Genomic DNA, 70314 nt, shown 5'->3' with positions numbered 1-70314 from the left:
GAGTGTCAGCGGGGTGATTGAGAGAAGAGTGAAGGCCCAGATGGCCAGCAGTGGGCCCAGCTCCAAGTTCCATTCATTTCACCCCCTCAGTGACTCCCCACACTGTCTGCTCCTTGTCCACTCCTCGACACACCCACCCTATGCCATGTGCCCTGGGTTGAAGAGCTTGTCCCCCAAATCCTTGCTCACCCACACATTGTGAACATGCTCTTATTTGGAAATAGGTCCAAAATGTCATCCAGTGAAGATGAGGTCATACTGGATGAGTGTGGGTCCTAATCCAATGGCAAGTGTCCTGACAAGAATGTGATTGGATGTCCGGGATCGGAGGAATCATCTACAAGCCAAGGATCGCCGATAGCCACGACAAGCCGCAGAGGCCAAGAAGGATTCTCCCCAAGAGCTCTCCGAGGGAGCATGGCCTGACTGACGCCCTGATCTTGGACTTCTAGCCTCCAGAACCGAGAAAGAATACATGTCTGTTGTTTTAAGCCGCTCAGTTTGTGGGACTTTGTTAAGCCGCCCTCGGGAACTGATGCACATGCCCTCCTCACCTGTCCCCATCACCTGTCCCCTGGTTGGCTGCCACGGCCTCCTCCTCCACCTCCCCACTGGCACTCACGGCTCGTCTGATCCGTTTCACACTCAGCAGTGAAAGTGATCTTTGCAAGATGCATATGGTGCATGCACTCCACTCATGCTCTTCAAACAGCGTCCAGGATTCTTACCGCCCCCCAGGCTCTAGGTGGTCTGGCTTCTGCAACCCCACCAGCCAGCCCTGCCTGGCGCCCTGTCCCACCTCTCCCGGCTCCGCGGCTTTCCTCCGAGTCCCGTGCTCCCTCCTGCCCTTGCAGCCTCTGAGCCTGGATTTCTGTCCCTTGCCTGGTTCCTCCTCTTGCTCCCAGCTCCCATCCTACCCGACCTGGTCATTGCCTCCTAGTGCACACTCTCCCATGTACGCCCCCCACCCCCACCCCCTGCACTTGTCGCAGGGAGAATTTTACACTTACTTTTCTCAGACCAAGGGCATACAGTGGGCCCTTGTAACAGTCAGCCGTCACTGCCTAACAAACCACCCCCAAACTCAGGGGCTTCCAACCACGATCATTTATACTCGCTCACATTTCTTGGGTGGGTCCTCCCGGGCCTGACTGGGTGACTCTGCTTGGGACTTTAGGGCTGCCTGGCTTGGCTCTTTGATCTTCTGTGTCTGTCCATCCTGGGGCTCAGGCTGCAGGGAAACGCTTCTGCTGGCAACGGCAGAGGTGCCGAGAAGGAAAGCTCAAGACTGCTTTGAGAGCGCATTTCAGTCTCTGCTAGAGTCCTGTCTGCTCACCCCCCAGGGGTCAAGATTAATCACATGACCAAGCCCAGTCTCGGGGTGTGAGAGAGAGAGAGAGAGAGAGAGGCAGAGGGAGAAGCAGGCTCCCAAGGAGCAGGGAGCCCGATGCGGGACTTAGAGGGGGGAGGGTCAGAGGGAGAAGCAGACTCCCTGCCGAGCAGGGAGCCCGATGCGGGACTCGATCCTGGGACTCCAGGATCATGACCTGAGCCGAAGGCAGTCGCTTAACCAAGTGAGCCACCCAGGCGCCCCCAGTGCTTTAGATTTAAATTCCAAAACTGGAAGCAAAAATATTTGCTGTGTCTCTCTTTGTATCACTCAGAAGTTGCCTTGGGGAGCCCCCTTCCTTCCTCCAGAGCGAGCCCCAAGCTTAGCCCAAGACCCCTGTATAGGGGACTATTATTATCATTATTTTTTTATTATTATTATTTCTGTTGCACAGGTAACTTGGAAAGGCAGGGTGGCCAAGTGGACTGAGGCACCCAACCAACAGGGTTGAATCCTAGCCCAACCATGACTTTAGGAGAATCACCTGATCCCTTTGCTTTAGGCTCCTCATCTGTGAAAGGGGGATAATAATAGAGATCACGTGAGTGTTCCAGCAGACCTCCCTCTCCCCCACCCCCCCACCTCCCGCCTTCGTCTTTTCTGTCTCCAGACCCAGGCATCCTTTTGACAACAGCCCAACCTGCTTTGCAGGTGCGCTGGCAGGCTTCCACAGGGGTCAGCGAGCCGTGACCCTGGGCGCTCCTCTGACCTCCTGCGTGGGGCTTGGGAAACTGCGGGACCCTGGCTGGTTTGCGTGCAGACAGCCCAGAGGTGCAGGTGGTCCCTGCCCGTAGGGGCAAACCTTTGCCTAATGGGACGTGGGGGCCAAAGGAGAAGTTCTTGTTTCTAAAATGCAATTCTAGGGGTACTTTAAAGAAGGGGACTTCTGATGACACATGGCCGACCGAACACTCATACTTATCTGTCTCTCCCCCCAAAATGGGGTCTTTCAAGCATGAATGCATGAGGACAAAGCGGATGGGCACAAAGACAGCTGATGGGGGACGGCAACAACATTTCAGAGCGGGCAAGTGGTGGTGGGCAGAGCAGAGCCAGTGCCTGCGGGGGGGGGGGGCACTGAGAAGCCAGACACCACACGCTGCGGGGCTGGGGCTCGGGGGCTCAGGAGGCTCAGGAGGCTCAGGAGGCTCAGGAGCTGCGGTCCGGTTCGGTCCCTCCCTCCGCAAGCGGCAGGAGGCTGCAGAGAAGGGGGATTCCTGGTTGAAAGTGCACGTGAAGGAGCTGGATTCACAAATCCCTCCTGACCAGGGGCAGCCAGGCTGTCTCCCACCCGCCCTGGAGAAGCGGGTAACCAACCTAGAGGTGTCCTGGGCTCCGGATAGCGGGCGGAGTGCAGGGGTGTGGGTGAGGGGCATGCCTCGCTGAAAACAACCAGGTGAAGCCTGAGTCTGCCCTTTGAACAGGGACCTCACCCCCTCCCCCTTCTCCAATTCCCAGGGCCGCCTTCCCCCCACCCCCCCACAGAAATTCCTGAGGGAATTATCTTGGGAAATGGGCCTGTCCAAGAGATTTGGAGGGAAGGGCCGTCTGGGTGGCTCAGTCGTTAATTAAGCGTCTGCCTTCAGCTCAGGTCATGATCCCAGGGTCCTGGGATCGAGCCCCACATCCAGCTCCCTGCTTGGCGGGGAGTCTGCTTCTCCCTCTCCCTCTGCCCCTCCCCCTGTTCATGCACGCGCACTCTCTCTCTCAAATAAATAAACAAATAAAGTCCTAAAAAAAAAGGAGATTTGGAGGGAAGAATCAGTAAGGGGAGTTAAAAGACAAGGTAATACTTAACTACAGAAAATACACACACGCACACACACCAGAGAGGAAATATAACCATAGTATACTACATGGCTCAGCTGTAAACAATATTTAGAGAATCAAAATAATGGACACAGTGACTACCTGACTTCCCCCAACACTGTGATTTAACTCTATTCTGAAGTTGGGAGGAGAGTGCAGGTTCTCATCAAGATGATGATGATTATAATAATATTAATGGCCAGCACTTACCGAGAGCTGCCGTGCCAGGCTCAACGTGCACATGCCAGGCCCCTGCCTGCGCCCGGGAGCCTGGGGCGGGGGGTGGGACTATTACGCCCACTACAGGTAAGGGAACTGAGCATGGCTGAGGTAAGGAACTTGCTTGGGGGTTGCACTGTCCTACGTGGCAGGGCCTGGTTCGGGACCGGGGTGATCTGGCTCAAAAGTCTGCATCTTAACCTTTATTTTGTGTAGTTTCTTAGACTTGAGACATTTAGCTAAGTTCAAACATGCAAAAAAAAATGAAACGGGAGTATAGGCAGGCTATTGAGAAATATGGCAATAAATATTCAAAATAATGGCTAAAAAGAGTTGCAACTAGTCACCTCTTGGGTGTTACCACTGGGCGTGGGGGGTGGGGCAGGAAATTGCTGGGGTGTTTGGTTTTGCTTGTAGCCCTCTGGTATTTTAAAAACTGCATGTATTATTTTGATTCAAATACAAATCAAATCAAGAAAAGGAGCTTCAAAGGGCACAAAAGGGATCTGCAGTTTCCCCGCCTTCCCCGAGAGACAAGCCCAGATCGCCCGGCTTCCTGTGTGTCCTCCAACCAGGCCCACGCTCACCTGGGGCCGGCACACCACACCCACCCGGGTCCCCTCCTGCATCTCTCCCCTTGTCTGTTTTGGAGATGGCTTCCATCTGGGCACAAGGGTCTCTCAAGTGTTCCACTGCATGGCTGTGGGCGGCACACCTAGCCAGATCTGCCAGCCACAGGGGGCCTTGGGGGAGCTCTTCCCCAGGTGCCTAAGGACCTGTGTGGAGTCAGTCACCAAGTCGGGAGCAGAGCCATCAAGCCCAGTGGACTTTCATCCCAGGCAGAGTTCAGAGACCCCGAGGGAGAGCTGCTGTCCCGGCCACTGTTGACACGAGCTCACGGAGGGATCTAAGTCAGTAAGCCGGGTGGCCCTGAGCATCAGAGCCTCCCTGCCCCCTTCTTGTTTTATGGGTCATCTGGTTACCCTTGTCCTGGGATGTCTATGTGCCACGGATGCCCAGGGCCTCTCTGGAGGAGTGGTGCCCTGGGATATTGGATCAGCCAAATGCCAGTCTGGTGCTCCCAGCTGCCCCCAGGAATCCCCTCAGGAGCAAGGGAATCCCCTCCCTGTCCTCCACCCTGTCATTGCTCCATCCCCCCGAAGAGAGAGAGGGCGCCACATCTGCTCAGTATCCAGGAAGCTGAGTCTGGGTGAGGTCCCCAGGGTGCCCACTCAGAACCCAGAAGGAGGAGGACTGGGGTGGAGTGAGCTGAATTTCCTTTCTATTTAAAGAAAAAACCCAAGTCAATATTTTTAGGTGCCAGCTAAGAAGTAGCTTCCTTTGCACAGGGTCTTCCTCTGTGGTGTGGCGGAGTGGTAGCTGACCCAGCCTGCAGAGCTGGGGGTGTGGGGGGAGAGGAGGAAGAGGAGGGGGAGGGAGCAGGCGGGGGTGGGGGTTTCCGTCTCCCTGAGCTGGTTCAGGACAGACGCTGACATCTGGTTTTAAGTGAGGGGCCTGTTTTTTCCTCAACCAGTGGGTTTGGGTTTGCCTGGAGCTCCAGAAGAAACCTTCAGGAAATTGGTGGCAATTTCGAACCCAGGCTCCTTCTAGCCTCTGGATTTGGTTCAGATACCAGACCACCCAGGTGGCTGGTACTTAGCAAGAGTGGGCTGAGCCCTGTCTGGAAGCCACATCTGGGAGACACTCCACAGCGGATGCTAAATCCAGGGCCATCTGTAGGATTGTCAACCTGTGTTTTTCTGTGCCCAGCAGGGCTGGCTGCAAGAAGGTGCTCGTGTGTGTGTTTGTGGGGGTGGGGGGTCAGTGCTGTCTCCCAGGGCAGCTGGGAAGGACACAGGGACTCACAAAGACCCAGAGAGAAGCTCTGCGCACCACCCCCCATCCTCCCACCAGAGGGTTCTGAGCTTTGGGGCAACGGAGAGGGAGGTGGGACCTCAGTTGTACTGAGCAAGGCATTCGGGCCGAGCGAGGGCAGGGGAGAGGCTGAGCGGCCCACCTGGGCTGGGCTACCAGATGGACAACTTTGCTGGTGACCCGGGTCCACGGCTACCGTTGTGGCCTCCGTTCCAAGGACACCGAGAAGACTCTGTGTCCTCCAAGAGTCCAACACATATTTGTGGGGAATGTGAAATCCGAACAGCTGATTGGTGGCCCTGCAGCCGCCTTCCCCACGTGCAGCACCTGAGAACAGGGGGTTCAGGGGGTTCCAGTCTCCTGAGTGAGGGCCGCGTCTCAGGCATGCCCCTGGGAGCCGAATCCCAGCACACAGGAGATCTGCAAGTGTTAGAGGAACAGGCTTGGCTGGTGGGCCCGTGGCCCCGGCTTTCGCGGCGGCCGAGCCTCCGGCCCCCCTGACGTACTGTGGGTCTCTCGTGCGAGGGCCACGCTGAACCCCGGCTCTGCGCCTCCTTCCCGGAAAGCAGGGTTTGTCATCCTGGTTAATAGAGGAGGAAACGGGGCTCACGGGGGTCAAATCAGCCCCATTGCTCGGCAGCCGAACAGCAGGGCCCGGATTTGAACCCATATCTTTCTGACTCCAGGGGCCAACTCTTCACCTCCCAACGTGCTGTCTCCTCCCAGGCGTCTTGCAAAGGCCAAGGACAGTGGGGATCCCATGTCCTCGCTCCCAACACCCTGCTGAGGGGGCAGAAATGTGCCCCAGGCGGCGGGGAGCATCACCCGCTGCTGGGCCCGGCCTCGGCCTGAAAGGAGATCGGTGTTGGCAGCTTGGCCTCTGAGAGCAGGAGCGGGCGGTGTGGGCAGAGCCGGCAGACGCTGGCCTCTGGCTGACGCGAAACCCGTGGCCACACGGCCTGGGGACCTGCTACTGATCCGGTCACTGACAGAGTCGACAAGCACCTACTGGGCGCCAACTGTGTACCAGGCAGCGGGGGCCATAGCAAGGAGGAGTCGGCCCTTGCGGGGCTGATGGGGAGGGTGCCAGGTGACAGGTCACAGCTTGGTGTGGAAAGGGAGGCCCCGGCCACCCCCTTCCCAGCGGGGCCCCCGACATGCATTGCTGTTTGTGGAATGAATGACTTTCGGGGTGAGCTGGTTTGGCAGCGGGGCTGACCCCCTTCCTGGGGAGCCCACACACCACAGCCAGACCTGGCATGAGAAGCTCCTTGATGAGCCCCTCCGCCCGGGAAGTGATGCTCAAACTGGCCCCCCAAAGCACCCTCAGCCACCTCCAGTGGGAATATTTTTGAAATCGTGTGTTTTATATTGAAAAGGGATGGAATTTTGCTTTTTGCCCAGAGTGGGTTGTTTTAGCGTAAAAATATTATTTTTGTTCAATTCTTGCAGCAGGTTTTTTTTTTTTTTTTTTTCCCCTAGGATTTGGTGTTTCATTGGTCCCGTGTCTTCAGGTCTTCCCAACTCTGGAGGTGACCCAGTCTGAGAAGCTGGGACCGATCTGGGAAAATGTCCGTGCTCCTTGGCTGGCTTCAAGGCCTGAGGGCCTGGCCTGTCACCTCTGCTGTCCGCATGGACCGCCAGGATGATCTTCTCCAGGAGCACAGGACTGCATGCGCCCCCCGCCCCCAATTCAGGCTGCTTGAGGCCCCCTGCCTAGGGTTCCCTGGGTGGCCCCCCACCTCCTCTCCAGGCCTATGTCTACTCATCCTTCAAGACTCAGCTCAGCACCCCCTCCTCCAGGAAGCCCTCCTAACGCCCAGGTAGGGCTCAGGGTACTGCCTGTGTCCCCTGTGATGCCCTCTAGTATCGGGCTTCTAATTTCATTTTAGAATGATGTTTCCAATCTGTCCACACTGCATTATGCAGGACTCTTTGATTGCAAATGACAAAAGTCCAATCCGATTAGTTTAAGCTGGAAAAAAGGTCAGATCGGGAGGCTCACAAAACCGGCAAAGGCATTGGAGGAATAAGCCTCCGGGCGACAGGGATGTTAGGACCCCTCTGTGCCTCTTGTCTAACTGGCTTCTCTCTCTGGGCCAGGGGCCCTGGCTGCCTGCTCCCCAGGCAAACACACAAACAGCTCCTAGTCACAGGAGAAAACACTCCGTTTCCAACCAGCTCCAGGTAGAAAAATTCCAGGGACGGTCTATCAGCCCAGGGCCCAGGCTTTGGGTGTACACGCCTTCGGGTAATTTGAGCAGAGCCGTGAAAGCAGCTCTGTAGGAAGGTCTGGGCCCATCGTGGAAACCTTGGGGGGCTGGGGCAGGCCTGGGCTGTGGGTCGGGAAGGAGGGCTGTTTCCACCCCCCGGGCCTGAAGGGGAGAGACACACGGGGAGACGATGTTGCACCAGCCCGGGGACCTTCCTTCAAGGACGTGGCCGTCCTTCGCAGCTGGGGTGATGAATGAATGACCCACCCCACTCTTGTCCTGTGAATGGACCCGGCTGGAGCCAGAGATGCAGCCTGTGCAGACCAACCTCTCAGGGCCTAGGCTGGGTCGGGGGAGGCCGGGAGGCCACTGGAGGTGGGAGCAAACAGATGGAGGGTGGGCGAGCAGAAGACACCTTGCTGCATCAGCCTCCCCCCTGGTGGGCCCAGCCTCTGGCGCCTGCCCTCCTTCTGGAACGGGTGTGAAGGGGTGCTGGGAAGGTCAACGCCACAGTCCTGCAGCCCCTCAGCGCACACTGGGCCGCTGGGGTCAGGGCCTACAGGGGGGTCTCCTTTCTTCAGGGTTTGGCACAGATAAATACACAGTGGGTGAGGCTACAGCAAAGCCGGGCAGAGCTGAGCGCCGACATGTCCGGTTGCCTGGTGGGAGGCCTTTCTGCAGGGTGTGGGGGCAGGCTGAGGTATCCTGAAGTCAGGCCCTGGGAAGGGGCCCCGGGGGTCGCTCTGCTGGGCTGGGCTGGGCCGAGCCATCTGGGGGACCTGCCTGCCGGAGGGGAGCTGCTGAGTGAACCCCAGCATGGGCACGGGAGGACAGTGTGGCCTGCAGCCTGCTGAGGGAGAAGGGAGAGCAACACAGGAGTCCCTTGTCGGGACGAAGGAAGCCTGTTTCTGGAAGAGTCACCTGAGCGCTGGTTCTCGGGAAGCTCTCCACCGAGGGGCCCTCAGTCGTGGCCCTCAGAGGGGAGGCCGCAGCCCAGCCCGCAGCTGCCTCCGTGTTCCCTGAGGTCCTGCCCAGGGGGCTTCCCGCCTCAGGGGACCAGCTGTCCCAGGAGGGAATGTCGCCCCGTTCAAGAGACAGCAGCTACACCTCCTCGGTCCTGGCCCCCCTCTGCTGCGTCTTGGGGTTTGTGAAAATCCTCCCTGGCAACGCACGGGGTCCCAAACCCCCACGTCTGCAAGGATCAAACCCTGGCCAAGAAGGGGGAAGGTGCGGATGCCTTGTGTTGGAGGCACCGAGGGTAATTTTAGCAGTTTGCTGCGGGGGAGCCGTGTCTGTGTTGGAGACCGGAGGCCACTCCCGGGTGTCTCCCCAGTAACTCTGCTCTCGGCACTGGTGGGTGTCAGGGCAGGCCGCCCGCGGCACTGGGCCTGTAAACACGGCCCTTGGTCTGGGTGTCTCGGGGGATGACGGCTTCTGAAATAACTTTATAATTAGCAAACCTTTCGGGTGGCTGTTTCCTTCTCTGGCACGCGGAATAACCGCTGAAATTATTATTTCTATTAACCAGACTGCCCTGATTTCTAAGGACCGACAGGCACCGAGTGAGACGTGTAAAGCTTTCCACAGGTGATGGATCCATGTGGGTCTGGGGCCATCGTGTTCTTGGGGAGTGACCCACCGGGCTGGCGCAACACCCCAGGGGTGAGCCACACCCCCCATCCCCATCCAGCCATCTGTTCAGAGACGGGCCCTACCCAAAGCCCCATAAGGAGAGAAGGGGCAGAAATCTGACGAGGAGAGGGAGTGTGGGGCTCGCCTTGAAGCTACATCCACGCACGACTTGACAAAGTCTGAGAACATCTCAACTCACCACATCCAAGAGAGGGTGCAGGGGGGGAGGCTGACGATGGGGTCGGGGGAGTGAGAGGGTTCTCCAGGCACCTCCTGGTGGAGCCACCATGATGACCCACGCTGGACACACCAAAGCTGTCCCCGGCTCCCGGGCAGAGCCATGAGCCCCACACCCTCTCTTCCTCTGGAGTCTCAGGCCGTCCAGACGCTGTGCAGGGGGCCACCTTCCCTCGCAGGAAACCTGTCTGCCCACACAGTACAATTGGCCAGGTTAGACCCAAGACACCCAGGTAAATTAGAATTTCAAATAAACAACAAATAATGCTTTAGTATTCTATGTCCCCAATGCTGCATGGGCCATATGCCTACTAAAATTGTATTTTCGTTCTTTATCTGAAATTCCAATTTGCCTGCATGTCCTGTAGATGTCCCTGCTGACTCTGACGACCCTAATGAAAGCGAGCTGAACTCGGTTGGCTTCTTGGCGACACGGCCTGACTTCCCTGAATCTGGGGCCTTCCACGGACAGGAGCCGGGCACTTCCTTGTTCTTTTGGATCGAGTCTGAGTTGGGTTTCTGTCACTTGCAACCAAAGGAGTCCGGGTCGAAGTAGCCAGTGATGGCCACAATTCGGGGGAAAAAAGTAACCTGGGAGTCCAAGGGCTTGAAAACCCACAGAGTAGCACCAGGGGCTCAAGAACACTTGAAGGAGGATTTCTGAGGCTGGTTCCCTGGCCTGCAGCCCGGCAGGTGACCCCAGCTGACCTGCAGCTTTCCCTCCTCCTCCTGCCTTCAAACTCTCCCCTCCTTTTCTTCCTGGGCCGTTGATGATTGCTGTAGTTATCATTGCTGTCCTATCGGAGTCTGTTGTCCGATTACAAAATAATTCATGCTTACTGGGTCATTTTAAACCCCACATTTCCATACATTTAAAAGAATTTTGCTGTATAAAAACCTCTCGTTACAGCATTATCTTCAGAGGGCAAATGCTAGAAATAACACCCATATTCAGTGACAGGGATAGGAACGTTCATTAGGACGCTTCCGTTCCATGGGCTATAACGCACGTGTGGAAACCAACTATGGAGACATGAGGAAACACGGAGAATGTTCGTGAAAACATGTGCATACCATAAAGCAGCATAAAGAAGCCTGGGATGGCAAAGATAAAGTGTCCTGGGGGGGAATCCTTGAACCCGAGAACAACAGGTAGAGTGGCGGGCAGGCATTGTGGATAATTTTTCCCATTTCACAGTTTTTATGGTATTTTTGATACATAATTAGAAATCCAAAAGGTAGAAAATTCACCTTTATGAATTGCTTTCCCTCTTGGTTCGAAGTGGGAAGGGAAGAGCCCTCAGCTTTGCAGCCCTTGTAGTTGAATTAACGGAGGGGCTAAATGAGGAGGAAGTGACGGCGGTGAAAACAGGAGTCACCCTCCTGCCCGGCCCCTGCTTTGCTCTCAAGGTCAGTGGCCAAGTCCCCCCGAGTTTGGTGCAGCCAGCAGGTCTTGGTGACAAGGGTCCCCACCTGCTACCTCCCTGGCTTAATGACATTCTCTGCTGTGATCAGCGGGAACAAGCTCTTGGGAAGAGTAAGTGAGAGCCGGCCAGAGTGGAGCCCCTCTCTCAGCTGGAGCCCGGGGCCGGGGGTCTGAGGGAGGCTGGGCAAGTGCAGATGGCCCGGCCGCGGGTTGGCCACTGGCTGAGAGCTGCTGGTTTACCCAATGGCAGCGTCTTCCTTCCCCGGAGCACCTGCTCCTGAGATGACCCCCTAGTTAAGGGGGTTGACTCGGGTCGGACAGACCTTAGGGGCTTTGCCACTTGTTAGCTGTGACCTTGGGCAAGTTAGGGAACCCCTTGTTGCCTTGGTTACTCATCAGCAAAACGAGGTCTTTTACCCGAGCTTCATTAGCTGCTGCTGTGGTGGCAGTGGCCTCTTACTGTGGCCACGAGCTCTGAGCCGTGGCCGTGTCCAGTAGGAGGTCACTAGTGACCTTCAAGGGCACGTCTAATGGAGCAGCGCAGGTGGACGTAGCTAGGGGGCCACTAAGAAATCTGCTAGTGCGGAGGGCATTCCTGCAAAACACTCTTGGCGTTGGAACAGTGAGAACTGGCAGAAGGAGGGGGATGTGCTTCCTGAAGACGGGGTGTGAAGCCCAAATAAAGGAGAGAGGGAGGACTCGAGAGAACGAGAAGCACAGGCTCCGTGATGGCAGGGTCTTTGGTCCCTGCGGGGTGCCCCGGGCTGGAACAGAGCCTGGCCTTGGGCCAGCAGCTGCTCAATATCTAAACCGAGCACCCCTTCTCTGGGGCCTGGCCCCCTAAGGCTGGGCGGTGCAGAGCTGTGGGGGCAGCCTGCGCCCCCCAAAAGTGCAGGTGGAGGGATGCATGCAGCCAGCACACGGTGGAGCCCCGGCCTCGGTGAGAGCGGGCACAGAGAGGGAGGCTGCACATTCAGGAGACAAAGGAGATGCAGTTAAGCCTCCGTGTTCCCAGACGGGAGAAGGGGAGTTTGGGTGTCCGAAGTGTGACGCGGTTCGGCAAGGAGCCCACAGGAGGCAACATCAGACAGAGAGTCAACTGGGAGAAACAATTAGGGACCCTGGACAACAGCAGGATAAAAATCATAGAGCTACCAAAATCCAGAGCCCGGGGGGGGGGGGTGGCAGGTGACGGGAAGCTGTGTGAGAGCCGATGTCTCCACCTTTCGAAGTCAGCAGACCCCCAAATTGAAATTGGGGTGTGGAGTTAAAAAGCCATGTTAAAAACCAGTGAGGATTCCAGCCTCTTAATGTTTTCAGACACTTCTCATGTTCAAGAGACCTTTTTGGATACACTATGTCTTGTGTGACCAAGTATTTATGTGGAGTTCAGCAGCGTCTTCAATTTCAAGTAAAATTATTAGTGTACTAATGAAATTGAAATTACCTTCAAGAGAAGGATCCTATCTTTACAAAATATTTTTAATCTCTTCTATCTGTATCCATGTCTTGCAAGAAATTCACCTAATGCCACTGTTGGATTGAACCGCAGGGAATTTTATTATTATTATTATTATTATTATTTTACATTTTGTTTGTGTACTTTTGGGCGCTGTTAGAATTCAGTTGTAGCAAGAATGTGTTATTTTTATAAAAACATGTGTGATTTTGTTTTTCTCCCAAAAAAAAGCCAATATGCAAAAATCTTACAGTGGTTAATGCTGAGTGGAGGTGATCTGTGTGGATGAGTGTTCTTACCTTTGCTTTTCTGTATCATTTTTTCTTTCAGTTAAAAATAAATGCATACAGAGAGGCAGGGAGGGCGTGACCGGCAGCATGAGCCTAGTTCTGTGGTTTGACCTCTTCAAACAAAAAATATGATGACAGTGTCCACGAGGCCCAGTGGGGGTGTCACGCCTGCCAATGTCCACAGCCGCACTGTCCCCCTGGCCTTGCTCTCCACCTGCAGCAAGCAGCAAAGTCCCAAGCGTGGGGGGCAGACCTTGACCCCACTGTCATGCCCCCCGTCACCCCAATATAAGTGTTGGCCCCCGTTGCAGCCACTCCAGCCCACTGTCAACGTGGGAGATGCAGTGTCCCCTGGAGGTGATGACACGTGCCACTCCCCCCTCGGCCATGCCCGCCTGGTCCCCTACCCATCGGCCTCTCGCATCAGCTGCCCTGGCTTCGAGAAGCTCTCACGACCGCACCCTGTGGAAGCCTCGCAGTCCCAGGCGCCAGCCCTGTTCTCGCCTCACCCACAGACACCTGCCTCGGGGCCCACAGCAGACCTTCCTGAACCTCTCTTGGCGACTCACCCCCAGGCCCCTGCTGGGGTGGCCCGGCTCAGTAGCTGCCGATTCTTGCCCTGCTTTCATGATCGCCCTCCAGCCATTCATGTAGACATTTACTGCCCCACAGACGCCCGGAGCCTCTGCGGTCTTGGTCCTCGGCGGACAGCTGGGCAGATGGGGGAGAGAACAGAGGGCAGCCAGGGGCGCCCAGCCACACCGACCCCTTCTGCTGGGGGCCCGGCAGGCAAGCGGATGCCCTCCAGGGCTCTGGCTGTGGTTCCGCAGAGCTGGGAAGAGACTCAGGAAAGGACATTTAGGCCAGCGCTTCCTGAGCTTGTCCACCAAGAGCTCCTGCGACTATCTGTCCATCCCTGCCTTCTGCCCTTCTGACTCGCTTTGCCAAAACTTCGGTCAATCAGGAAAAATGGCCCAGATGAGGCAATAACCAACAGCCAACGCGGTATAGCACTGGGCTAGCTGGCACTGTGGCGCCTCCCCGGGCTGATGAAAGCCTGGCCCCAGCCAGAGAGATCTGGCCCCCTGATTGGCCCCAGCCACCTCCCGGGTCAGCGTTGGGTTTCTGCTGGGCTTCCTGAAACACCCAACGACCCCCCAGCTGCGAGGCCTCTTGTGCACTCCCCGCCACGCGTGACAGCCCTATTTTCATGAACTGAAGCACCCGCAAATGAACGGTCAGCAGGCAGAATCCCAGCATGACTGGAATCTGGGGAGGGCTGCTTGGCTCTGCTCTCTGCTGGGTCCCTCACTCTCAGGCTCCCCGTGGTGGGCAGAGGGCCGCTGCCAGCTCCAGGGCAACCCGCCCTCAGGTGGGGGGCCAGAGACATGGGGGGGGCTTCGGCCCGCATCCTTGAGTTCTCTCTGATTTCACCAACTTGGGCCACAGGTCCCCCTGAAACAGTCGCTGCAGCTGCGGGCATTGGGTGTCTTGACCCACCAGGACCCCCGAACACAAGTAGATGGAGGCTCCCCAAGGCAGGGGCAGGGGCAGGGACCCGTGACTCTCCAGTGCTGCCTTCAGACGTTCGCGGGGCCCCGACATCTCGAGTGTTGGTAGGCGGGGAGCCTGCCTCCCCAGGTTTCTGTAAGGACACCATCACCGTCCCGGCAGAGAGTGAGAAACCCACACTGGTTTCTCCCTCAGCCCTGGGCCGCCTCCTCCAGGAAGCCTGTTCTCCGTGTGCTTCCCAGGCAGAGACAGCCAAGGGCTGACTGCAGCCTCTGGTTTCCAGCCTTCTTTACTGCCCACGGGCCTTCCCTTCTTCCCCTGGGGACTCTGGGTGTGTGTCTGCCCCCCCTCCCCGTGCCTCTTGGTCCCTGGGGACATCGCCCCTTCTGGATGAGCCTGTGGTTGCTGTCGCTGCCTTGTGAGGTCACCACTCTGCTTGGGTCCCACAACCAGCAAATCTCTGGCTCCTCTACCCGCTGTGGTTCTGCAGTTTTATTTGACTGCCCCCCAAATCTTCACGTTCCTGGGAACACGACCCAGGTGGGAGGCGAGAATCGGGCAGAGGGCACAAGGCCAACTATGGCATCAGACCCTGCGGCTTTCAGAGATGCTCCCTCCTGGTGTCTCCCTCTGGCCAAGGGCTTCCCCAGCTGGTGGGCTGCCAGCAAGCTGGGGGGACGGCTGAGGGACATGAAGTCCGGTCGCCTGGCCCACTGCGGTCTCTCCCGGGAGGCCTGTGGGCCTCACGCAAATGGCATGTGGCTGGTTTGCCCAGACACCCATGTGTGTGCAGTGGGACGTTCACGGGTCCTCCCTTCGGGACCTCACTGTCCCTTCCCCTCCGCCAAGCTCCACACACAGCACAACGACCAGGTCCATAACCCACGAACCCCGTCTCCCAGAAGAAAAAGGAGAACACGGACTTTGGCAAAACAATTTTATTGTTTAAAAAATAAATGTTACATTTGACATACAAAAAGTCATTTTAAAAACTCTGTTCTGAATGTGTCTCACTGTCTGAGACATCGTTAAGTGTCCGCCGCTTCCATAAAAACCAGGGGCAGTTTCTCTTTGTGCAAGAAGACAAGGCACATCACTGTCACTTGGCAGAGAGGGGGTTCACGCCTACGGTCTCCCCACCGCACCACACAAAGGACACAGGCCTTCTGAGAAAGGAGCTTGCCTGCCACTCTGCTCGCCGGGCAGAAGCCCAGTACGGGAGTGTCCCAGCACGGGACGGAGACCGCCTGGACACGGTCCCGACTGCAACACACCCTGGCTTCCACGCTGGCCCCACGCCCCATCTAGATCTCTTGCTGGCTCTGGATCAGCTCGGCCTTCCTGGCTGGGGACGAGGCCCTGCACTCGACCCCTGCTTGCGGGACCAGGAGGAGGAGACCATACAGGTCACACCTCGGAGAGCTGGATGCGCTCGGGACCCTCGGTCGGAGCTAACCCAGGGTCCTGTCCTTTCCTAGTTAAGTATCTCACGACATTTTATAACTGACCTTTCTAGACTTCTGTAGCGCTACAGCTGAAGACCCAAACTGACAAATTTATGTAGCGTCTGTTTACACTTCCACTTTCAAAGCGAACTACTAGCCATCCAAATATGCTCCCCTGGGCTCTCAGCAGATGAAAATGTGTTTGCTTGGCCCTACACCAGAGGGACAGAAAAGATGCAGAGATTTCCAGCAAAACACCCCAGAGCAGGGCAAGGGGTTGGGACAAAGACCATCCTAGGGAATCAACATGATTCCCCTAGACGCCCCCCCCCCACCCCCGCCCTGTCCGCCTTCAGGTCACACACAGACACGGCCCCCAGGGGTCTGCTTTGCAAACAGGAGCTCCCGGAGCTGCCCGGGGAGGAAGCTTCCCCGAAGGGATCGCTAGAATTTCGGGAATGCCTCCTCCAATCTCTTGCTGTTTCTGTCTCGTGCTGGCGACAGCACTCGTGAATTGGCACCTCGCTTAGCCATGAGCCGTGGAGGCCGCGCTCACAGCCCACCCCTGGAGGCCACCGAGCGCCGCCTCTGGAGAAGACCTCTGCCACCGCACGTCCCCAGAAACACATGCCGGGCTGGGTCCCCGCTCACTCCAGGCGGTGAAGACCCGTGTGGTGGGAAGACGGCTCTGAACGGGGGCGGCGCTCTGCCCTAGTGCTGACAGGGCACGAAGGGATGGTCACTTCGTACGGAGCCTGCACAGGGTGTGACACAGGCCAGCCCCGCCGCACGCTAGCGCCCCCCTCAGGCCCCGGGCCCGAAACACCAGACGGAAGCTGGACAGAGACGGCGGCGCGGGTGAGCCTCCGGTCGGCGGAGGGAAACAAGGGCAGGCAGGGCGCACATGGGAAGAAACCCACACTTGCGACAGGCGACACCAGCTGTGTGCACAGAGCCTCTGAGCGCCGGGCGGACCAACTGAGCCGTCCTCCCCCCCGTCCCCCGCTGTGATCCGCCCTTCCAAGGCCCTCGGCCCTCCGGGTTTGTCTTTCAAGGGGGTGGGTGGGCGGGATGGCGCTGGCTGGCCACCACGGGCACCCCGGGCCCTGTGCCCTGTGCGTTCTCGAACACGCCGCCAGGCAGCTTTTCCACAAGTGGCCTAAGGTCTGCAGGGTCCTGTCTGCCTAGGATAAAAATCTAACCGGATAAAACAGAGTGTGCTTATGTGAGGCTGCATGTATTTTTGTTGAAAATAAAGTTTTTTGTTGTTCCTGAAAACTAAACTGCGGGAAACCACCCCTTAAGGTCTCGTGGAAGCTTCTGCCCGCCTTGCTCTGTCACACTGCCCTCAGCTCTCTGTACAAACGGGGAAAGCAGGGCGCGAGGCAAAGCAGGAGCGAGCTCTGGGCCCGGGGACAGCAGGCCCGTGCCTCCGGGGAGACGACCCTGGGGGAGCGCTCTGCACCGCCGGGCCGCTAACCTGGAGGCCCCAGGTGGGAATAAAGCTCTGTCTGCAGAGAAACAAGAAGCAGGGAAGGTCAACGCGACTATTTTAACTTGTGGTTAGCAGAGAACTGTGCTCCCAGATCAAACTCAGAACCTAGTTTACAACAACCTGGAAAGTCCCTCCCCTCTCTCCCCACAACAAATGGTAAGGTGCTCGCTCTAGAGATGCTAAATCGCTGGGGGGGGGCCCTCCGCCTCTCCCAGGTCCACGAGGGCACACGGGCTCCCGCCCGCCGCTCCGTGACAGCCCCTCTGGGCACCGAGAGCTCCCTGGGAAGGAGGGGGCACCACGGGGCTGGCACCCTGGCCTGTTGTCATCAGACAACCTCAGTTCCAGCGTCAAAGTCATCTGTAAACAAGGACGCCTCCACTTTCCTCACGGGGTGCTTGAGAGAGTAAGGAGACCAAGCAGCGTGTCGCGTCGGCCTCATCAACCCCGTGAGGAAGGGGGTGCCGAGCACCCACCCCAGGGGCCACGGCAGCCTCGCTGCGCCAGGTGGGCCCACGGCACGAAGCTGCAGGAATGGAAAGCCCAGGCTCCCGTCCCAACGTGCTCCCTGGTGGCCCCTGTGTGAGCTGGACACACGTGCTCCCTTCCGCACCTCGGGCCCTCGGCTCAGACACGGGATGAAGTTGGACTGGAGCAGCATTTTTCGAACCATGTATCAATCTAGTAGGTTCTAGGGAGCATTTCCCAAACATGAAATAGAAACCGGAGGGTATCTCACGTTCTAAGGTAAGAATTCCTTCATGGAACTTGTGCGTGAGGCAGACTCACACACGAATGTGATGACGGATTCCCGACGTAAGGTGTGCTTCTGGCCATGGCTCGTGGTCCACAAAGGTGGAACACCATCCGTCTCGGTGGCCCAGTTCTGAGACCCTCCTTCCCAGGATGGGACACAGGGGACTCCTGTGGTGTGACTTCAGGGCAGCACTTGGCACCTCTGCCCCACCCCGGCCCCTGACATATGCTCCACCGATGAAGGCTGGGTTCTGAGGCAAGGTCCTCCTCTCAGACGGGAGGTCCTGGGCTCAGGCCCACACTGACTCACTATTATTCAGAAATGGTGACATCAGGGCCTCCTGGCCCACATCCTGGACTGATTCTTGGGCGCGTGGAGGTCGCTTTCCGTCAGTGTTGCAACCACAGAGGATGAAGTTCCTGAAGAACACATGGGGGAGAGCTCAAGGCCAGGGGCTGGCACAGGGAGGGCCGGGATGGTGCAAGAGTGCCCCCACGTGGCCACACAACCACCCGTGTCCCCTCATGAGCGCTGGCCCCCAGAAGCAAAAAAAAAAAAAAGCTAAAACGCAGACCCCCAGAGAGAGAGACTTCCCGACCGGGCACTGGGGTTCTGCTTTGCCGAGGTTAGCTCTCTCGGTGTAAGGAGAGATGTCCTGTCCAGACGGGTCGTGGGAGGCCAGGGGACGTTCAACAGGAGAGCCTTTCACATAGAGAACCCTCAGCTCAGGGCCCAGAATGCTTTTAAATCCACAGCCTTGAAGAAAGTGTAAACACTCAGAAGCAGAAGCAGAGAAATACATTTGGCGACGCTCCCCCTCACCAAGGAAAGCCCTCAGGGTGACATCAACACTTGATACGAGGTGTCAAGCAGTCACACAGGAAAAATCGGTCTCATTCCTTTACAGTCCTGTCTTGGGCGCACGACGACGTGGGAAGTTGAAATACTAATTACGTGTGTGAGAATATTTTTTACAAGAATTTCAGAGAGACAGCCCCCCCCCCACACACTATTACTGGCCCGGCGCTAATCAAGAATACAGCACCCAACCTCCTCTGAACAGAAGCTACCTGTTGTTTTCCCCGGGGGTCAGTGTGTCCGCGGTGACAGGCCAGGCCAGCACACGGCAGGCAGGTGGGCTCCATGCCCCCGAGAGGTAGTGTGAGGAGGGCGGGGGCCGGCCAGGTCCCTGAGAAGCTCGTGGGCAGCCAGCGCTGCCTGGGAGCTGCAGTTGCCCGCGGAGGAGGCCCAGCTCCTGTCTGGTCAGATCAGAGCACCTGCAGGATCTGGACCATTTCCATCACAGCTCTCCCCACAAATGATGTGTCCGCATCACAGAAAGGCTTAATTGGATCTTTCCTGGGGAAGCAACAGGGTCTACTGAGAGTGGAAATGCCCACCGGAAGTCCCCTGAGGTGTAAAGGACCCTCTGGAGTGAGGGATCCCTGGAATGGCCGAATCATCTGTGCCCACTGTGTATCACGAAGGGGGTTGGCTAGAGAAGGGAGAGTGGGCGGGGGGCCTCCCCCCACGCAGAGAAGTCCATCTACTGCGAAAGGGAGCTCCAAATAACAGCTGCAAGATTTCTGGGACCTTCTTAGTGTTTGTTGCTGTGTTCCTGCTACCATCCTTCATCTGTCTGGGGGACAGCAGGGAGACAGAGGGGAAGGGAACCCAGAGAGAGCGGAGGAGGCAGCCACAAAGAGGCCAGGACAGTAGGCTAAACGTCAGAGGCTCAGGAAGAAGGGGAGGGATGGAAGAAACGGCCAACTCAAGGTCTCTGGACAGTTTCTAGCACCTGCTTCGTGTGGGCTCTGTACCTGATGGAACCCGTGCTCCCTTCTCTGTACTATCCACAGTCTTCTCTTCCACAGGAGCCAGTTCAAGGTTCACCCCCTCCAGGAAGCCTTCCCTGATTAACCCTAGCCATTGCATTTCTGCTGAAGGTGGGAGCTCTCACACCGTCCTGTTTTGTGCTGGCTGGTGTTATTGTGTAACTGCTGCTGGTATGTTCTTAAGGCGGATATTTCTCTCCTGACTTGGACTGGAAGCTTCTCAAGAGCAGACTCCATTTCTTCTTTGTGTCTGTGTCTGCCCACAACTAGATACGGACCGTCAAAGGGACTGGGATAAGGCCTCGTCCTTTCCTCTCTGGGGGCCTAGTCTTGAGGCATCAGGTTCCAGAGAGCCAGGACAGGTGGCAGGACCAAGGGGAAGGGGAAAGTACCGGGGAAAGAGCCAGGACAGGTGGCAGGACCAAGGGGAAGGGGAAAGTACCGGGAAAAGCAAGCTTGGGAGCAAGCAAAGGCCAAAGGCACCATCATCCCAGAAAAGCCTCATAGTCCATATACCAAACCAGCTGGCCAGAACTCGGCAGGACGCCGGAAATGGGCCACTTCTTGGGCTCGTGGCCCACGCGGCTCACCAGCATGGTGATCTCACGCTTCAGCCTGCCCATGACCAGGACTGCCACCTTGCGGGCACGGTTGATGAGGGGCAGGCTCAGGCTCATGCGCTGGTGTGGCTTGGAGGGGCTCCTGGTCAGCACCACCGGCTGCGTGCCCTCCAGGCCGGTGGGCGACTGGGGGAACAGGGAGGCCGTGTGCCCGTCCGTGCCCATGCCCAGCAGCACCAGGTCGAAGCTGCTGTCGGCCACCAGGGCCGAGATCTCGCTGGCGTACATCTGGGCGCCCCGGTCCTCCTCGGCACAGAGGCGCTGATGCAGGTGCACTGGCATGGGGTGGACATTGTAGTGGGGGACCCTGACGTGCTGCAGGAGGTGAGCCTGCAGGCCCTGGAAGTTCGACTCAGGGTCCCGAAGAGGGACGCAGCGCTCGTCCACCAGCCACAGGTGCGTGTGGGCCCAGGGGAGGCCGTAGTGCCGGGTGGCCAGCTGCTGCAGCAGAGGCACGGGGCTGGAGCCGCCGGACAGCGCCAGGTGGAACTCGCCAGAGCGCCGCACCGCCCGCACAGCTGCGGCCTCGATGTCAGCAGCCAGCTGCGCGATCAGCTCCTCAGGCCAGGCCGAGATCAGCGGGCTCTCCCGGTACTTGGTGCGGAGCACCTGGAAATCGCTGGGCTTCGGAGCGGAGCCTGGGCCCGGCACCAGCTGCTCCAGCTGCGGCCGGGAGAAGCGCAACTGGGTGCCACTCAACTCGAAGTCCAGCAGGTGCCCGCTCTCGGCTCCTCCCAGGTAGAGGCGCGGGACCTCGTGGGCCAGGCTGTCCAGCAAGGGGGTCCAGAAAACCCAGGAGGCCAGCAAGTTCTCCGTGGTGATGAAGGAGTCCTTGCGGCCGTGGAAGATGTGGGATATGAGGACAGAATAGGCGTCCTGCTCCCTCACGGGGCTGTAGGCATAGTAATCCGACAGAGGGCGGCCGAAGAGGTGGAGCCCGGGCCGGCCCTCCACTTCCTTCCAGCGCTCAGAGGGCAGAGAGGGCCTGAACAGGTTCCGACTGACCAGCACAGCAGGGCTGCCCAGCTCACCGTGTCCGATGTAGAAGACGATCTGCCGAGGCAGGCACTGGCTCTGGTCTGCCACCCAGCGCTTCTCATTCTGGGCACAGTAAGCCTGGTTCCGGAACAAGATCCGCACATAGCCCACTCTCTCATCCAAGGCTTTGCCAGACATCAGGAAGAAAGGGACGCCCTCCCAGCGAAGGTTGTCTACGTGAACGAGGATGCCTGAGGTGACAGGGGACAGCGGAGGTGACACTCGGGCACAGAGAACCCAGGACTTCCCAGTGCACCCGCCTTCCCTTCCTTGCCTCCACACCAGCCCTTCTCCTCTCTGAGCCCCTCCTCTGGGCAGCCCGCTGCCTCTGAAGCGCCCCCGGCCTTGCTATGCTCAGCCTTTCTAGCATCTTCTCCCCCAAATCAGTGCTTGAAATGCAGCCTCTGGGCCACCTCAGACACCCACCTCCGTGAGGCGCCTTAGAGTCCTGGCCTTAGCCTGCCCCAAGCAAAGAGAACCCAAGTCTCATGGTGGGGAGGGAGGCATGCTTCCCTCCCGCTTGTAGAGCACCCAGATGTGCCTGAGGCAAGGCCAGACAGCGGAGAAGGGGTGGGGCTGGGGCTCTGAGCCAACAGCAGGGTGGTGTGCAGGGCCTGCGGCGGGAGGGCGCATGTGTGGTAGGAACCAAGGGCTGAGTGCACTGCTGACTCGAGTTCCGAGCATGGTCTTCCCATGTACGATCTCCGCATGACCTTGAGCAAGTTTCTGAACTTGATGGAGCCTCTGGTTTCCTGACCTCTGAATGGGGGTAGTAATCACGCCTGTGCCGCGGGTTTGTGCTCCCGAGGGTTACATGAGGTAGCGTATATATCAAGTGCCTAGCACATCGTAAGTGCCCCATAAACAGCCGCTGCTCTTGTAGTGGAATTTACTACCTGCAGCCTTAGGGGGCCAGCCCTCTCCAGGAACACTCTGGGCCCTGGGAACTGTCCATAGCATGGCTTGAGAGGACATCTGTCTGAGCTGCAGGGAGACTGCCTGCCGGAGGTGCCCTGGGCTGTGACCGGACAGATCTGTAGCCTCCCTGGGGGTGGGGTGGGGGGGGTGCTGGCTATAGGTGGGAGCCAGGTGTGAATCCGGCTCAGAGATCTGGAAGTGTGTGTGGATGCGGACTGAACGGAGACCACCACTGGGGTACCCTTCACCCAGAACGACCCAACGGGTGAGCTTCCAAAGACAGTGGAAGGCCAGAGAAGCGAAGGACCTTCCTCCCTGGCGACGGGCACCCTTGTGAATGTCCCACCTGAGGTCTCTTCCAACCCAAACCAAAGGGCGTCTGGACTTGGAAAGCTGCTTCCAGTGGGGGGCAGCCCCTGCGCGGCCCCAGGGCCCACCTGCGAAGGTCGGCGTCAGGCTGTGGAAGCTGGCTGGCTTCTGCTGCTCTCTGCGCACCTGCTCCCCGTACGCCTGGTACTGGCCCAGGACGGCACTGCCCTTCTGCAGGCCCCGCAGAGCCCGGAAGGCCTGAAGCTTGCGCTGCAGCACGGCCTCTGGGCTGCTGACGTTGTCGGGCAGCTCCATGGCCACGAGCGTGAGGACCTCCGTCAGGTGGTTCTGGAGCACGTCGCGAATGACGCCGTACTCCTCATAGAAGCTGGTGCGGCCTACACGGGAGGAGGAGGGGAAGCAGGGGCTGTAAAGAATCGGCAAGATGCCCCACCTCCCGGAGGTGCACCTGGACCCCCTCCCCGGCACCCCTGCCCTGCACGCCCACCCTGGAGCCGGCGTCCTCAGCCCCCAGGCCAGAGAGCTGCCGGAGCACAAACAAGAGAAGGAAGGAGGGTGTCTCTGAGCATTCTAAGCGAAGCTGTCCAACTCCCTGGGCCTTCCCAGGAATCTGCGTGGGGGTCTGGTGCCAGCAAAGGCCAGAGGACATTTATTTGCAGATGTGTGGCCGGACTCCGGCCCCTCCCCAGGCATCCGTCAGCAGGTGTCTGAGTGCCGCTTAGTACTGTGTGATCCTGGGCGTTCCCTGACATCTTGGTCTGTTTCTGCACCCTGCCATTAAACGGGGCTGACAACGGCCACCGCATCACTAAGGGCACGGCTGTGCGGACAGCGAGCAGGTGTGGAGGTCCCTGCCCTCGGCTTTTGGCGGGAAGGAAGGAAAACACAGTAAGTCAGTAAAGAAATTACAGGGGCGCCTGGGTGGCTCAATCGGCTGGGTGTCTGACTTGTGGTCTCAGATCAGATCTTGATCTCAGGGTCATAAGTTCAAGCTCCACATTGGGCTCCATGCTGGATGTGGAGCCTACTTAAAAAAATAAAAAAGAGGGGCGCCTGGGTGGTTCAGTCAGTTAAGCGGCTGCCTTTAGCGCAGGTCATGATCCCAGGGTCCTGGGATCGAGCCCCTCGTTGCGCTCCCTGCTCAGCGGGGAGTCTGCCTCTCCCTCTCCCTCTGCTGCTCCCCTGCTTGTGCTCTTTCTCTCTCTCTGTCAAATAAATAAAATCTTTTAGAAAAATTAAGTACAGAGAGAGAGAAGAGGGCCCTCCGAGGGCTGAAGAGTCAGCACTGCAAAAAGCCAGGGAAAGACTGTGCTGAAGGAGCCCTCGGGTGCAGACACCGCGAGTCAGGAAAGAGCTCGGCTGTGGGGGTCTACGGGAAGGTGAGCAAGACGGAGAGGCCAGGAGGGCAGGGGCTGGTGGCATCAGGTTCTACGTTCAGGGAAGCGAGTGGAGAATCTGAGGCAGGAAAAGACAAGATCTGGTGTATATTCCCGCTGGGGTAAGAACGGATGCAGAAGCAACGAGCCCAAGGAGGCGGCTATGTGGTGCCCCAAGGAGGCAGCTCCGCGGTGGCCAGTGGACCCGAGGGAAGGCAACCGGGCTGGAGCTGAAGGGGCAGCAGAGGAGCCGGAGGGAGTGGACGATCTGTTGTGGAACCAGAAGTCACTGGCTGCTGCCCACTGGTGACAAGCCTGAGCCCAGGGGAGGGACTAGAATTGGGGCCTATGCAAAGGATGGGCAGTGGGGGGGACCCCAGGAAAGGACCAGTCTGAGGGGAACCATGAGTTCTGTTCTGTGTGTGTCTAAGCTGAAGACAGCAGGTTGGCAGGTGGACAGGGTCCCTGTGCGGGTAAGGGAGGATAACACCGAGGACACGGGGCACAGAGCCCCGCGGTGGCAGCCCGGTGCTCACCGCACCCCTCCTGCTCGCCCTCCCAGGATCCCGCGGGGCAGCTCCCACCATCACGCCTGCTCCAGCCCCAACGGCAGAGTTGAATGTCTCAGGCCAGCACAGGCCAAGTCAGGAGCGGGGCCAGCACGTGCGACAGCACTCTGCGTCCCCCAAAACTCAGCATGAGGCCTGATCGGCAGTGACTCAAATACGTACAATCCCACAGTCTCACAGCTTAGGCTTCAAACGCACAATAGGGCACAGGGCATGGTTCATACTCGGCAGCCTGCCGACACCCAGGCCAACTCAGAGCATCACGGAGAGAGCCGGACATCATGGCAGGAGGAGTCATCATCTGTCAAAGGCCTTGTGTGATCAGCTGGAACTCGGGCCTGGTTCCTTCACCCAGTAACTCCTGCCTGTCCCTCAGGTCTCGGCTTCTAGAGGCTGTCACGGACGCCTTGGCCTGCGCTCCTGGGGGCCCTGTCTCCCGCAAGCCCGGCTGACTGACTCGGTGTCCGTCTGTCCTCTCCCTGCCACACCCACAGCTCCAGCAGAGTGGGGGCTCACCGGTCTGCCACCGCTGCATGCCCGGCACCTGACGCAGCCGCATGGCCACGCCACGGGACACCGGACAGCAGAGAACAGGAACGTCCACACTCGCAAAATCGTAATGCGGACAGAAAGAAACATGCTCGGTTTGATAACATAAAAACTAATTTTGAAAATAGGATATAAGAGGACCGGTGTACACAGAACTTCGATAAATGAAAAATGCAACTGGAAATTAGAAATTCAGTGGATGGGTTTATGGATTAGAAACAGGTGAAAAGAGTCAGTCATTGGAAGACAGATCTGAAGAGATTATCCTAAATGCAGGATAAAGGAACAAAAAGATCCACACACTCTCTCTCTCACACACACACACACACGCACACATACAGTATGCGTCTTCTTCAAAATTAAACAACATATTGTCTAGGAAATCAGACCTACATAGAAACAATAAAGAGAAGCAAGGGAGTGACCTACCCAAAATCTGGAATAGTAAAGGAGAGAAAATAGGATAAGATTTGGGGAAGGACACAATAAAGCTCTTTTTTAAAAATGGCTTGGTGGGTACACTGGTGTTTGTTATATCGTACTTCTTCATGCTACACATATTTAGTAAGAATTCTTTTTTATCTAGTCAATATTTAATTCAAAGAAGCAGAAAGAAGCGGCCCCTAGTTTAGACCTGCTTGGGCCCGCACACTCCCCTACAGGGGCCACCCAGGGTCCTCGGCACCAGTCCTGAGCCACCTGCCCCAACCAGGCCCGTGGTGCTCACTCATGCCAGCTGGATGGCAAGCAGGACCAGCCGTGACTGGCAGAACGTGCCCTGAATGTAGCCCAATATGATGTCATACCTGATGGAGCACCCGGGTTGTGGGGCAAGAAATGAAGCCAGGAGCCCGCTCATTGGAAGGCACCGCTGTCCTCAGTAGTAGAAGTCTGACTCTTTTGTTCTCAGCCAGAACCTGGGGGTGCAGCTCTGGCCAGCCATGCTAAACCCTGAAAGAGCAGGACAATCCAGCCCAATGGTGCCAGCCCAAATGCCCAAAGCACCCCCCACTGAAACAATGACTGGGCTCCCCCAGCCCCACAGGGTTCTGGTCTTCAGAGTTCTTACAGTATGGTTGAGAAGCATCTGAAGCAGACTCTGCATTGAGCACAGAGCCCGACACAGGGCTCAATCCCACAACCTCGAGATCATGACCTGAGCCGAAACCAAAACCAGACACTTAACTGACTGAGCCACCCAGGTGCCCCAGAAATCTCGTGATTTTTAAGTGTGCACAAATAATTTTTTTTTTTTAAATACTGTGTATCTCAAAGAAATACATGTGTGAGCAGACTCTGCTCTGGGCCACATCCTAGCTGGGGTGCTTATCATGAACCAGAGGACAGAGACCCCAACACACAGTTCGTCTGACAACGGTAAGCCCGGCCTGGCAGAAGCAGCGAGTCTGTGATTCAGAAGAGCAGAAATCAAGAACAGATGGAAAGGGCCTTAGAAACTAGGCTGAGAAGTCTGAGGGGCTGTTAAAAGTTCTTGACCTCAACCAGTTAAACAGAATTACTGTGTGATCCAGCAATTTCACTCCTATGTGCACACGCAACAGAAATGAAAACATACGTGCACGCGGACACATGTACACGAACTACTCACAATGGCCGAGGAGTAGAAACAACCCAAGGGTCCGTCAGATGACGAATGGATGAATAAAATGTGGTCTATCCAATATTCTGTTGAATATTACTCACAAGAAAGAAAGAAGGTCTGGTGTGCACGGCCACAGGGATGCACCTGACACCGTGCACTCAGCGAGAGGAGCTAAACACAAAAGGCCACCCGCTGCGTGAGGTCACTTAGACGACGTGGCAGGAATCCACAGACACAGAAAGTGGGTTGGCGGCTGCGTGGGGCTGGGAGGGAATGTGGACGAGGATAAGGGGTACAGGGCTTCTTTTGAGGATGATAAAAACCTTCTAAGATTGACTGCGGTGGATGCACGGCTGTGAATGCTCTAAAATCCCCTGGATTGTATGCTTTAAATGGGTAAATTGTCTGATAGGGAAACTGTATTTCGAATAAGACTTTTTTTTTTTTTTAAGATTTTATTTATTTATTTGAGAGAGAGAATGAGAGAGAGAGAGCACATGAGAGGGGAGAGGGTCAGAGGCAGAAGCAGGCTCCCCGCCGAGCAGGGAGCCCGATGTGGGACTCGATCCCGGGACTCCAGGATCATGACCTGAGCCGAAGACAGTCGCTTAACCAACTGAGCCACCCAGGCGCCCCTCGAATAAGACTTTTTAAAGCAAGTGTTAGAGCAGGAAGGGGAACCACGCCAGAGGTGCCGTGGGATGAGGCCATCTCCAATCTACCTGCAGGACGGGCTTACAGCGAGGGGGCCAGTGGTGATGTAACCAGCAAGACAGCATTCGGGGCAAATGCGGGAAGTAACAAGGGCCACAGCAAATGAAGTAACGGCGAAAACGCAGTCATTGGTCAGGGGATGAGGAAAGGCTGTGTGGGGCCTGGCTGGATCTGAGAGGCCGTTCTGAGTCGTGACCTGGAGTGCGGTCTCTGGAGCCAGGGTGCAGGGTTCAAGTACCCGCTCTGCCGCCCTTCAGCTCTGCGGCCCCACGTGAGCAGGCCTAACACGTAAATGGGGGCTAGTGGCACCCCTCCCTTGTAGGGCTGCCGTGAGCATGAATGAGTTAACACATCCACAGGGCTTGGAACGGTGCCTGGCACTCAGGAGGGGCTGGTAGATCCCGGCTAGCATCTGTATTATTATAGGAGCTGCAAGAGAGGGGCTCCGTCATCATCTGGAAATAAAGAAGTCAGAAAACATAGCTGGTGTTTCCTGAGAGAAATTCAATAACGGTTTATGTTCAAAATTTGCTGAGTCTGCAGTGGTGACATCCAGTGACGATATCGAGAAGGCCGGCTAGAGGTAAAAGACTCGAGCTTGTATAGGCAATGAATGCCAGAGATACACTGGATTTCATCAAATCCAAAATGCCCATGATGGCGAAAGCATCACTGTTTTACAGCCACCAAGAAACAGACAGGCCGCTGGCCACGTCGACCACGGCGCCCCATCAGTGGTACACACAACTTCGGAGATGTTCAAATGTAAAAAAAAAAAAAAGTATGTCCTGGAATCAGTGAATTACAGGTTTGAGAGTATAAATGGGATAGTTAAAGCTTTAAGAACAGATGAATTTTTAAAAAAATTTTATTATGTTATGTTAGTCACCATACATCATTGGTTTTTGATGTGGTGATCCACGATCCATTGTTTTCGTATAACACCCAGTGCTCCATGCAGTACGTGCCCTCCTTAATACCCATCACCGGGCTAACCCATCCCCCCTCCCCCTCCCCTCTAAAACCCTGTTTGTTTCTCAGAGTCCATAGTCTCTCACGGTTCATCTCTCCCTCCGATTTTCCCTCCTTCATTTTTCCCTTCCTTCTCCTAATGTCCTCCATGCTATTCCTTATGTTCCACAAATAAGTGAAACCATATGATAACTGACTTTCTCTGCTTGACTTATTTCACTTAGCAGAATCTCCTCCAGTCCCATCCACGTTGATGTAAAAGTTGGGTATTCATCCTTTCTGATGGCTGAGTAATATTCCATTGTATATATGGACCATATCTTCTTTATCCATTCATCTGTTGAAGGGCATCTCGGCTCTTTCCACAGTTTGGCTATTGCGGACATTGCTGCTATGAACATTGGGGTGCATATGGCCCTTCTTTTCACTACATCTGTGTCTTTGGGGTAAATACCCAGTAGTGCAATTGCTGGGTCATAGGATAGCTCTATTTTTAAATTTTTGAGGAACCCCCACACTGTTTTCCAAAGTGGCTGTACCAACTTGCATTCCCACCAACAGTGTAAGAGGGTTCCCCTTTCTCCACAACCTCTCCAAATCAAAACCACATTGAGATACCACCTTACACCAGTTAGAATGAGAACAGATGAATTTTTGAGGGAGAGAACACAGCAGAGTCCTTAAAAGCCCTGTTATCTGTTTGCTATTCATTAGTTTAGCAAACCCCTCAGTAGCCCTCTTCCTATTTTTATCCTCTCTCAATCCATGGGGAGACTGCATTTCACAGGTTTGCTACCCGCTGTGTAAAAGAGAGCTTCCTTTATTCCTTAATTGCAAGCTTCAGGGGGCGCCTGTGTTTAGCACAGCCTTCCATCCCTTCCCGGTTCCTTCTGCCTTTTCACCTCTCTGGGAGAAGCCACGTGGCCAGCCACAGGCAGGAAGTCGAGTCGGGGCCGGCTCTCCTGACTATGCCAACCACTCCATTTTTCCCTAGTGACCATCAATTATTGTGGACTGATTTTTCCTGAAAATGATCTATTTTGACTCCTGGTATCCCTTCCTAGATTGAAAGTTGAGGGTGAAAAACTCAATGATGTATAAACAAGGGCAGAAAAAAGCTCAACCAGGTTGGACAACTGGAAACAAGACCCCCATAAACCTGGCTTCCCAATGGCTCAAGTCCAGTGCTACCCAAGATCACAAGATCACAGGATCACCAGCATGGAGACCCACCGGTTTGCCCCTCGGCTGTGCTGCCCCTCAAACCTTCATCGGGTAGCATCCCATGAAAGGCAAGAGAAGCTGTGTCCCGCGTCCTTGAAGAAGGCTCCCACTGGCTGAGCCAGCCAGTAGAACGTGCAACTCTTGATCTCGGGGTTATGAGTTTGAGCCCCACGTTGGGTATAGAGATTACTTAAAAATAAAATCTTAAAAAAAAAGAGGACTCCCACAAACCCCCCAAACAGGCAAAGACAGGAGGGACAGTAGCACCCGATTCCGGCAAAGCTATAGGAAAACTAGGTATGGACACACTGTTGCAGATGTTCTAGAAAACAGTCTAATAAGATGTAACAGGAGCTATAAAGTCATCTCCACCTTGTGGCCTAGTAACCCCACTTCATAACCATCTTCAAAGGAAAAATATTTTTTTAAATGCTCATAAATGTTCTAGAATGATAGTGGTTGAACACCTTTGTGAATGTGTTAACAACTACTGAATTGTACACTTTAAAAGGGTAAATTTTATGGTACGTGAATTATAACCTAATTTTTTAAAAGCTTGCAACGTACTATTTAAAATAGCAAAAAGTGAAAACAGCCAAAATGCCTAATAGGGCAATTCATTTTCCGTGATACAAACAAAACTGAACAGAAATGCAGAACTTATACACTGTACAGACTGTCGAAACATGGAAGTTTAAATACATATTCACGTACATCTATGACAGAGGGACGATATTGGGTGAAGAACGGACGCAAAGGAGTGTTTCGGACCAACTAGGGGTCTATACATCCGCCAGCACGAGTCACAGAGAAGTCACGGGGACGGCGGCGAACACCGCCACTTCCCCTCCTTGCTGACTTGGAAGAACAGCATTTCCATTTGTAAAGTATTTCCATGTATGTGATTTCATTTAATCCTTAAAACAACCCCGAGAGAGAGAGAGAGAGAGAGAGGTAATGGGGGTCAGCACCATTATCCAGAGATGTGCTGAGGATGCACCCCCACAACTGGGACCAGAAACCCCCTCCCCATTGCCTCCATGCCGTGGGAGATCTGGGTTTTCCCAGGAAAACATGGAGTTAAGAACAACAAAACTGAAAGTTCGCTGTGATCCCTCCCAATACCTTTGGGGATAACTAAAAATAAAAAGCGGGGAGGGCCGAGGAGAGAGCAGGTCTGCTGGCTGGCCGGAGGCTGGGCAGCTTGCCCTGAGCTCACCTTGCAGACAGCCCTGCAGGAGGGGACACGCCAGGCTGGACGGCGGGACAGGTGGCACGCACCTGGGAGGACCCAGGCTGCCTTGGTCCCTGTATGAGAGGCACGACCCGGCCATTCCGACCCTCAGGGGTCAGCATGCACCACGCTCCTTCCCCAGTGTGGGAACAGGGACCCTCCCAGGCAGGGACAGCTACACCATCCTCGGGAAGTCTCCCTCTTTCTTCCTGCCAAAAGAAAAAAAAAAAAAAAAAAAAAAAAGCCTTCCCCCCAGAGGGGAAAGTAGGGCAGCAAAGAGATGCAGAGACGCTCCGAGCACATCCTGGCAGGAAGCCAACCACCAAGGGTCTGTACAGACCCCGCGGCCACAGGCGCAGTGGTCAGAGGCTGGGGTTTGGAGGGGCCACAGACTTTGGATCACATTCCCGCGCCCCCAGAAGAGAGGGCAGCCCAGCCGGATGGCTGCCCCTCAGGCCACTCGTGACACAGCCCTCCTTCCCGCGGGGCTTCCCAGCGGCCACAATGAGGGCCAGCAGGGGTCATCTCTACCCTGCGGCTGAGTGGCCCAGCCAAGGTCACTCCTCGTACAGCCCAGGGTGCTGCAGCTTCAGGAGACCCCGGCCCCCCAGGGTTTCTGTGGCTCTGAGAGCGGTGCCCCAGACGAGACTGAGGGGAGCGGCGGGGGGGGGGGGGGGGGCGCCCTGGGACCAGGGAAGCATGCCCTCCCCTCCCTGCTGTCTCTATCCTGCTGTGCGCACCGGGACACTGCAGCAGACTCGCCCGGGCTCACACAGCCACAGAGTGGGGACAGCCAGCCTCACCCACTCGGAAGTTTGGGGGGTGACCTTGAGGCTCAGAAGTCCCCTTCCCGGGGCCTGCAGCAGCTCGGGGCCAGGAGCACTCCGTTCCCCAGGCCTGGCATGCCACCAGGAGCCGGGCCACTCCGGAGCCTCCCCACACAGGAGTCTGCAAGGGCTGCGCAGGCCCTGGCCGCGGTGGGGGATCCGGTGAGGGGATCGGCCCTTCTGAAGCTTCCCGTCAGACTGCTGGGCTCTAAATCCCGCCTCAGAAACATCCAGGCCACGTCCAGTCTCACTGCCGCAGCTGGCCCGCTAAGCACACGGAACCACCGCAAGGCGCCGTGACCCCCCGCAGGAGGGCAGGCCTTCCTCCCGCTCACTTCCCATCCCCAGTCCCAGGAGAAGGCACAGCCCAGGCCTGATGTGCCGGTCACAGGGCTCCTTGGCCATGGGGGGTAGGGCTGCAGGGCCCACATCTCCTGTCCTCTCTCTCCAGCCTGAACTAAAGTCTGTCTATAAGGGGCCCCCTGAGGGACAGGCTCCAAAGCATCACCCCGAGGGGACAGTGAGGATCAGTGTTTGGGCCTCCAGAGCTGCACGAGGCCACTTTCTCGGCATGCAGAGAATGCTCGTCCTTCTGGGTCCCCAAGGCCCAGGCGACAGGGAGAACTCACTGTTGCCAGAGGCCCCAGTTGCTATGGGGATGAGCACAGTGGCAGGAAGTCAGCCCCTGTTACCCTGGTCTGGGCCCGAGCATGCAACTGGCAGGCAAACAGGCCGACCAAGGAGATCCAACCCCCAGGACAGCTGCAGTCCCACCAGCCATCTCCGACAAGGACAGGCAGCAGACCCAGCCGGCTGGCCACACCCTTACTGGTCCCAAGCCCCTCAGGGGCCAGTGGGTCCCCTGCTGCCTGCCTGCTCTGGGTCTCTCTGTGCCTCTGGGTTGAACTGAAAAAAGCCTTGTGCTCTGGGTCATGGCAGCAGTGAGACCTTCCCCTCAGAACCCACACCCTACAGGCAGCTGGGCCTCTGCTTTGGTCCCATCCAGCAGCCCTGAAGGCAGAGCCACTGTGCCCTCCCTCCTTGACCTCAGCTGTCTCCTGCTATCCAAACCTGAGCTTCTCCCTGCCTCAGGCCAGGCCTTGGCAAATAGACCTGCCCAGGCCACTGCCTGCCTTTCTGTCGTGACTTCTCCCTTCCTTTCTCCAAAATCCAAAAGTACCTTTGCTGGGATAAGCAGGCCTGCAATTTGCCTGGCCCCTGGCTCCGTAGGGATCCCGCCAAACAACAACAAAAACAACAACAAAACAAAAAACCTACAAATGATGTCAGAAACCAAAAGGGAAATGGGGTGGGAGGGTTGGAAGGAATAAAGGGCAACAGTACAACTGGTAACTCCAGACATCACAGCTCTTCCCCAGCCCAGGGTGGGCACAGGAACTACTTGCCAGAAACGGGGGCGGCAGGGGAGGTCCCGGTGTCCCAGGCCTGCCGGTGGCTGAGCCAAGTCCAGGCAGAGACTGGTGCTGGCCTACAGAAGGGTGACAGCCGCACATTCCCATCCCGCCCCACGCTCTCAGCGCCAGATCTGAAGTTCACCTCTCTGCAGATGAAGCAAGAGCAAGGCCCAGCGCTCACCCCCACAAGGACACAGGCACGAGGAGGAAACCCTCCCCTGAGCCCCTGCCGAGGACAGGAGGGAAATATGGAAGGGTCGGGGCAGGTTCCCGAGACCCACGAAGGCTCAGTGCAGTGGGGAGAGGGCCTCTGTTCTGGTATGGGCTCCCGATTGGAGAAAGCGAGCTCCTCTCAAGGACAGCAATGCCCTCAGGCCTGGCTCACGGAGCCCGGCCCCAGGCCCCCAACCCCCACTGCCTGCCTGTCTCATTCATTTGGGAGTCTGTACCAAGATACCCTCTCCCAGTGAACCTCACACCCTCACACAGAGCCTCCAGCACTGGATACACACTTGAAGAGGAAGCGAGAGAAGCTGGAGAAAGCAACCAAGGGAAGGAGAAAGAAGAAGAGGAAAAGGCAAATAGAAGGTGACAGACCTCCCGGACCCCCATCTGGGTCTGAAGGCCCAGGGGCACACTGTGGGGTGGGGACAGTGGCCTCGGGCACTCCAGCTCAGACTGCAGAGAGCAGCGAGCGGGACGGACCGGGGGCAGAGCCAGACCACACCCGAGGACCTGGCCCCACCACTTCCTGCCCCGGGGCCTTGGGCACATCACCAAACCACATCTGTAGGTGGGAGCTGACAACAGGACCCACCTCATTCGGCCACTGGGGGGACTGATGTAAGAAGAATTAGCTTTTACTGTCTTGGGTAAGAACGGATGCCTTGACCATAACAACACGCTCCCAACAGGTGGGGAGCCCCGGAGAGCCTCAGGGGCTGCTGCTGGCATCGACATGCCACCTCACCGATGAGCAAGTGATGGGTCTCTGGGGCCACCCGGCAGGGACAGGCCCCACGCCCCTGGGTCACCACCGCTCATTTGTTCGGTGTTTGTTCGGACGTCTGACGTGGTGCCGGGAGCCAGAGAGGAGGGGCCCGGCGCCCAGGGTCTGGTGAGAGAGGCGCCCTGGGCCCGGAGGAGACCCAGGAAAGCCTGGAGGGCAGAGAAGGGAGGCATGTGGCGCTCTGAGGGCCCGAGGGGAGTGGACCTTGTCGAGCAGGCCCCTGAGCAAAGCTCCCCGAGAGAGCGGCAGCCCAGCTAGGAACCGACAAACAGGAGGGATGGAGGTGAGGAGCGGGCGAGGAGAAGCCTCGAGGCGGACGGTGGACAGGGTCTGAGGAGCCCTCATGCGGCTCGGAGGGTCTGCACCACGTCCACGTAAAACTCAGGTTAACTGCCAGGTCTGTGTTCCCTGCAGGCAGGGAGCACCACACGGGGCTTTGCCTGCAGACACGCCAGGGGTTAGCATGGCCCAGACCTGGGCACACACGGCAGGCCCTGGAGGGAGACCACACGCCAGCAGAGACCTCCCTCTGAGAAGCACCAGCCAAGGCGCAGACGCTGGGCAGAGGTCCTCCAGCCCTGCCTGACCCAACACCTCACCAGGCACAGGACAGGTGGAGGCCTCGGAGCGGGGGGACCACTCACGCACCCTCTGCATCCACGGTCTCCTTCATGATGATCTCCACCCGCTCCACGTGGTGCCGGTTCCAGAGGCCGTCCAAGGCCTTGCGGTTCTGGTCTCGGAAAGGCAGGATCTGAGCAACGGCCTGCCAGGGAAGGAGACCGGTTATGCTGCCGATTCTCAGGGTGAAGAAGGAATCCTGACCCTAAGGACAGGCCCCAACTTCTCTAACCCTGTTCGGAGAAGATGCTTTCAGGCACCATCGTCCCTGGGCCTTAGGACTTCACAGCTCCATACAGACTCCAAAAACTGTTAAGTGACCTCCACAAGGGTTTCCAGCTTTTTATTTTGCAAGGAAAAAAAAATATTTAAGATTACTTACCTTCTATTACCGTCAACTTTTCATGAAAGATATTTTAACACCAAAAATGGAGCAAGAAAAACTTCAGACTGGATACATTCAGGAAGTGTTCTCTTCTCATTTTCCCAGAAACAAGTGAACACCTCACCAGGTCAGATGCAGGTCTGAGGCACACTCTGGGAACCTTGCAGCTCCAAACAGGGCTGGCTAGAAGGCGATGCCTCTGTCCTGGAAGACTATGAGGTGCCCACCCACAGGGTCCTGGGCTCACCAGCCTGGTCCACACCAGAGAAGACCGCGCAGTGTGCCCTCTGCTGCGGTTTCTAGGAAAAGATGTTCCCGAGGCACTCGGAGGGCATGCTCAGAGTGAAGTGGCCAGCCGGCCCGCATCACCCAGGAGCTCGGCCCCAGGCTCCACAGAACCTGGCTGGGAAGAATGGATGTAGGGTCCCTGCTCACCGTAGGATCTTGTTACCAGCCTTCTGGCTCAAAACAAAACTCAGGAAGACAGAGATACTGACAAAGGGCAGATGGGTGTGGAGTAAGTTAGTTCCCACACCACGACCCACTGGAAGCCAGGCCGAACCTGTGCAGAGGACTCAGGGCAATGAGAAACAAAGCTCTGGCCACGTGCACAAGGGCCACGCATCCTGCCCTTGCTGCTCGGCTTTTCCTTCAGCCTCTCACCACTTGCCCACCTTTAGGACAACCACGGGAGCTCCGATTTCACAATGGCTCGGGGCCTCATCCCACAAGCACCAGTGTGGCTCTGTCCACGGGGTCCGCCCACGCCCAGCTCACTCCATCCCTGGCAAGCTCCCCGCTGAAGCTCACCTGCTTGCCCAGGTAATGGTCCACCCGGTACATCTCCTCCTCTCGGAAAAAACTCCCAAGTTCCGTGGCCAGCTGCTGGGCTGAGAGGTGGTCGTGGCCAAAGGGCTTCTCCAGGACAACCCGCAGCCAGGCACCCGGGCCCGGGCGGCAGCTGCTGTTGATGCTGCGAGCAATATCCGCATAGGCGAAGGGTGGCACCGAGAAGTAGAAAACCCTGCCGGCCTCCCGGAGGCCTTCGTGTTCGAGCTGTGCTTCAATGTCCTTGCTCAGGGCCATGTAGTCTTCACTCGTCCTCAGATGGTGGTACTGGCTCAGCTGCTGGAACTGGCCCCTGAGTTGGGCACAGCGCCCGGGCGCCACGTCCTCAGGGCAGGAGAGGGACTCCAGGACCTTGGTGATGATCTCCTGGCCCTGCTTGGTGGACGTGAGGGCAGCCCCATGGAAGCTGAAACTGTAGCCCTTCCCCACCTCATCCAGGTACAGCTGGAACAGTCCCTGCCATAAGTATTTTTTGGCCAGGTCCCCAGTCGCTCCCAGCAGGATAATGGAGACATGTCCCTGGAGCTCCTGGGCCTGCAGGCAAGCCACAAAGGCCATGCACATCGCCACTGTGAGCATCTTCCAACAGCCAGGGCGCCTGGGCAGAGGTAAGACAGACAAGGAACAAGGAAGGATCAGACATGGTTCAGGTGGCTGGGATGTGGAGGTAAACACATCTCTAGGCTATCAAACATTTCCTGCCTGGCAAAAAAACCACCACGTGTTTTCTCTCAGAAAAATGTTATAATCCCATAGCTTGCCCCTCCCTCCGCAGCAGCTTGGCTTCTGTGCCAGGAAGCTGGTGGGTAGGGAGCCTACCCTGTAAACAGGGACTATGGCCGGGAAGGTGGTAGGCCACTTGCTGGAGACGGGCCACTGTGCTGCAGGAAGCACCAGGGAGGCCTGCAGGGCGGCCACGGGATTGGAGCTGTCCACTCTCTGACCACAGCCAGTCTCATCCATGAGCGCAGGGCACCAGGACCATTGGGGCAGCTCGGGAATAGGTAGCAGGCCCTCCGGTGATGGCTGGAACTACGAGAAGATATGCTCAGCCCCTCTCACTCCTCCCTTTGCTTTCCCCATGTCCACCGGGCTCCAAGCACAAAACAATGACTAGTAACTGCTACAGTGTAGTGATTAAAAACATAGACGCTGGGGGCGCCTGGGTGGCTCAGTCAGTTAAGAGTCCGTCCGACTCTTGGTCTCAGCTCAGGTCTTGGTCTCAGGGACATGAGCTCAGGCCCCACACTGGGCTCCATGCTGGGTGTGAGGCCTACTTTAAATTAACTAATTAATTAAAATAAAATAATAAAATAAAAACAGAGTCTCTGGAACCAACTGAGGTTGAATCCCAGCTCAACTCCTTACTGTTGGACCTTGGACAATTACTTAGCCTCTCCATACCTCAGTTTCCTCATCTGAAGTGGGGGTAACAGCGACCTACGCCATACGGTTAGTATAAGGACAAATGAGTTAGTATTTATAAATGCTCAGGACACCGCCTACCACCCAGGAAGCACTACAGAAGCACTGTGGTCTGCCAATGACAACAGCAACACCGAACTAAGTCCTTATGTGCAGAAGATCTAGTGCGTCCAGAGAAAAGCCCTGAAAAAACACCAGTGGAGTGGATACTATGATCGTTTCCCTTCTGCAGGGAGCAAAGCTGAGGCTCGGGTGGTGAAGGGGCCCGGGAGAGGAAGCGGGGAGCCGGAAAGGCACCAGGCTCTCTGGCCCCCACGCTGCCATCCCGCAAGCGCATGCTGCAGCCTCCCCGAGGGGAGCCTCACATCTTGGCTGTTTTCCAGCCTCATTTAAAGCAGCTGACACATATGAAAGGGCAGAGGCCTCGGACCTGCCACAAATGCACCAGAGGCCTTGCTTTCACTTGCCTTCTGTTCTGACCAAGGCTGTGGGGCTTAATGTGCCCCATTCTTACTCTGCGGCTCTCCTGTTCCCATTTCCCAGCAAGGCCCGTGCTTTGAGGGAAAGGGAGAAGTGGTGATGGGGAAAGTAATCATGGTCAGCAACTCGGCTCTCAGAAATAGTGGGACAACGGAGCCCAGCCTGGGGCGCTGGAGCAGGGAAGGAGGACTCAAGATTACTGACAGCAGGCGTTTCCAGATGAAGGAGTAACGCGACCCTCAACGATGAGGCTCTAATCTGTTGTTCAGGTAAGGAAACTGAGGTTTAGAGAGATACCTGGCCAGCCTACCTTCCTGCATCCCTATACTGTCCTCCATCTTGAGGGACCGGAGCTGCCCTCTGACTGACAGCAGCACCCCGCACCCCACTTCTCCCTCTGCTTCTTCCTCATCTCTCTCAGTCAGCAGCCAAAACAAGGTGAGGGTCCAACAGCAGTATCTGCATACCAGACATTTCCACTACTGGGGCTTTAACCGGAGGATCCAGGGACCAGCTGCATGGCCTCCCAGGCTTCCCCGTCCACTCCCTTCACCTGCACAGTCACTCCCAAATCAGATGGGCCGCAGGACCACTCTACTTTCTTCTCCTGCTTCCCAATCCCCGTCCTTGGCCCTTCATGCATTTCTTCCTGAACTGGCAATCGCCCCTGTCTGGAGGGAAGAAAAAGCTGCAAGGTCAGTGCAGGAAAGAGGCAGCGAGAAATCTGAAGCCCAGAGAACAGCCTGGAGAAGGAGGAGCCTCCAGCTGGCAAGCTGCATCTCAGAGCTCCTGATCCGGTACGGGCAGCCAGGGCCCTGGACGTGCCGGGCACAAGAGGGGGAGCTCAGGAACCTCAGAGCCCGGACAGGCAGGCGAGGGAGCCCCAAGGGCCAGGACCTCGACCCCCACCCCGGAAGACTGCAGAACTGGCATGTCCCAAAGCCGGAGCCCCCAGTCACTGTGCTCAGCAGCTTCCTCAGTCAAGTGGGGGAACGTGGCACTTGGGGCAGAGGACCAGGCTCAAGACCTCCTGCCAGCTGTGGGATCTACTTAAGTCACCTACTCAGTTTGGGCCCACATTTCCTAACTATGAAGCAGGGCCAATACCACGGAACTAAACGGGGGTTGGAAGGATGAGCTGTGGGTGACACGGGTCACAACTCCCCACGCAGATGTTAACCACCTTCGCTAAACGGAAGGCCCCTTGTGGCTCCGAAGGGCACAAGGCCACTCCTGTCAGGAGAACCTGTGCACGCCCCTGCTCTCGGGGGCTGCAGGAGGCAGCACGGAGGAGCAAACTGGCATTCACGTCCCACTCCCGGCCCGGGCCCGACACCCTGCCCTGAGGGGGGGCAGAGAGCGACGACGGGTATAGCTGTCCTCCCCGCTGCCCCGACAGGGACACAAACAGGCTCAGAGAAGCCGCCCACCCAAGTCAAGAACGGGGCCCCAGGGGCGCCTGGGTGGCTCAGTCGGTTAAGGGGCTGCCTTCGGCTCAGGTCATGATCCCGGGGTCCTGGGATTGAGCCCCGCATCGGGCTCCTGCTCGGCGGGGAGCCTGCTTCTCCCTCTCCCACTCCCCCTGCTTGTGTTCCTGCTCTCGCTGTCTCTGTCAAATAAATAAAAATCTTCAAAAAAAAAAGAATGGGGCCCCAGCCCGCGAGCAGGGGTGAGGCAACAGGGAAAGCAGATGGCTTGCACGCATCCCCCGGGGCCTTCTGCGGCAAGGCCTCCCACCTCCGCACCGGCTCCCGGAGGACCGGCCCAAGGACGCCTCCTAAACTTACACACTGAAGTGAGCCCCGAGCACGGAGGTGGCCTTCCAACAGCTGGCACTGCCGTGAACGGCTTCTGTTTTTTTTTTTTTTTTTAAAGATTTTATTTATTTATTTGACAGAGAAAGACACAGCAAGAGAGGGAACACAAACGGGGAGTGGGAGAGGGAGAAGCAGACTCCCCGCCGAGCAGGGAGCCCGATGCGGTACTCGATCCAGGGACTCCAGGATCATGACCTGAGCCGAAGGCAGTCGCTTAACCAACTGAGCCACCCAGGCGCCCACGGCTTCTGTTTTTAATGAGTAAGTAAATAAGAAAACCACTGGTGAAAAGTTTGAGGAGCTCTAGCCTAGGCCTTGGTTCCTCGTCTGCGACAGAAGAGGCTTCGCCGGAGGACGGCCCCTTCACTGCCCCCAGATCGCGTGCTCCCCATGGGAGGGGAACAAGCCCTCTATTATCAGGGAGATGCCAGCGCTCCGCCTTTGCAAGGAGCAGTTAGGGGCTCAGCACCTTAGACTCGGGCGGGGCGGCAGGGCCAGGGAAAGAGGACTCAACAGGAAATGAGGGGCTGATAACTACGTGTCACTCAGAAGCTCAGACAAAACTCTCTGAAGCCCTAACTTAAGCGTGTGGAGGGTGCAATTTCATTTACAACAATTTTTTTTTTTTAAAGATTTTATTTATTTATTTGAGAGAGAGGATGAGAGGAGAGAGAGAGCACATGAGAGGGGGGAGGGTCAGAGGGAGAAGCAGACTCCCTGCTGAGCAGAGAGCCCGATGCGGGACTCGATCCCGGGACTCCAGGATCATGACCTGAGCCGAAGGCAGTCGCTTAACCAACTGAGCCACCCAGGCGCCCTTTTTTTTTTTTTTTAAAGATTTTATTTATTTATTCATGAGAGACAGAGAGAGAGAGGTAGAGGGAGAAGCAGGCTCCCAAGGAGCAGGGAGCCCGATGTGGGACTCGATCCCAGGACCCTGGGATCATGACCTGAGCCGAAGGCAGACGCTTAACCATCTGAGCCACCCAGGCGCCCCTACAACAATTCTTATTGAAGGTACTTGCCAGGAACACACTACACCCCGGAAGCGCAGGTGCCGTGGGGGTCGCTTCCGGGGAGGAGAAAAGACCTTCTTCGAACAGGCTCATCTTAGCAGCAGGCCTGACGGGGCACATGGCCACAGCCCTGGGCATCTTTCAGGCCCCCAACCCAGCTGGAGGGGTGCCCATCAGGCATCCTGGGGGACTCACCTTTTAAAGTACAGCTCTGCCAACATTCCCAAAGCTGGGAGCGCTGACCTGGCCAGCCGGAGGGTTTGGATCAGAATCAGGGTTCCAGTCTTTGTTTCCGGGGAGCACCCCTGCAGCCGGGCCTGACCCGTCCTAGCACGGACACAGCGTGTGCTGGGGCTCCGGGGGCAGGGCGGTGTCTGGTAAACCACAGGCGGAAACAGCTCTGATCCTCTCTTCCCAGCACACAAGGGCGGGAGAAAGGAGCGGGGAGCTAAAGGTCAGTGGCTGCTGCAGCCCTGTTCCCTTTCCCCACACCACACTGACACCTCTGACCTCTACCTTCTGTTTGCCAAGCAGGAAGGAGGGAAGTTTTCTTCAAATCACAGCCTGGGAGTTTGGAAGTGTCGAAAGAACGTGTGGGAGTAAACGAGAGTTCAAACTGAAGATCATTTCTAACCAAAGCGGGAGGGGATGTGCCCAGTCCTGTCTATAATCACTCACTCAAGCGTTTTTCCTGCACTCCTCTCCTTGTTCGGGCCCATCGGCACCAAACACGGCCATGCAAGCCAAGCCCTTCAGCTGCTGTAAGACCTGTACCCCTTCCCTACTTGTTCCCCTTGGGGCTAGACTGGGGACAAGAGTTGCAAGATCAGGCTCTGGGGCCCTTTTCCCTCCCTGATCTCAGAGAATCCTTAGACCCGTCACCTCTTTAGGTGCCTCGGGTCCCTGTGACCCCAGGGGGTGCTGCAGCCGCCTTGTACCGCACACAAGATTCAACTGCTGCATTTGCAGGAATTTTTCAAGCCAGCTATTAAACTCAGCCATTATTAAAAACCAAATCGCACAAGTTTATAACCAAATAAACTGTATTAAAAACAAAAGCAATAAATACTTATTATTGCTCATCTCATTTCCTAATTATGTGACTACATTTTACTCTCCACCTGTGCTCTTGACATTATTGACATCTATTGTATCTGTAAGATGAAGATACTCTGTACTGGGGTGTTTGCCGTGGCCAGCGCAGGAATATTGCACCACAGATACTGGCAAATGCTGTAAATCAGGCTTGCTCCCCGTCACCAACCCCCACCCTACGGAGTCGTTACACATTTACCAGCATACACCACCAGGTCTTCATCTCCATTCTGGGCTTTCTCCCCCTCAACTCCAGGCTCAGCCAATCAACTGCTACTCTGACACCGTTAGCTGGATGCCCTTGAGACTCACTATGTTCAAAATGGAACAGACTTCTCCGCCAACCTGCTCCAGATGCAGATTTCCCCAGCCTCAGTAAATGGCAACTCTACCCTTCCAGGTGCTGAGGGCAGAAACTTGGGTGGTGGGGCGGGGGGGGAGTGTCATCCAATCTGTTAGCAAATCCTGTAATTTCTATCATCAAAAAAAAAAACTAGTCACCACCTTCCACAACTGCACTCTGCTTCTAACCACCATCGCCTCTGTCTGGATTACTGTAGGAACCACCCAATTGGCCTCCCGTTTCTGCCCTTCCCTGAACAAGACGCTCAGTGGCCTCTTTATGGCCTCCTACCCATTACCTCCTTGATCTCTTCTGCCAGTTGCCCCTCTCTGGGCTCCAGCCTCCCATCCTCCTACCTCAGGGCCTTTGTACTTGCTGTTTGCTCTGCCTGGCCTACTTTTCCCTGCCGATGTCCACACGGTTCACTCCCTCCCTGACTTGAATTCTTTGTTGAAATGTCACCTTCTCCGTGAGGCTTCCTCAGCCAACTCCGTAAAACCGCAAACCTCCCACCTCCATCTCACTCCCTGCTTTCTCTCCGCAGTACGTATCAGTCTCTAATATACTGTCTGTGGAAAGTGTATTTGTTGGGTTTATTCTCTGCTGCCCCTCCCCTCAAGAATGTGAGTGCCAACCAGGGCAGGGGGTTTTGTGCTACTCTTCAGTATCCAAAACAGGGCCCGGCACACAGAAGGTGCACTCTGCATCGGAATGGTGGCATGAAGGAAGACATGCCTCCTGCTGACCTCGAGTGCCGTGACATAGTACACAGCTTCCTGTCACACTATTAATAATAAAAGAGACATTTACAAGTATTTCACTATACACCGGATACGAGAGCTTCACATTTATCCCTGGAGTTAAATTCTTGCCAAAACCTATGAGACAGGCACCACTATTATGCCCATTTTTAGAATGAGTACAGAGGAAACCAAGGTGGCACAGAGGGGAAAATGACTGAAGGGCGGGCAGCTCAGAGGCGATCAGATGTGAATACGGGCAGTCTGGCTTCAGCACTGACCTCCCACCTACCAGGAAAACACGGACCACAGCCCCAGGTGGTGAAATTTAAAACACTGTATTGGTGTGGACACCGATTCTGCTCCTCTAAGAGACTGGAACAACGGTGGTGTATATAGTCTACTTCTCTCATGTGTTGCAACCACAGAGTAGGAAAACAAGTCGATAAGAAGCGCAAAATGAGGCAATCCATATAAAGCACGTGGCAGGATACCTGGCATACAGCAAGCGCCCAAGAAATGTTAGCTTCTATCATTATTAAACCAACAGCAGCATGGGTAAAGGTACTTTTCTTGCTAGCTTCTTGAAACTGCTACAAGATTAATTAAGCAGCCCACAACAGAAAAAACGCCAAGGAACAGCTCATCAACAGCTTCATGACCTTCCAATCATACTGATGAAAAATCAAAGAAATATCATGCTAAAAAGGTTCAAAGTCCCCACTCCAGCCCTTGAGGGATTTATAATCTGGCCTAAACAATAGGGGCATAAACCCCTTCACTCTGTAGCCATAGGCCTTTCACCTAACTACCCAGGGCCTCTTCTCCAGTTGTGAAATGGGGATCCATCCGCCTCATTTCAACACTGGGCCAAAAAAACCCAGATCATGGCCGTGAAAATACTTTAGCGGGCAATAGTGTTAAGAGCTCTCCCAGACAGAGAGCCACCTGGCTCCCAACTCAAGGAAGCAAAAAGCAAAACCAGACTTCCTGCTCTGCCCCTGGGTTAGGGTCTGGTAGAATCCACGGGGAAATCTGGCATCAGTGACATCTTACCTTGTTCAAATTCCATGAATAAAGTGAGAAATGGCTAGGCCACTGATGACCAAAGGTGCCTCTTGGCTTCCCTTTTAGATGACCTAAAACCATCTGACTGTAAGAGTAACTTAGTGAACTCCAGTATTTGGATAAAAATAACTTGAATGTTTGCCTAGAGTGGTTATTTGTGGGGCAGTCATGTACCTCAAAGAAAAGTTTCACAAAGTACTCTGAAAAATGAGCTCTGTTCATGCCAAACAGGGAGCATTTTTATCTCAGGTGGTCCTAAAACTTAGCAAAAGATTAGCCTCATAAGCTCAAAAAGTCTAAGCACCATCCCTCACTGCAGAGAATGTAGAAAATAATTTAAAATATGCCCACTCTACACCAGTCTCCCCTAATTTGTTCCCTTTCATGAGCCACAGGCCCCGTTGGGAGGACAGGGGGTTGGGTGGGCAAAGAATTCAGGTCTATGTTCTTTCCAGAAGTTCTCATTTCCGACTACATTCAAGTTTAAGTGAGCTGATTTTCAGGGATGCAGACAGATCCACTTCTGGAAAACTATTCACTGGATGGGTGTCTTGCAAACGCTGATTGGAACCTGAGGGCTAATGCCAAAGATTAAGCTGATCCCAGGGGGAAAAAAGCACCGGGAGTTCCTCCTCTCACTGAACCAACTTCCAGAAAGCCTAGGAGAAGGAACGCCGCTGGCCCTTCTAAACTAGCCTCGAGGGGCCTGGCTGCCCCCTGCAGCCAAGGGATCTGCAGAGAGGAAGTGAACGATATTTTGAGGGCGCGGGGCTGGGAGGGAACTCGGGCGGGCTCTGGCCCCCGCCGGAGTCCGAGCACAGACGCGAGATGATTCCCAGCAAAAGGCCCGAGGAGCTCACGCCGCGCGCGCCCAGCCTCCCGGTTCGCGGGGCCCAGCGATCTCGGGCTCGGCCCCGCGCGGGCGCGAAGCCGCCGGCCGGCTACCAACAACGCCCGCGGCCGAAGGAGCCGGAGACCAAGCGGGGGAGGCAGCTTACTTCATCTCGCCCGTCAGAGCCGGCCGCTTCTCCGGGAAATGTCGGCGGCGGCGCGGGGCGCGCGGCGCGACGGGCCGGGCTCGGGCCAGGCTGGGGCCCCGCGCATCCTCTTCCGCAGGCGCGGCCCGCCCCGACAGGTGCGCGTCACGCGGCCCCGCGTCGGACGCGCGCTCGGGTTTCGCCGAGAGGAGCCGGGGGCGACGGGGGCGGAGGGCGCGGGGCCAAGTCCGCCCGGCCGCCCCTTCCCTGCCCGACCCGAGCCTCGTCAGGCCCGGCAGCGCGGGGGAGCCACAGAACACCGCGGCCTCGGCGCGCGCGCGCGCGCAGTCGGCTCCCGGGCGAGGGGCGCGGGGCGGAGGCGCACGCGAAACCACGCCCCCTAGCTCGGGGTCCTCCGGAGGGTGGGGGGAGGCGGGGCCTCCCGAATGGCTTCTTGGTTAGCGTGGATAGGGCGGGACTTCAGAGCCAAGTGGGCGGGCAAGCGGCTCTCCGCGGTCCGGTCGGCTGCGCTGGGTGCTGCGGTGCTTCCGAGGGGCTCCCTACGAGACAGACACACGAGTGGCCGGGGGAAGTGGTTGTGTCGTGGAGGAAGCCGGGCGGCCGGGTGGCTGGGTCCTCCCCAGCATCTGGCCTGAGCTGTGGGACCTGGAACAGGTTACCTGACCTCCTCAGGCCTTGCTTTTCTCCGTCTGTACAACGAGCCGCTGGGTTCATCCCACTTCCAACGCCCCGAAGTGGGGACTTAGGGGTCGCAGAGCGCGCTGTGGCCGTCTCTGCTTACACCCCTGTGACCTTGAAGACCCAACCCTGTACAATAGGGACCAGGAGACGGTGTGCCTCAGCGGTGACCCGGCCTGCGACAAGTACTCAGTAAATGGGAGCTTGCACCCCTGTGGCTTTATTTGCAAGACAGTAAATGGGACTAGGCCTTCCCTGTAGGCTGGTGGCGGGGTGTGTACATGAGATGACGTGGTCAGCTGCTTCTTTCAGCACTCAGTGGGTGGTACGCGCCATCCTCTACCCCTGTCCTCACCAATGTCGTGCAGTATCTGACCCTCACCCCGCAGCAACCTCGCGCCTGCTTTTCTCCCAGCCCCACTGGGCTCTCAGCGCCCCGAGTGGCGCCCCGCCATGAGAGAAGCAGCTCCTCCTTTCTGAGTGAAGATCCTGAGTGGCCTCGGGTTAATGAAGGCAGAGCCACCCAGGACCACTTCCTGGATGTAGACCCCCTAACCCCCGTCCCTACTGCTGGAGCATCTTAGCTCTGTCCCTTCTCCAGACCCACCTTCCTCCCAACACAGGGACAGGAGGATGCATGGTCACTTCTGCTGAAGAGTGCAGACCACCCAGGAGAGGGATTCTGATTGGAGAGGAAAAGCTTGTAGGAGCTTTTTATTTCATGAAGGTTCCATTAGAGGTAGAGCATTGAGAACTGGCAGAGGGAACTTGGCAGTGGCCAGCAAAACTGAGTGGGGCCAAATGGCATGATTACCACACAGGATATTGGGCAAGAGGGTTCCAGGAAGGCTGGGAAGCTGAAGGGGGCAGGGCCCCGCTTCACCAAGGCCAAGGGGCCAGCTGGGGGCCTGCCGGGAGCTGCCAGGCCTCAGGAAGAATTAAGGCCATACTGGGTGGGACCTGGGCGGAGGGTCAAGGAGCCAGGTACCCACTGGGCTGGAAGTAGGCAGGAGGGTCTGGGGCAGGGGCCAGCCAAACCAGTCTGGATGATGCTAGGACTGTTAACCGAGAGCCCTTCCCATGTTCTGTAACCCTGGGTGCACTGTGCCTGGTACAACTGTGTAAACTTGAGAGAAGGCAGGTGCTCAAAGACTGAGATGAGCCCAGGGGATGTTTCCCAGGTCCCTAATACAGCCATCACAAGGATGATCTGTGGGTACCTTGAGGGCATCTTCAAAAATATCCCATGGGGGCACCTGGGTGGCTCAGTCGGTTAAGCGTCTGCCTTCGGCTCAGGTCGTGATCCCAGGGTCCTGGGATCGAGCCCCGCATCGGGCTCCCTGCTCCGCGGGAAGCCTGCTTCTCCCTCTCCCACTCCCCCTGCTTGTGCTCTCTCTCTCAAATAAATAAATAAAATCTTTAATAAATAAAGAAATAATATCCCATAGCCAAGTCAATCGTAAGCAGCTTTTTAAAAACGATTTATTAATTTATCTTAGAGAGAGAGTGCATGCACATACAAGCAGAAGGAGGAGCAGAGGGAGAGGGAGAGAGAATCCTCAAGCAGACTCCCCGCTGAGTGCAGACCCCCCGGCCCAAATACACAAGGGGCTTGATCCAACCATCCCAAGATCACGGCCTGAGCGAAAGCAAGAGTCGGCCGCTTAACCAACTGAGCCACCCAGGTGCCCCAGTTGTAAGCAGCTTACTAAGAAAATGCGTGTGTCCTCTTAAGTCACTGGGACAGGGTCTGAAGAGTGATGGGAAATGAGCCTAAGATGTCCCAACTGATCTGTCCGCTGGAGGTCCTTCCACTCCCACAAATCCCTGAGATGTTTTCATTTCTCTACCCTTCTCCCTCACTTTCAAAGTCCTTATCTCAGGCTTCTCCTGACTCTGTACCTTCTAGTCTGATCTGGACCATTGCTTTGCTTTCTTTCCATCATGAAAACAATTTGGTCTCATCCAGGTGCAAGACTATTGCCCCCCCCGCCCCCCCCGCAAACGCACAAATTTAAAACCTTTTCCATTTGGGCCTGTGACTGGCTTCTGCACATTTGCCTCCCTGGAGCTTTTCTCATTTCTGTGCTCGCAGCAGCTACAAGACACTCCAGCCTACACCACGGGGGACCAGCTGTGCCCTAAATCCTCTGAAGGAAGTCAGAAGAAAGGAGCAATGCCCCCCCCCCCCCGTGGGGCCTCCTGAGACCCAGACCGTGTCTGTGGCTTCCCACTTCTCAAGGAACACCCTACGGCTCTCTTCGTAAAGCTGATTTTTTCATCTTCCTAAACTGTGGGGTAGGCAGAAGTCAGGGTTAACTCAGCCTGCTTCACAGACATGGAAAGTGAGACCCAGAAAGATGAATGACTCACAAGAGATGTCTGTGGAGTTAGAAATAAAATCACGTTGCAGTTTCTATTTTCAGAACCACTCACTAAGTCAGCTCCTCCCGTTCACTCGGTGTTTTGCACCAGGTGGGGAGGGGGGAGAACAGGTGTTGTGGATTTTCAGCTACAAGTAGATCTTTTCATCCCCAGACATGAGAAAGCTCAGCACTTTTTTTCCACCTAAAGATTGGCTTCATAAAGTCCACATGAAGTAGCTCCGTATTGTGTTTCTACTGCTGCCATGACAATTTACCACCATTTAGTGACTTAAACAACACAAACGTGTTATCTCACAGCCCTATAGATCAGAAGTCCAGCAAGGGTCTCAGTGGACTAACACCCTGGGGCTGCAGGAATGTGTTTCTTCCTAGGAAGCCCTTTTCTTGCTCATGTGGATGTTGCCAGAACTCAGTTCCTTGTGGCTTAGGACTGAGATCCCTGTTCCCTTGCTGGCTGTCAGCTGAGGGCCATTCCCAGCTTCTAGAAGCTACCACATTCCCTGGCTTATGGTCCCCTTCCTCAGTCTTCAAAGCCAGCCACAGAAGGTTGAGTGCTTTGATCTTTCCTCCCTTTTTGGGCTCATCTCTCTGACCCTTCTGAGAAAGGGCCTCTGCTTTTTTTTTTTTTTTTAAGATTTATTTATTTATTTGGGAGAGAGAGCAGGGGGAGGGGCAGAGGGAGAGGGAGAGAGAGAGAGAGAGAGAGAGGCAGACTCCCTGCTGAGCACGGAGCCCCGGGCTTGAACCCATGACCCTGAGATCACGACCTGAGCTGAAGTCAAGAGTCAGACGCTTAACCAACCGCACCATCCAGGCACCCCATTTTTTTTAAGTCCTCTTCCTTTAAGAACTCACATGATTAGACTGGGCACACTCGAATAAACCAGGATAATATCCCATTTTCAGAATCCATATCCTTAGTCACATCTGCAAAGTCCCTTTTGCCACATAAGGTGACATTTTTACAAGGTCCAGACATTAGGGCCTGGACATCTTCAGGGAGTCATTATTCTGCCTACCACAAATGATCACTTTCTAGCCTCTCAACCCTCCTGATTGTCCAGGATCTTGAGGACTTTTTACTAATAGCTTTGCTAAAATATAATTCACATACTATCTAATTCACCCATTTAAAGTGTAACATCCGGGGTACCTGGGTGGCTCAGTCGGCTAAGCGTCTGCCTTTAGCTCAGGTTCTGATTCCAGGTCCTGGGATCGAGTCCCATGTCGGGATCCCTGCTCAGTGGGGAGTCTGCTTCTCCCTCTCCCTCCCCGCTCCTGCTCTCTGTCTCTCTCTCTCTGTCTCAAATAAATAAATAAATAAAAACTTAAAAAAAAAGTGTAAAATTCATTGGTTTCTAGTGCGTTCACTGGGTGATGCGACCATCGCCAATATCAGTTTAGAACATTGTTATCACCCCAACAAGAAACCATGTACTTATTAGCACTCACTCCCCATTTCTCCCCAACCATCTCAGCCCTAGGCAGCCTCTAATCTACTCTCTATCTCTGTGATTTGCCAATTCTGGACATTTCATATACATGGAATCATATAACATGTGACCTTTTGTGTATATATACGTTAGATACACATACATATAATGTGTGCCTACATAATGTTTTCAAGGTTCATCCGTGTTGTAGTGTGTATCAGTGCTTCATTCCTTTTATTGCTATATAGTATTTGATTGGATGGAGAGACAATGTTTTGTTTATCCATTCATCAGTTCATGGACATCTGTGTTATGGGTTATTTCTGCTTTGGGGGTATTATGAATAATGCTGCTATGAATACATGCATACATGTTTTTCTGTGAACATTCTTATTTCTCTTGGATATACACCCAGGAGTGGGATTGGCCAGTCTTATGGTAACTCTACAATTAACTTTTTGAGAAACAGCCAGACTCTTTGCCCCAGTGGCTGTGCCAATCTATGTTCCCACCAACAACGTCCACACTTTCCTGTTTCTCCACATTCTTGCCAACACTTGTTATTAGCTGACTTCTTGATTCTAGCCATCCTCATGGGTGTGAATCGGGATCTAACTGTGGTTTTGATTTACGTCTTCTTGATGGCTTTTAACATTGAGCGTCTTTTCATGGGCTTATTGACCACTTGTTTTTCTTCTTTGGAAAAATGTCGAGTCGGGTTCTTTGCCCATTTTTCAATTGGGTTGTCTTTTCCTTATTGAGTTGTTACAGTTCTTTATCTATTCTAGATAGAAGTTCCTTCCCAGGTGGCTGGTTTGCAAAACTGTTCTCCCATTCTGTGGGCTGTCTTTTCACTTGCTTGATGGTGTCCTTTGAAGCATAAGAGTAATTCTGTAATGATGTCCAGCTGATCAATTTTTTTTTCTTTTGTTGCTTGTGCTTTTGGTGTCATATTCTAGGGGGCTTTGCCTCATCCAACATCATGGACATTTATGCTTGCATCTTCTTCTATGAGTTCAACAGTTTTAGCTCTTACATTTAGGCTTTTGGTCCATTTTGCATTGATTTTTGTATATGATGCGAGAGGAAGCGGGTCTAACTTCATTCTTTTGCACGTGGCTATCCGGTTGTCCCAGGGCTCTTTGTTGGACTGTCTATATAATGCGCTCTGGAAACATCTGTTTGGATAGCTTACACAACACTGACGTGACCAAAGTCCCTGCCCAATCCAGTGAGACAGACCCTAGCAGACCGATGCCTGGAAAATACTGGACTCTTAAAAAATGCTGACAAATGAATGTCGTGGAAGGTGGGGAGCCAGGGGTACCAGACTCAGGTGTGGGAGTCCCCCTCGCTTTGCACGTGGCTGTGAATCACTCCGAGAGTGTTTTCTCTAAGCGACCACTTGGCAGCAGTCTGAGGAGGCACACTGGTGCCCTTGGGCAGGAGAGGAAAACCAGCAATGCCACTAATGTGTGAGCCAGATCTCAGGGGGGAAAAATCCCAAATTTTGTTCTGAGGCTGCCCCAGGAGGTCAGGAGTCAAGGGAAAAGAAGAGAGAAGATTGGGGAGCAGCTGGTCTGGAATGTGAACCAGGAGAGGGGACCTTGAGTAACCAAGCAAGAGGTTCCCGTAGTCAAGGTCAGTGTTTCTTGCCTTAAGCTTCAAGAGTCAAAAGCAGGGAAAAGCTCTGGGCTGGCAGATGAAATGAAAAGATAAAGTGCTGGCAGCCGCCCCAGACATCTCTGCACCAGCAAAAGCTGCATCGCATCCTTCGGGCCAAGTGGAGACGCAGCTTGGGGACAGCCAAGCTTCTGGAGCAGACGACAGATGAGCCTGGGGTCTGGGGAAGGACAGGGCACCCTTGCAGGGGAACTGGGCCGGTCAGCAGGACCTCACGAGACGGAGGCTGGCTTGCCTTTGGCTTCCCCAGGAAGCAGGCACAGTCTGCCTCTCCCAGCCCTGACGCTGCAGTAGGCTGGTCTGGGGCCGGGAGTTGGGGAGCCTCTGGTGAACCAGCAGCCCTCAGGTGGCTGCGGGGTCATCAGCCCCCTCCACCCCTCCCCTCTTCAGTCATGGAAATACAGGTAAGGTGCCCCTCATTCACGACTTCAGTGCTCCACGCCAGGCCGCGTCGGCTTGGGGGACACAACTGTGGACAAGGCCCCTGTTCGCAAGGAGCTTCCATTCGACTCCAAGTGGAGGAGTGCGGTGGGGAGATGTGAAAGAATGAGTACAGAGTGACAAGCCCAACGGCCATCGCGAAACAGAATGAGGGGGTGGAATGTCCCCGAGGCGGGAAAGCGCGAGGGACTGAGAGGAGGCCGGTGGGGCTGGAGCGCGGAGCCAGAAGTGGCCCGAGACGGCTTGTAGGCGGCGGTGAGGAGTGTGGCTTTTATTCTAACTTACACTGGAAGGCTCTGGGGGATTATAAGTAAGAGAGCAACACAATCAGTTTTCATTTTGGGAGGGTCCCAGGGGTCCTGGGCCACAGGCTGATAGGAGAAGCACATTGAGAGGGTGAGGGTGGGGCGGTTATCAAAGGGCCCAGACAGGCGGGGCAGGGGGGCACAACTCCAGGGTGTTTTAAAAGGTGTTATTATGGGCGCCTGGGTGGCTCAGTTGGTTAGGCGACTGCCTTCGGCTCAGGTCATGATCCTGGAGTCCCGGGATCGAGTCCCGCATCGGGCTCCCTGCTCGGCAGGGAGCCTGCTTCTCCCTCTGACCCTCCCCCCTCTCATGTGCTCTCTCATTCTCTCTCTCAAATAAATAAATAAAATCTTTAAAAAAAAAAAAGGTGTTATTATTACTTGGGTACGGCGAGGCCAACAGATCAGGAGACACTGTCATTAGAAAGGTGGTTTGTGACCGTTCCCAGGAAGGAGGACTCACCACGCCAACCACACGGGGCCACGTGGGGGAGCCCCAGCGTCAGCCAGAAGGTAGAGGGAGCCAGGGAAATTGTGCCCAAGGCCCTCTATTGTGGTTTCCATGGGAAAGCATGGGCAAGGCAGGGTAAGAAGGCTTAGGATTCGTTAATGTGGATAGTTTCAGCAGGCTCTTGGGCACGGGAGCGGCCCCCTAGTTGTCTGTACCTGGTTCTGGGTGATTTGGTTAGGTGGCCCTGAGTGGGACAGCCTCATAGAGGAGGTGGCTGGGAGTGTGGGCTCTGGATTGGTTGGTTTGTGTATGAAATGCACACTCCAGGGTAAATCATTTATAATCTCTAGGAACTGGAGGGCAGTCCCGCCAGAGCCAGCAGATGTCAGAGCTTCCGGGGGGGTCCTGTATTTTGTGGAGAGAAGCTTGGGAGAGGATAGTGACAGGACTGGCTGATGGGTTAGACAGAGGGAGAAGGGATGAGGAATCACCAGGAGGCCGCCTAGGTTTTGGTTTAAGCAACTGGGTCCCTCGTTCTCAAAGCAAGTCTTTAGGGGGTCAGGAGACATAGCTCTCCCCAGGGAGCTTCAACTCTTGTAGGGGAGAGCAGCCGCAAGTAGGGAAGGTTGGCAAGTCAAGTCAGTGGCATTAGGCTCCCTGAAGTGTGAGTGGACCTTGCCTGAAATCACAGAAATATTGCTAAAAAGTATTGCATAATACAAACATTCATAGTAACCCTTTAGAAGTCCTATTTCTCCGTGGACTTAACATTCATTTCAGAAACCGTGACTTCCATGATGAAGAGCTCTGCTGACAGAGCCCAGGAATGTGATGCTTCCCCTAAGCCCGCCTTATCTGTCTTAGAAAATCTCTTCCTAGGAATTTAAGATGAAGACGTTCAAAAATATACTCTTTTAGGGGCGCCTGGGTGGCTCAGTCGGGTAAGTGTCTGCCTTTGGCTCAGGTCATGATCCGGGGACTCGGGATCGAGCCCCGCATCAGGCTCCCTGCTCAGTGGGCAGTCTGCTCCTCCCTCTGCCCTTCACCTCGCCGTGCTCTCTCTCTCTCTCAAATAACTAAGTAAAATCTTTAAAAAAATAAAAATAATAAAAATATAAAATATATATATACTCTTTTACTCCATGTAAATAATTGCTTTTTAACTTTCTTGTTTTGTAAGATCTTATTTCATTAAATCCAATTACATATAACAGTAAATAACTTCTATTATTACTTTGAATCAAGATTTCAGCAACAGCACCCATGACATAAAATAATTTCTGTGTGATTCAATTTGATGGCATAGACTCAACAAGACATGAGACTGCTGGATAGATTTATATCAGTCACAAAGCTATAAAGAAGTCTCTCCCTGGAATATAACGTTGACCTGGTAAGGGACCAGATGAGCAGGGGATGTTATAACGCCTAAGTTAACATTCTCCAGTGCTTGCTAATTTAGATGTCGCACCACGTCTGCTGTAAGGGTGGAAATGTTGATTGCTGGTGAGAAATTTGTGTGGTTTGGGGCAGGGGATGAAGGGCTTGAGAGCTTTCCCTGACCAGCCTCCCTTGATGCTGGAACACTCCCATCACATCGATTGGAATTCACACATTTGAAATGATCATACAGCACCTGCAAATACCTATTGTTATTGTTTTTTGGCCTCTGTTTTATGGGAAGTGTCTTGTCAACTACACTATGAGCACTTTGAAAGTGAACTGTCTGGTGACAGCTGTATCTTATGAACACAAATCTCTCTGCAACACCCAGCACCAAACTCTCCTTAGCACATACTTGGGTTTTTTTTAGATTTTATTTACTTATTTGAGAGAGAGAGAAATCGTGAGTGGGGGGGGAGAGGCAGAGGGAGAGGGAGAAGTAGGCTCCCCGCTGAGCAGGGACCCCCCCCCCGCCCCCCGCAACACTCAGCTTGATCCCAGGACCCTGGGATCATGACCTGAGCAGAAGGCAGATGCTTATGACTGAGCCACCCAGGCGCCCCTCCTCAGCACATACTTGTGTTAAATACTCTCTATAATACATGTATAAATGGGTGAATTAATTAACATAACATAGCTGTCCTCTGGCAGGTCTTTGTCAGACCAACTTTTTTTTTTTTAACATATGCAAAAAGTCAATTTGGTTGTGCATCAAAGGACACTATCGAGAGAATGAAAAGACAACCTGCAGAATGGGACAAGATTCTGCAAATCATATGTCTGATACAGGATCAATATTCAGAAGATAGAAAGAACTCTTACAACTCAACAAAAAGCCAAACAACCCAATTCAAAAATGAGCAAAGGATTACGAACAGACATTTCAAAAGAAGACAGACAATAAGGTATACAATGGCCAACAAGCACGTGAAAAGATGCTCAACATCATTAGTCTTTAGGGAAATGCAAATCAAAACCACAGTGAGAGCCCACTCACACCCACTAGGAAGGCTATCATTGAACAAACCAACCAAAAAAAGGGAAAACAAGTGTTGGTAAGGATGTAGAGAAAACGGAACTCTCCTGCACCTCTCGTACGGATATAAAATGGAACAGCTGCTGCAGAAAACAGTTCAGAGGTTCCTCAAAAAGTTCAACATAGAATTACCATATGACGGGGTGCCTGGGTGGCTCAGTGGGTTAAACGTCTGCCTTCAGCTCAGGTCATGATCCTGGGGTCCTGGGATCGAGTCCCACACCGGGCTCCCTACTCCACAGGGAGCCCACTTCTCCCTCTCCTTCTGCTTGTGCTCTCTCTCTCTGACAAATAAATAAATAAAATCTTAAAAAAAAAAAAAATTACCATATGATCCAGCAATTCCTTTTCTAGGTAAATACCCCAAAGAATTGAAAGCATAGATTCAGATACTTGTACACCAACATTCATGGCAGTGCTATTCACAATAGTCAAAAGGTAGAAACAACCCAAGTGTCAGTCAACAGATGAACTGATAAATGAAATGTGGTCCGTGCACACAATGAAATGGTATTCGGACACAAGAAGGAATGACGTTCTGATACCTGCTACAATGCGGATGAATGCTGAAGACGTTCATGTTTAGTGAAAGAAGCCAGACACAAAATGACAAATATTGTATGATTCTACTTACATGTGATACCTAAAACAGGCACATTCAAGGGGACGGAAAGTTGAATGATGGTTGCCAGGACCAGGAGAGGGGGAGATGGGGAGGTAGCGTTTAATCGGGACAGAGTTTCTGTTTGGGAACACGAAAAAAGTTTTGGACATGGATGGTGGTGAGGGTTCCTCAACATCATGAATGTTTAATTCCACTGAACTGTACGCTCAACAATGATTAAAATGGTAAATATTATGTATACTTTGTCACAATTTTTAAAAATCACCAAAAAGAAACACCAAAAAAATCACCGAAAAGAAAAATCTTTAAAAACAAAAAACAAAAAGGCATATGAAACTCAAACACATGCCAGGGGCTCTGAAACATGACATTCTCAGAACCCGTGCAATCAGGTAAGACGACAATGATGCTCTCCTAATTCTCCTAGAATTAAGCACCATGTGGATGAGGCCCCCCCCCCCCCCCCAAAAGAGTTTTTCTGTATTTAGTTTCAGGACGTTAGGTAATGTTAGAGCGAGGCTCTCAGGTACTTGATGAAATCCAAATTGCAAAGAGAACCCTAATGAGTGCAGCTCCACGTGAACAGGTATTTAGAGGTGAGGCAGGGTGTGTAAATGGAGCTCTTCTTAATGCACGTGCTAATTGTGTTTCCTTGCAATTGGGACATCAACCCGGACATGTATTAAAGCTTTTGTGTGTAGCTGGTGAACAGCGGGACTCGCAGAGTGCAAAAGAAAACAACTTCCTGGGCGCCTGGGTGGCTCAGTTGGTTAAGCGACTGCCTTCGGCTCAGGTCATGATCCTGGAGTCCCTGGATCGAGTCCCGCATCGGGCTCTCTGCTCGGCAGGGAGCCTGCTTCTCCCTCTGACCCTCCCCCCTCTCATGTGCTCTCTCTCTCTCTCTCATTCTCTCTCTCAAATAAAAAAAATCTTTAAAAAAAAAAAAAAAAAAAGAAAACAACTTCCTGTCGCCAACCTGCTGGGAGGCTCTAACTCCACCCTGGGATGGAATCTAAGGATGAGATCTGACTTTCCTGGCCTCTCCAGAAAGATCCTTCCAGTCAGCTGGAGGGAAGGGGAAAACAACCCTTACTCCTCCACCAGAGGGCGATACTCACAAGACCCTGACCATGGAAAACATTCTTTCCTTGACCTCAGATACGCTGCCTGCTTTTTCTCCCTCAAAGTGGTGGGTGCAAAGTGGTCCAGCTGTCCACACCTCACTCTGGAATGGGGAAACGTGGCCTCTAAAGACCGAGGGGAGCCGGGGTCCCATTTACCATCCCTCTACACGCGCTTTTCATGACCAAAGATGGAATGCAAAGCAAGGATTTCTTTCTTTCATCTTTTAGGAGTTTTGCTTAATACTAAATTTAAAAGGTGAAAAATTCTCAGCAGAACTTCAGGGACCCATGCAAATCATTGAGTGGCTTTGTGGGGGGGCCCCCAGAAAATTGCTCCAAAACACCAGTCACGGGTAAGAGCTCTAGCAGCTCGTGAAGGTCTTCACGGCCCACGCAGGGCATCGGCAAATTGGAATTCTCCTCCATCGGGCATCGGCAAATTGGAATTCTCCTCCGATGGATGAGTTTTGTCAGGAATATTAATAATATTCCTGCGCCTCCTTCCCAGGTACTGAAACACAGATGCAACCTAATTAGAATGCAACCCAGGCAACCTCCCGGGCCATTTCACACACATTTACCAACTCCGGGAGCAGGCACTCCAAAGGCGGGCCCCCTTCACCCATCATTCTATCCCCCCGATCCTAGAACCCTGCCTAGCTCATGGTAAGATCTAGACACAGCCCCAGTGGAATTGTAGTCTAAGGATGGGCAGTGGGGAGATCCACAGAGACCAGGTATTTATTCTTCAAGGAATTTACTCTTTTCCTTAAAAACATGCTTTTTAAATTAGATTTTAGATATAAAAAAAGTCAATCTGCTGCTTTATTTTATTACTCTTCTGATATATTAAATTGTGCCCTTGGTGGCTTAGAACTGTAACCAGAAAAGTCTATAAAACAAAACAGTAGGCATGTTAAAAATGCCCATATTTTTAAGAAGTGGGCCCTTCACATCCTCCTGCAGAAAAGGCCAGGTGCCCTAATGAACGAGGAAAGAGGACACAGTGTTCAGTGTTCTACTGAGCCTATTTGCCTGTCTAGTATCCCTTCTCCCTTTCTTCTGGTAACAGACCCTTGATTTTATTCAGTGTGGCAATGTCCACAGTTATCATTGCATTTAAAGTTTCTCTTGCAGCTAAATATGGCCACATGTCTAAGTTCTGGCCTATGAGATATAAGCAGAAGTTGTCAGAACTGATGAAAAGGGGGACAGACTGCTGGCATGTGCTTTTTTCATATTCTTCCTCCACCAGGTCCTTGCTTCTTGCCTGGAATGCCGATGTGATGACAGGGGCTTCAGCAACTCTTTTGGCTCATGAGGCAACTGTGAGACTGGAAGGCAAGAGTGGAAGAGAAAGGTAAGAGGAGCTCAGGTCCCTGGTCACCCAGTAGGGCCAAGATATCCCAGAACCTTTGACCTCTGGAATTTTTTTTTTTTTAAAGATTTTATTTATTCATTTGAGAGTGAGAATGAGAGAGCATGAGAGGGGGAGGGTCAGAGGGAGAAGCAGACTCCCTGCAGAGCAGGGAGCCCGATGCGGGACTCGATCCCGGGACTCCAGGATCATGACCTGAGCCGAAGGCAGTCGCCCAACCAACTGAGCCACCCAGGCGCCCCTGGAATTTTTTTTTTATGTGAAAAAGAAATGTCCATTTTATTTGTCTCTTTATTTACAGCTTCTGTCATTTACACAGTTCTTATCTGTCACATCTGTCATAAGGGATCACTTAAGCACCAGTCTTTTTATTTTTACCCATTTTGGAAGAAAATCTTTCCAGAATGCGTTGCACACTCTCTTGCCTTTTTAAACCAAGCAGGTAGTGAACATACAGGGTTGCTAGATAAAATACAGGACACCTAGGAAATTTGAATTTCAGATAAGCAACAAATAACTTTTTGGTATAAGCACATCCCAAATATTGCCAGGACCCAACTCATACTAAAAAAAATAATTCGTTGTTTATCTGAAATTCAAATTTAACTGGGAGTCCTGCATTTTTATTTGCTAACCCTGCCAGAGCTAATGGAACAGACTTTTTTCCTGCTGTTACTCATGATGATGTGTATAGTGATGCTTTAGGGGCCCACTGAGGCATGTAGGGCTATTAGCCCTTCTGTGAAATGGACCCAGATGGCTGTGCTTTTCATTCTCATTCCAGTCTTCATAACGTTTCCTTGTCTTCTTTGGTTGTCTGTCTGTTGGTAGCCCTGTCCGTTGCTTTGGGCAGGCCTGTCTGTCCTGCCCCTCTCCCCCTTGATGACGTGCCCTGGTAACCTGCGGGCAAACAGCGTTCAGAGCATGTGCCCTTCAGCTGGAAGTCTGGGTTCTACCCCAGGTCCCCCCACTTTCAGCCCTACGACCTTGGGCAACTCATCGGACCTGTGTGAGCTTGGATGCCTGCCTACATAATAGGGGGGGTAGCTAGAGCTGCCTCATGGGTTATGTGAGGCTTAAATGGGAGAAGTGTTGAAGCAGTGCCTGGCCCTTAGTACGCCCTCAGCAAATAAACGAATTACTGTGTGGTGGGCTGAGCAACTGGATTATCAAACTGGAGAAACAAAGATCTAGGGAGAAAGCTTCTATGAGTAAAATATGAGCAACAAGGATGCGGAGGATGGCGGCTGGGGGCTGAGCGCTGAGGTCACAGGAAAACGTGAGGACACGCGCCCAGCCAGGGTGGGTGGTGCCAGGGGAGAGCGTGGGTATTGCTGGGGTGTTGTCCCCCCAAATCCACACGCTGAGACCTTGACCTCCAGCACCTCAGCATGTGACTATATTGGGGATGGGGGCTTTCAAGAGGTGATTAAGTTACCAGGAGGTCATTAGGGTGGACGCTGGTCCAATCTAACTGGTGGCCTTAGAAGACGAGAGGTTAGGACACAGACTCACACAGAGGGACAACCATGCGAGGACCCAGAGAGAGGTCGGCCATCTGCACACCGAGGAGAGAGGCCTCAGCAGAGACCAGGCCTGCCAACACCTTGAGCTCGGACTTCCAGCCTCCAGAACGGAGAAGATAAATTTCTGTTGTTCGAGCGGCGCCGTCCACAGTGCTCTGTTACAGCAGCCCCAGCAAACTAGCAGAGGTGTCAAAGCCGAAGGCCGGGGAATGACAGCGGCAGGCCGAGTGCCTGGACGCAGCAGTTGGTCCCTTTCTCCGATAGGTATTACTGTTACTGCTGTCCTGCCCGACGTCAGGGAGCTCAGCACTGAACACCGTCCTCCCTGTGAGGGGACAGAAGCCTAAGTGAAGGACAGACCAGAGTGGCAGGTGCCAGGTTGGGGGGCTGTCTGGGAGGAGGAGAGGAGCAGGGACACAGGTGCCAGTTCAGGGAACCGGTTGGAAGAGGCTCCAAGGGTGGGGGGCAGGTGAGAAGGGGCCAGCTGGGGAAAGTTCCAGGTGAGGAAACTGCAAGGGGCAATTTATTTATTTATTTATTTATTTATTTATTTATTTATTTAAAGATTTTATTTATTTATTTGACAGAGAGAGACACAGCGAGAGAGGGAACACAAGCAGGGGGAGTGGGAGAGGGAGAAGCAGGCTCCACGCAGAGCAGGGAGCCTGATGCGGGGCTCGATCCCAGGACCCTGGGATCATGACCTGAGCCGAAGGCAGTCGCTTAACCGACTGAGCCACCCAGGTGCCCCATTTTATTTATTTTTATTAAAGATTTTATTTATTCATTTGTCAGAGAGAGAGCACAAGCAGAGGGAGAAGCAGGGTCCCCACTGAGAAGGGAGCCCGATGCGGGGCTCAATCCCAGGACCCTGAGATCATGACCTGAGCCGGAGGCAGACGCTTCACCAACTGAGCCACCCAGGCGCCTCTGCAAGGGGCATTTTAAAAAAACCCAAAGGAGGTTGTGCTGCTGGAGCCCAGCATGAAGGAGAACAGCCAAACAGCCAAGAGGAGGCCAGGGGTGGGGGAGGTGGGCCTGGGCCCCCGGGCAGTATTCCCATGTACCCTAAGATGAGAGGCATCTCTGACCCGGAGAGAAAGAGAGCTCCTCCCGGCCTCGCTGGGAACGGCAGGGGTGACTCCCAAGGGCATGATCCGAGCAGCCAGAATTCGGGATCCTGGGGAGCCAATGTTCACTTACGCAGGAACACCGGAAGTCCCCAAGTGATGGAGGTCACAGATTTGCCTGGAATTGATGAAGAATTCCACCAGGCACGGATGGAAAAAGATATGTCTGCAGCCTCTCCTGCATGCGGGCCGCTGCTCTGGGGCTGAGGACATGGCAGTCAGGGGATAGCCAACTTCCATGCTTTGGAGGAGGTGGCATTCCAGTGCAGTGTGATTACAGAGCAATAAGAGTACGGTGCCAGGCGCAATATACCAGCTCAGAAGAGAAGTAATGCGGGGCAAGGAACAGAGTGAGCAGGTGGGCTAGTGTGCTGTTTGGAAGAAGGGAAGGACCCTCCAATAGGGGACATCTGGGCACAGACCAAAAGATGTGGGTTCCATAACCAGGGTGGTTACCCCAGGAATGCTTCCTTGCACCGGAAATATTTTTCATCTGGCTTCCAGGGCCTGCAAATGCCCCTGTCAGCCCTCTGCAGCTCTGGTCTTCATTCTCCTGTTCAACACAGACACCCCTGGGAAGGATCTCAGCCTCAGCCAGTGAACCTCCAGCAGCGTTAGGTTAACGATCCGTGCCGTGCAAGCTCACCCTAAGCCCAGGGTGGACAGAAGTCGTGTCTCTCCACTGTTCTGCACACAGTGGGTGCTCAACAAACACTTTTTAAACGAACAAGTGCGAATACCCACAGCGTGCCTCTGTAAGCCAGCAGATCTGATATTCGAGCATTTATGATTCTGTTCAAACATACCCAGAGGCGGATCGGGAGGGTAGGAGGTTGCCATAGGATCGCTGACAACGAAGAAGCAGGAGGCAGAGACAATGTCCCTATTTGGGGTGGAAGGGTCGGTGCTAATCAGAAGAAGAGACAATCTTCGGCTTTGTCATCCCTGCGCCCTCACACGGCACGGCTCGGGACGGATGAACTCCACACAGCACGGTTATCAGCATACACGGGGTAAGAGAGTCAAGGTGGAAAAAGTCTTTATCTCCCGTGGAAAACAGAAGCCGCCCTTTCGTTACCCTCTCCCTGGTGATGGTGGTTTTGTTTTGGGAAAGAAAGGGCCCAAGCACATGGAAGTCATCACAGAAGGCTTTACTCATCCGGAAAGAAAAACCACTGTGGTGCATTCGACATCCCTGGTCCCAACCCAGATGTTTGGCTATCCAAAGGTCGAGGGACTTTTTATGAGTTAAGACGTAGGGAATCTCCTGAGTCAGATAGCAATCTGGAGCTTATCTCCAGCTAGCCCCACTCCCGGCCCTTCACGGGTTCTACCTCATCCCTAAAAAGGGAAAGACCCTGATATCAACTCTCGAGTAATTTTTTAGAACAACGGCTGGTTAGAACACTTTCCCTAGGTGTCACCCAGTCTTCTCCTGTTGTTACAGGACATAAAAGAGAGCTATTGCGTATTAACCTCACATAAGGCGGCCAGTGAAGAAAACGGGCTGCATCAGCCTTCCACCCCCGTGGGTGCACACCGTTCGAGGCCAGCGTGGGAGACCCAACAAGGACCTGCACGTATTTTTTTCCCAAGGTCTCAGTCGACAGGGTCATTTGTATGCCAAAGATACGAGGACTTAGGGGCTAAGGAGAAATCTATTCTGTGTTAGAGCTTGTTCTTGAAAAAAGGGAAAGAATTAGAGGATTTGCTAAAACAGCATTGGAAAGACGAGGTAAAACGCGGGACCCATAATGTTGGCAGTTCCAAAAAACTACCGTGGTTCCTAAGTTTCTTCTTTCCTATTGATTTAATTTTTTTTTTAAGATTTTTTAATTTACTGGGGCACCTGGGTGGCTCAGTTGGTTAAGCGACTGCCTTCGGCTCAGGTCATGATCCTGGAGTCCCAGGATCGAGTCCCGCATCGGGCTCCCTGCTCGGCGGGGAGTCTGCTTCTCCCTCTGACCCTCCTCCCTCTCATGCTCTCTGTCTCTCATTGTCTCTCTCGCAAATAAATAAATAAAAATCTTAAAAAAAAAAGATTTTTTAATTTACTTACTTGAAAGAGAGAGAGAGAGCGCGCATGAGTAGGGGGAGCAGCAGAGGGAGAGGGAGAAGCCGGCTCTGAGCAGGAAGCCTGACGCGGGGCTGGATCCCAGGACCCTGAGATCATGACCTGAGCCGAAGGCCGATGCTTAACTGACTGAGCCACCCAGGTGCTCCTTTCCTATTGATTTAAAAATGAATGCACGTTTCATGTTAGTTATTGACCTGGTAGGTGTTTTGCTCATCACTAGAGACAAAGTGAGATGTGCAGAGTCATCACCACTCCGTTCTTAGGATGACCCCGCACGCTCCTCGGCACAGTTGCATGTGTGGAAAGGCTGCAGCGGCCACCCTAGGTAGGGACGGCAAAGAATGCTGTCCGACGGTAGATCAGCACAGAGCACACAGCCAAAAATGCCCAATAAGTATCTGCAAAAGAAACAAGTCCGAGATGTGGGTTGGATAGAAATCAGTGGCGTCAGGTTGAGAGAGAGGGGTCTGCAGCCCCAGCACCAGTAAGAAGTGGGGTTAAGAGCACACGTTCTGCAGGCAGATGGCCTACCTCCTGCCACTTAGTACCTGTGTGACCTACACCTCTTTGTGCCTTAGTTTCCCTGACTGTGAAATGGGGGGTGATAATGCAGAGGGTTGGTGTAAGAATTAAGGAAGTCAACGAAAGCAGAGCCCTTGGAAAGAGGCCAAACTTTCCGCAGATGTAGCTACTCACTTCTTCCAAGCAAAGGGCCCCACGTTACGGCGTCTTTAAAGACTGAGATGGGATAGGCAGCCATCACATCTCATCACTGTTGGTTCTCATAGGAAAACCTTCATCGGACAACGTAGTGGGTTCAGTGATGGACCCCCCAAAGATTTGGCCAGCTGGAATCTGTGAAGATTGTAGGTGTAATTAAGGATCTCAGGATGAGATCATGCTGGATTAGGGTGGGCCCTAAAGCCAATGACAAGTGTCCTTATCGGAGGGAAGACAAAAAGAGAAGGGAAGACGCCCAGGGAGGAGGCCGTGTGAAGAAGGAGTTACAGAGATAGGCGTGGTGTGTCTATAAGCCAAGGAATGCCAAGAATTGCGGGCCATCACCAAATGCCAGCAGAGAGGGACATGCAATGGATGCTCTCTCAGAGCCTCCAGAAGGAACCAATCCTGCCAACATCTTGATTTCAGACTTCAGGCCTCTAGAACTGTGAGACAATACATTTCTATGGCTTTAAGCCATCAATTTTGTGGCAATTTGTTACAGCAGTCCTACGCAGACTAATGCAGATGATATTCTGGGTCTCAAAACTGGAGGATGCTGAAGAGAGCTTGCCTTAGTTCCTAAGCCTTATGCGTGGTCTTGCCTCTGGCACCAAGAAAGTGACGGTATTCCCCACCACCGCCACCTACCACCGCCTCAAAGACTTGAAATTCCTTGGCCTAAGTCCACCTATCATCTAGGGAGGGGAAACCGAGGGACAGAGCAGAGAGTAATCCTCAAGGTCACATGAGGAAGTGGCAGAGGCAGATGGCTCACCGAAGGTCGGGTGATGACAGGTACAGGGGGAGGGTCCCAGGACGAAGAATCTGGAGATCCAGATCCTAATCCAGGTTCTGTACTTTACTAGCCAGGTGACTGTGGGTGAGGCCCCGCCATTTCTTGGGTCTTGGCTTTCCTGTCTGTGAAATGGAAGGATTGGGCTGCGTGCGACCTGGGGGTCCTTTTCCACCGTGACACTCCGCGACTCAACTCTGCGGCCGCCCCCCACGGCCGCCAGGGGTGCAGCATGGAGGACGGTGCCAACAGCCTGACTGCGGCTGGTGCTTGGCTCTGTCCGTCAGCACAGCCCTACCTGTCTGCCAAGGGCCTAGCACGAGGAAGGTGGGTGAGGGCAGCGGGCACAACGTGGTGCCCATGGTGGCCGTGGTGCCCTGCAGCAATGTGGCTGGAATGTATCCCAGGCAGGATGCAGGCAGCAGAGACTTCCCTCCCAGTCTGCTGAGACGCAAGTCACACACACCGCGTCTTCCTTTAGTAATGAAATGTACATGGACTTGATGATGCACTTGGTCTCTCTGGACTATTTATTTATGAGTCTAAGTTGCCTGCCCCCACTTTCTCCTTTATTGTCCTTTCTCAGACTCTGAGTTGGCATTAAATTCAAAATCTGGGAATACTTACTGCTCCCCGCACCCTCTTCAAGTTCTGGGTTTGTCTATCCTGCATTATCTCTTGTGGATTAGACTAGGATGCGCTATTTTAACCGGATCTGCTTTTAAAGTGCTTCCCTCTCCTGGAATTTTCCCAGTTAAATCCCTGTCTCAGCCTCCGATGATACTAACTTGCAGAGAGGCAGGAGAAAAACTTTAAGAATCACAGACATGTCAGGACGAAATTTACACTTTGTGGCCATCTTGTACATTTCATGTGAACACAACATTTCTTAAATGGGATTTTCTTGAAGGAAATAAAAAAATAGACATTTCCAAGCTTTTGAAAATTTGCCAGTGGACAGAGAGGAATTTTCCTATTCTTTTTACCCTGGGTCTTCCTCTGTCCTTCTTCAGTAAAGTGATGGCGTAGACTTGTCTGAGGCAAAGCAGACCGTCACTCTGCTCCCTCCCGGGCACCAGACTCCAATTCCCAAACTTCAGAACAAGTCCCACCTTCTCCAAAATGTGGTCCCAGAAAGGAAGGAATTAAGGGATTCTGCAGTCCCAGTCTTCTCCTCCTCCTCCTCCTCCTCCTCCTCCTCCTCCTTCTTCTTCTTCTTCTTTCTTCTTTTTTTTTTTTTTTTGCAAGAAAAGCATCTTCAGGTGAACAAATGCAGGAGGTGGAGCAAAGCGTGGATCTGGTTGTGAGGAAGTGTGGGGAGGGAGGAGGTTCTTTGGAGATGTAGGAGCGGGCATCTTGCAGTGTCAGGGGTTTAAATTAAACGGAGGGGAGGAGGTGAGACCATCCCCGCCGCCTGCAGCATTGACTCGGGGCATCATTTCGGTGCAGGGACCCAGCTGACACTTCTTATTTCGGGTCCTTCCTCCCTGGCAGCAGTCTGCAACTTGCCGGCATCCGGGCAGCACAGCAAAGCTGATGAGCAGAGGAAAGAGGTAACTTTCAGGGAGGGGTGTGTTGGTTTCTTGGTGCTAGATCAGCTCATTTCACAAGCTCCTTAGGCAGCCAGCAGGAAGATCCCCTTTCCTTTGGGTTTTAGAAAGCTTTCTCCTCTGAGAAGCTTCAGCCCTCTGCCTGCACTTTACGGAAACTCTGGGCTCAATGAAGTTCTTCCAGGTCCTTCCCCGCATGGCTTTCCAGCTGAGCAGCGCAGGGAAAGCTGAGTCAGTCGCTCACAGGGGCACATTTTTCAAAATAATTTTAAAATGCTGTTCGAATTATTATTTTTTCATGGGTCTCTTTCTCTTGTTGGTTTCATGTTTGCACCTTGCGTGTTAATTAAGCTGCGAAGAATGTTAAGTTTGTGGAGGAAATTTTGGTGGGGGTTTTATGGTTTAAAAAAAAAAATTCTACTCCATTGCAGTCCTGCTGCAGTCCCAGCAACCTGGTTTGGCTGCAGAGGCTCTCATGGTGCGTGCGGTCTGCCTTTCCTCTTTACCCTTGCTAGAGTCTGAGTCTCTGGTTCCCACCTGCGTGGCTTCTCCAAGCCCCCCATCCCCCATCTCCTTGCCCACCCACCATCTGCAAAGGACCCCGTAAGTGAGCTGGTGTCCGTGACACTTGGGGTTTGAAGGAGAATTTGGGTACTGCAGCTTTAAGAATGCCGTACTGCGAAATCTTTCTCCTTCAAGTGACTGCAGAAGCTCAGCGGCAATGGGAGGAGGCAGCTGGGGTGGGGTGGGGGGCAGGAGGGGGAGGAGGGGGTGAAGAGAAGAGGGCGAGGGAGGGGAAGGGGAAAGAGAAAGGGATACCCACTCTCCGGTCAGCCATGGGTACCTCAGCCTGGGGAGCGCTTGGCCCCAGGGCAAAATCCAAAAGCCCGGTCAGGACCTTATGTTGGGTTGGTTTCCCTCTCCCACATGCTTAGGTCAGGGGACCCCCACAGACTTACTGATGAGTTTAAGTTCAGTCCCCTTGGTGCGCGTTTGTGTCTGGTTAGCTGGCTCCTTAAGTTATGGGGAATCGGGGCTGAGGCATTCGGTCTCCGTTGTGATGTTTCCCAGCCTGGCTTGAACCCTGGGAACACAGATGCAGCCTTATTCATTGGGGGTGGAGGTTTTCTTCTTTTGGGTAAACTGAGGCGAGCTTTGGAGGGAAACTCGAAATGCAAATCACTATTTGCGATCACAGGAGCCGAGGCTGCAGCCTTTAAGCCCGGATGGCTTCCCCCTGTGTTAGCAGTAGGTATTGGATGATGATGCATGGGGTGTCAGGCAGCTGGGGGGGGGGTTGTCCATGAGGGGCTCCTCTAGGTGGGAGGGCACAAGCAGCAGCAGAAAGCACACTTTGGACAGTGGCTCTTTCTGGGGAAATGAGCAAGCAGCCTAAGGCCCCTGAGCTCTGGTCTCTGAGACCGGACTCCTCCCCCCCTGGCCCAAGGGCCACCCCAAAGCCAGTTGTGCCTCAGTAGGTGCTGACTGGGGTGGGGGCTCCAAGGCTGGCATGGCATTCCCGGACGTGCGAGGCTGGGATCTGGGTCTGCACTGAGAGTGATGTCATGCAGGGCCCTTGCCCGCATCTGCCCAGGTGGTCCCAGGCACTGGAAGGGCTGAGCTCCTCCCGATTCCCCCAAAGCAAAGGGTGTCCTTTTACCGAAGAAGAAAACAAAAAAAGCCAAAAAAAAAAAAAAAACCCAAACCCACAAAAAAACCACGTTTGTTCTCACGGTAAATCGGCACTAAGGATGCGCAGCAAACGTCTCAGCTATAAATTACCCTGCGAGCCCCTGCAACGCAACTGGCCCGAGGCTGGCACTGTGCCATGACCTCCGTGGGTTCCTGCGTCGTGTTCTGGTTCTTGCCGTAGACAGGAGCCAGACTGCAAGGCTCGTCCCGAGCTGGGGCTAGAGCTCCTTGGGCCACGACGGGCGCTCCTATGGAAACTTCTGTAGGCATTTGGGGAACTGCGTGCTCGTAGACAAGTACTTTATAGGCTGTTAGACGGCAGAATCACCCAGACTGGAAAAGCGCTGTGCGGTGAAAGCACCCCACCCCCAAGTTAGGAGTGTTCCTCTACTCCTCTACTTCGGCCGCCCCCATTCCGTCCCTCAGAGCCCTCTCTTGTGCTGGAGCCATATTTATACATTCCCTGTATATTTAAAACCATCTCTGACCATGGTTTACAAATCTGGGGTGACGGGGAGGGTGTTTGGAGGACCCCCTGGTGTTATGCAGCAACTTTATCTTTCCAGACAGGCATCCTTGGCGGTGCAAGATTTCGAGCCAAATCAGTCACTAGGGTCCCACGTCCTAGGGCCTTTTGAGGTCAGCTTTGTGTGGAACTGAAGTGCAGCCTCATTGTGGGGCAGGCAGAGCTTGCCCTCCTCCCCCACCCCCCATCCCGGAAGCTGCTAGAACGTGCCATTTGGACAAACCTTGATGAGTTTTCCCTCTTCGATGGGACAGAGGTGTCCGTGGCCTTGCCACCCTGGGGAGCATGAGAAGAGAGCTGGCAAGCTCGGGCCAACTCCTCTCCCATCTGGGACCTCCCCGCCCAGCCCGGATGACAAACGAGCCTCCTTCATAGCTGCGATTCCCTTTCCTTCTGGAATTAGCCAAGAGAAAAGTCTCTAGTCAACGCAAAGCCAGTGCCACTGTGCCCCCCGCCCCCCAGCCTGCCATCCAAGTGTCCTCTCTCTGGTCTCCTCAGGGAGATCAGGGTCGAGACCGGAACTTCACCCCTGTGCTATGAGGGGGAGCGGGGGACCCTGAGCCCAGGCCCTCTGACTCCGTTGGAGTTTGCAGAGTGAACTTCACTCACTGCCAGTGTAAGATGAGTGAGGGGCTTCTCCCCACGAGGGGCCCCTCCCTGCAGGCAGGCGCCATCTGGGCTGGAGTGGTCGCAGCCACGAAGCAGCGGGGGGAAGAAGCAGTCAAGGTGACAGGAGACCCTCAGGGATGGACAGGTGGGGGGCAGGGCCTTAGCCCCTGCAGGGCCGCGGGTGCCCTGGTGTCTGGTCCCTCGGGCAGCAGACAGGGGTGCCAGTTGCTGAGGAGCTGGTAAGGCAAAGAGCTGTGGCCTAGGACAGTAAGGGGCCAGTGCTTCCCAGGCTTCGTCAGGTGGAAAAGCCAAGGAACCAGATGGTGATGATCACCGCCCACCCCCAGGACCCCCATGGCAGACTCACTAGCCACGGTCTTGGTGGGAGTGAGGAAAAGACTCTCCCCTGCCCTCCAGCAGGGCAGATCCCCATGGCCTCATGCCTGACCCCACAGGGACATCTAGGTGGGGGACATGGGCCTGGACTGCTCTGTAAATAGATGGAAAGCTCTTTCCATCCCCCAGAGTCCTCCCGAGCCGGGCACACTGAGGTCGGGTCATTGTGGAGGGGGAAACGAGGCCAGAGCTGGTCCCGGAGTTGGGTGGGGGCTGTGCCCGGGGGCGGGGAGGGGGCGTGGTACGTGTCGGTCGGAGGCTCCGGGGCACCTCGCAATGCACCAGTGCTGACTCAGGGCTCCGCTCCCACCCCCCCCACGCCGCCCCAGCCTTGGCCAGCCCAGCCCTGGTTGCTGCTTCTCGCAGGGCTCCTTCCGCAGGGGCCGTTGGAACCCCGAGCGCTGCAGGCCCTCCCCCGCCCTCCCCGCCGCCGGGGCCAAGTCAGCAGAGCTGGCTGCAGCCGCGGGCGGTGCAGAGGCCCTGCACCAGGGCTCGGGCGGGCGGCCGGCCGGCGCGGCTCTGCCTCGCTCGCGTCCCGACGGCCACCTCCCGGCGGCTGCGCGCAGCCGGCGCCGGGACAGGACCCGGTCCTGATTGGTGCGCCGACTGAGTCTCTGGCTTTATTTATACCACCTTTTCTTCACGACTCGACTTCATCAGAGTTGACGGCTGGGCCAGGAGGCAGCCTTCCCTGGTGGCGAGGAGGATGACAACCAGGGCTCCTGCCCTGACGGGCTCCTTGCATCCTCGGACCAGCCATTTCCACAGGCGCTTGGATCCTGAGCACCCACCAAGGGGAGGGCGGCCGCGATTTGGAAACCTGCACGGAAGAGCCAGCCGGGTGGCCCCTCGGAAGGATTAGGAGAGAGAAGGCTTTGAGAGGAGCCAGGGGGAGCTGTGATTGGGCCCTTGGCTTTGGGCCTCCTGCTCGGAATCGCATTCGCCGGTCTGGCAAGCGAGGCTGCCTTTCCGATTGGGGGGTAAGGAAAGGCTCCCCAACTCAGGCATCTTCTTGGGTGTGAGCAGAGGGATCTTCTCGGACCACATTCTTGAATGCTCCCACTCAGGATGTCTGGAAAAGCCTGTGGAGACAGACTGAGGCACGGAGACGATGGGAGAAGGCTTTTCTCCCCAGGGTCACAGAGCTGGGAGCCGAAGGTTCAAGTTGGACACGGAGGAAGTCCAGCTTCCCCTGCAGAGGGATGCCGAGCCAGCAAATGTGGGTGGGGTCCAGGAGCCGCTGACCCTCCTGGGTGATGTGAGGGGCTTAGGTGGCAGGAGCCAGGGGTCTGGGGCCCAGAGAGGGCAGCCCCAGGGGGTTTAGAGAGCATCTTCTGCCCGGAATAGCAGCCTCTGGTGCAGGTCGTCCTTTACACCTGCAGCATGAAAGCGCTGCTCTCCGTGTCCCCACGGGCCTGTTCCTGGCAGACGCCCCATCGCCTGGCAAGATGGGAAGTGATGTCACGCTGCGTACAGGAG

The 70314-nt window shown here is 54.6% G+C and overlaps 1 protein-coding gene across 1 annotated transcript; it reads right to left on the bottom strand.

The window, feature by feature from the left end:
• Positions 1 to 14988: 14988 nt before the first annotated feature.
• H6PD (hexose-6-phosphate dehydrogenase/glucose 1-dehydrogenase) lies at positions 14989 to 44876 on the bottom strand. Its single transcript, XM_021684018.2, has 5 exons — positions 44830 to 44876; positions 35809 to 36445; positions 34641 to 34758; positions 22608 to 22877; positions 14989 to 21443 (listed from the first exon to the last, which is right to left on the bottom strand). The coding sequence occupies exons 1-5, from the start codon at positions 44832 to 44834 to the stop codon at positions 20080 to 20082; spliced, it is 2394 nt and encodes a 797-aa protein (XP_021539693.1). The 5' UTR covers positions 44835 to 44876; the 3' UTR covers positions 14989 to 20079.
• Positions 44877 to 70314: the final 25438 nt, after the last annotated feature.

This window comes from Neomonachus schauinslandi, chromosome 4 (assembly GCF_002201575.2).
Source record: "Neomonachus schauinslandi chromosome 4, ASM220157v2, whole genome shotgun sequence".
NCBI classification, from domain to species: Eukaryota; Metazoa; Chordata; class Mammalia; order Carnivora; family Phocidae; genus Neomonachus; species Neomonachus schauinslandi.
Note: the sequence above shows the minus strand (reverse complement) of the source record. Positions and strands in the feature narration are given on the sequence as shown.

What these genes read in the sequence shown, in the direction of transcription:
- H6PD (XM_021684018.2), bottom strand. An exon ending in ACCATTACCTGGGCAAGCAG is followed by an intron (nt 34,759 to 35,808) that starts GTGAGCTTCAGC and finishes CTTCCCTGGCAG; the next exon opens with GCCGTTGCTCAGATCCTGCC. An exon ending in CCTGACGCCGACCTTCGCAG is followed by an intron (nt 21,444 to 22,607) that starts GTGGGCCCTGGG and finishes CTGTCACCTCAG; the next exon opens with GCATCCTCGTTCACGTAGAC.